The sequence below is a fragment of the Rattus rattus genome, chromosome 6, assembly GCF_011064425.1.
Source record: "Rattus rattus isolate New Zealand chromosome 6, Rrattus_CSIRO_v1, whole genome shotgun sequence".
In the NCBI taxonomy this organism is placed as follows: domain Eukaryota; kingdom Metazoa; phylum Chordata; class Mammalia; order Rodentia; family Muridae; genus Rattus; species Rattus rattus.
Window position 1 is genome coordinate 54,978,634 of NC_046159.1, and position 71,629 is coordinate 55,050,262.

Here is a 71,629-nt window from a genome sequence, read left to right on the forward strand (position 1 = left end):
AATTGCATGGTTTCCAGCTGCTCCCCCACTGCACTGAGAATAAAGCTCCAAGTCCCACCAGGGCCAACCAAGTGCTGCACCTGTCTTGTCCCTCATCCCTATCCCATCTGCCTTTCCTCACTCGTGCCTCTGGACCACTCTGGGCTCTTTCCGAGGATCACAGTGCACGGGCCACCTCTACCTGACTTGTGGTCTTCATCCTTGTTGTCTGTTCTTCCCGCCTGGGCTCCCGTGTGCCTGGATCTTTCCTTGGCTGCCTCCCTCCTTCCTGTCACTCACACAGCTCAAGTGCCATCTCCTTGGAATGGACACCCTGCCAATACTGTCCTAACACCCCTAGTAACTCTGGATCACAGTGTGGACGGAATGTTCATCCCACTCCACCCTGCCTGGGATGGCTCTGCTTGCTTGCTAATCTCCACCAGTCACCTTGTGTCTGCCTTCATCCTTACTGGCTCCTAGGGACTAAAAGTGCCCGGCACACAGTAGGCACCTCATACATTGATTGATAGAATGCATCCTCATTACATAGCCGACAAACTGATTCTTAGAGAAGTCTCGTCTCACACACACACACACACACACACACACACACACACACACACACACTCACACACCACACACATACCACACACACAAATCACACAGAGTCATCAGCTGCGGAGTGACAGAGTCACACAGTCAGACTATTCCTTGGCCTTATGAGCAGCCCTGGCTGATGAGGCTGGTGGCTGATGATGACATCTAAAGGCTCCCCAGCTCCTGGTCTAGGGTCTGCACAAAGGTGGCGATGAGCAGCAATCAGAATCACAGATTAGAAACACGTCCTGGCCCCATGGAGGTTCTCTGTGTCCTCTGTATTTCCTGGAGAAACTGGGGCAGTGAGCCTCTTTGCCTGAATCCCTGTCCTTCATCACAATGAATTGGCCAGCTATGGCATGGGAGGGAGGGTGCTGTCTGCTGGGTGATCAATGTTAATAATAAACGTTTAGAGCTAATAAGCTTGGGTTAACTTCCCTCGCTTGGGTGACTAATGGGCTTCCAGGAGCCCATAACTCACACTGTCTGCCCACATCTTCTTTCCTTCCCTGGCTTTAGGAGCCCTGGCCTGCTGTGAGATGTCACAGAAACAGCAGGGGGCCTGCTAGGCTGAGGCCTTATTTATGGCACTGAGCAAGGCACTTTGAGGCAGTAACTGGAGCTTTTCTAGCTGCTATTTGGTTCCAGGAAAAGGAGATGATGAGGTGGGGGAGAGTCGCAGGAGGAACCGGTGTGATTTCTTCCCTGCTCCCTCCTGCAGCTTCTCACCCGGCAACCAAGTCCTGCTTGGGCTATTCCAAGAATCAGAACTTGTGATAGATTTAAGAGTTAAAAAAAAAAAAAGCACTGGATATGTGCCAGGGTTAGTCCCTTCTGTTTGCAAATGTGTGGGATGCTGAAGGAGACAAGTAAGTACTTATAAAAGACAGCTCTGAGATCCTGTTTCTTGTCCTCAAAGGGTAGTCCCAGGACTGGCAACAGGGCATGGCCTGCGACTTGTCAGGACAACAGACACTCAGGCTGCCCACAGTTGCTAGGCCAGAGCTGCATGTTAATAAACCCTAAATGATTCTGTGCACATTTTGGCATGCACATATGGACCTAGCATGTCCATAGCCAGGCAGTGACTTGAGCACTCCTCTCCTCCTTGCTTGCCCAGAGCAGACATCAACTAATCAAATTTAACAGTAGAGCCTAGAAGAGGCTTTAGAATTCAGTTCTGCATAGCCCTGCTGGGAATTCCTTCCCTGGTCAGAGTTAGCATGCAAAGCAATAACTGACTGCTGCCCTGGATTAGAAAATCTGGCCCAGCCTTTCTGCAGAGTTTCTGGAACTGGTTCCACTCACAAAACAGGTAGGGTGAGGCACAGAAAATGAAGCCATGAAAACTGTGGCAGGGAGAACTCACAAGGTCCAGTGAACAGTGGGATTCCTGTTAGTTCAAGTGAAAGGGCCACTGAGCACTCAGGCAAGGTAGAGCAAGGTAAAGCTCCTGCTAGGCGGGCAGAGCTCAAAATGACTTTTAGTGCTAGGGAGATGACTCAGTGTATAAGGCGCTTGTTTCCAAGCACGAGGACCAGAGTTCAGACTCCCTGAAGCTCACATAGATGACGGGTGGGAATGACAGCCACCCTGCAATCCTAGCTCTTGGGAGGCAGAGCCAAGTGTTCTCCAGGGTAAGCTGGCTAACTAGACCAATCAAATTCATCAGTCCTGGGTTTGCCAAAAGGCTGTCTTAGTAAATGTAAGGCGAGGAGTGATTGAGGAAGACACCTGATATCAATCCTTGGCTTCTACAAGCACTCAAGCACATGTGCGTGTCCACTGCACACTTGAGCCCACACAGGTGCCAATATACACATGCGCAGATACCATATACACATGACTACATACATATGACAAAGACAAGGAGACTTTGAAGAGGCGCATGCCCAGCAGACACTGTTGGAGCTCTACAGCAGGTCCATTGGTGCCGATGCGACAGTGGCCACCCTACACCATGCGTCCACCGTTGCCCTGTGCACCGCATTCGTGCTCCCTTTTGTTCTGCCGGCAAAGCTTCTTGCACACGGCGTCTTCTGTGCCTGCAGACGGTTCTGCAGAATCACTTCAGGGCACACAACACTTGAAACTTTAATACAGATGACTGTCCCCAAAGATTATATGGCTCACATTGTAGCAGCAGTGTCAAAACTGCTTGCTGCCCCGCTCCTTGCTGGTACTGGGTGTCATCAATATTTCATATTTTCTCCAATCTGATGGGAGAAAAATGGCATCCTATTGTTCTTTTAATTTGCATTTCTATAACTGCCTGGTCTCTCACGTATTTATTGGTGGTGAGCATCTCTGTGTCAACGGAACAGCCTCATCGTGTTCTTTGGCCATGTCCCCTTATTTTTGTTTTGCATTTTTATTACCAATTTCTCTTCGTGGGTTGGGAATATTGGCTCATGTTTCCTTATGTGAGGTCTACTTCTGAGTCAAAAAGACATCTGCCAGCTTTGTGGACAGAACGCCACGGGAAGAAATCACAGGACAAATGCAGATTCTAGCTCCTAGGTCTGTGAGCCCACACTGTCCTAGATGGAGGTGACGGGATGGTTGATCAGGGTGGGTGACCGTTTATGACATCAGGTTGGTGAGTTCAGGGGACAATGGTGTGCAACTGCTAAGGTACTAAAGGGGACCTGTGTAGGTGCATTCCACAGGAGGAGGGCTTAAAATGGTTGGCCTGCTTGCCTCCAGGCAAGAAATCAGCTCCTGAGAAGGGTAAAAGGGCTTCTCTTGAGGAATTTGGTCCTGCTTAGCCTAGAGCAAGGAGATCTCAGGACATTGGAATGGTTGGAACTATGAGGTGTCAGAGCAGGAGCTGTGACACAAGGCAGGAGGGCAGAGGAGAGGGAAGAGGGAACATCCTCCTGCCCTACTCTCTGCTTTGCCTTCTCGTGGTGCCCTGCACTCCCAGCAGGCTTTGCCGGCTATTCGTTTTTTGCATGCTACACCCCCTCATCAGAGCATCAGCTCCCTTAGGACAGCCTTTGCTTCCTCTGTCCATCTTCTCCATAAACATTGTGCTTTCCCCATCTGCTTTGCAGAAGCAGGACTATCTGAGTAATAGAGAGCAGCCCCCGGGAGAGGAAGCATTGCCTGGCTATGTCGTAGGCTTTCTGTGTAGAAGACCCAGTTTTATCTGTGGTTTTTCCCACCAAGGTGAGGTCTGGAACACAAACATTTAGAGCTATGGAGGCTGTACCCCAGTCACCCAGAGCACTGGAACTCTCCAACTGAGTCAGCTCCTGTTTACGGCCAGGCTGGTCCTACACCCTGCCCTGCCCCACCTCTGGCTTGACCCAGTCCAACTTCAGCCCTCCCTACAGAAGGGGGTTACTGGTGTTTTGGAAAATCAATCGACATCACACTAGACTGAAAATATCTCAAAATATTGCTTGCAACTTCCTCCTGCTCCAGGAGGCCACCACCCAGGACAGCAGCAGCCTTTCCCTGGTTGTTGATTTTCTAGAAATGTTCTTCTATCTCCAGACACAAGGAATTTCAAGTATTTTTCTTCCTCTGCTGCTTTGTTTTTTCTCCTCCTCCTCTTCCTCCTCCTCTTCCTCCTCCTCTTCCTCCTCCCCCTCCCCCCTCCTCTTCTTTTTCTTTCTTGCCTTTCGCTGCCCACATTGTGTTGTCCTGACCCAGCTAGCAGTGTTGAGCCTGCAGCCCCGGGCTGGTCACTGGGCTCAGAGCAGCAACACGGGCTCCTTAGGCTGGGAAACAATACCTCCATAATTCATTGAGCACTCCCCTTGGATGACTTTCCTGTTGCTGATTGTCCAGGCCTGCACAAACTACTTTTTCCTGCAGCTAAATTTAAAAGGGCCAGACCCTGGAAACAGTGTAACAAGCCCAGCTCACTGCAAGGGCAAAGGTGGCGTGATGGCTATTCTTGGTTGTCAACTTGACAACATCTGGAATGAACGAAAACCCAAGTGGTCGGGATCACCTGTCAGGGGAGTTTTCCTGATTGAATCTTTGAGATGGGAAAACCCATCCTAAGTCTGGGCCACAGCCTCTGGGATTGTCTCTGGTGGCAGCCTATGTAAAGGAAGCAGGAGGAGGAGGAACCCTTGATCTCTGCCTGCTTGCTCTCACTCTCGCTGGCAGGTTCATCCCTTCAGTGGTGTTAGAGCCTACTTCTTGGAGGTTAGAGCATTATAATCTTGGAGATTAGAGTGAAGACCAGCTGAGACATCCAACGTCACAGACTGAGAAACTACTGCATTCTTGAACTTTCCACCAGAAGAAAACCATTGTTGGAAAACTTGGATCGCAGCCTGTAAGCCACACTAATAAATCTTGTGTGTGTGTGTGTGTGTGTGTGTGTGTGTGTGTGTGTGCGCCCGTGTGTGTTTGTGCTCTTTCTATCAGTTCTGTTTTTCTTGAGAATCCTGACTAATACAGATTTTGGCACCAGAAGTGGTTCCAGAGCAACAGAAGTATAAGAATGAATTGTTTAAAGTATCTGGTACAGGCTTTCCAGTTTGCTGATGCCTATAGTTACTGACGCCTCTCCTGGGAGCTTGGAGTGCACTGAAAGCCCATGGTGTGAGCTGTTTTACAAAGTCAAGGAGACAGATGCACATATTATCCTGGTTCACCAGCCATGAGACACAACAGATTCGGGGACTGTGTACATAAAAATTTCGACAATTTGTAATAATAATAATAATAATGATAATGATGATGATAAATAATAATAATAATAATAAACAATGAGACTGGCAGGTCACACTTAGCATCTCTAGATAAGTAAGGAATGAGCTCTTTGATAAAAATTAGCCAGCGTCTAGCATCTCAGACTACGGTGAAGGACATCAATGAACTCAATGATAAAATAGACTGGCTCCCGGTGCACAGAAACAGTCCACAGGTTTCCGTGTGTGCCCAGGAAGAGCATCTTCTTTCCAGCATCTATAGCTCAAGTTGCAAAAGAAATCAAACTGAAGCCTTCGTGATAAGACAAATTGGATGAATTGCATGAATATTCACGTCCTAGCCTTGGAGAGTGTAGGCAGCTAAAGACCAGACTGCTAAAGGGTGGGACCTACTGAGGCTTCGAACTTTGAACCTCAGATTCTCAAGGGTTTATCTTACCTGAGGAAGAAGACATTTCTACCCTTAGCAGAAAATGCCCCCGTATTCACAATGCCAGAAGTACTTATTGCCTTTCCCACCTTTGTCTAAGGAAATTAACCCTTCACTCTCTGCTAAACCAGCAGTGACTTTCCCTGAAGGAGATGCTAGACATAACACTACTGATGTCCCTCAGGGCCCATCAGTAGTTGCCTCTAGACATATAACCAAAATATGTCGCACACTGGTTTGTTTTTTTAAGATTTATTTATTTTATGTATATGAGTACACTGTAGCCATCTTCAGACACACCAAAAGAGGGCATCAGATCCAATTACAGATGGTTGTGAGCCACCATGTGGTTGCTTGGAATTGAACTCAGGACCTCTGGAAAAGCAGTCAGTGCTCTTAACCACTGAGCCATCTCTACAACTCCACACACTTTTTTTTTTTCAAGTATGGAAAGTATAAGAGGTTGGTTAAAGAATTTGTCAAAATTCGGCCTACTGAAAAGGAGCTGGAAATGCCACTTGACTTGGTTGATGAAGGGATTTTAAGGTTTAGAGAAATTGTAATACTAGATACACTGTATGACTGTGCACTTGAGTGTGTTTTACACTGTGCAAAAACCTAATCACCCACAAAAGGCAAATGTACAACTTTCACTAAGCCTTTCAGACACAAAATGGTGAGAGGCACCATCATGTTTGAAGAGCACTCTGTCCCTCTTTCCTTTGTGCCAGACCTTAGGGTCAAAGGCACGGCTGCTCAGTCGGATGAGTTAAATGTGATGGGTTTAATTGGTTCCCGAGTGGCAGGGGCTAGTTAGCAGTACTGACTCACCAAAGGCAGGTGATCCTAGTTATTGTAATGTGCAACATATGTCCATAATGGCTTGATCCATAATGGTCTGAACAGGCAAAGTGATTTTTATGGTGGCATGACTCGTGGACCTTTGGAACTGGCTAATTGGTCGTGGTGTTCCCATGTGTGAAGTAGATAAGAACCCTACTGCATTTTTGTTTGATCTATATAAGCAGGAAAAAAAATCCTCTGAGGAAAGACTGCACTGGATTATGGCAAGCGGGAATCTTGGCCTGTGAAGCAATTTCTGACTTCAGCCAGCTTGCAGACCAGAATGAAGGGAAGGCCAGATACCCCTGAAGGACAGGACTTTGGTAAAATTCTACTGTTAGCCTTTCTTTAGTCCTTCTCCAGGGGGACCTATAGCCTTTTATGCAATTGCATACAAACCCTAGCTCCTGGCATCCCATGTTCCTCAGGATTCTAGAACCTTCTCCAGAAACTATAGGACGTGCCTGCCACCTTTCCCCCCTCCCACCTCACAGCTAGTTGGTTAAGAAATATTAGCTAGATTTCTAGAACATTTTCTCACTTTCCCTGCCTTCATCGCCTGACACTATTCTTGCTAGCAGCTGTGGGGACCTTGTCCAAACCACTCTGGCTGTGGCCCTTCTTTGCTCAGCACCTCTGTGGTTCCTCCTCCCTGGAGTAAGAGCAAAAGTTCTTCCAGGACCCCAAGGACTGCCCCCAGGGCTGTTGCTTCCTTATGACTTCCCTTCTTCCTCAGTACCCCCTACTCCTTTGTCCTGTCCTCTGAGACCTGGAAAATCCTTGTCTGGTCATTGCTCCAAGTATGAACCCATCCCAGCCAGGACCTTTGCTTAGAAGGTTTTCCTCTCAAGATGTCTGCATGGCTCCTCTCTCACTTTCTTCAGGGCTTTGTTCAAAAGTCACCTCTTCAATCAGGCTCTCCCTTCACTGACCCTGTGGCCCCTGTCAATACTGGACACATCATACTTCATGCTAGTGTCTTTCTCCTCACGGGACAAGGGATGGTTTCCTGTCTGGTCCATTGCTGTGGTTAGGTAGGAGACACACACTGGAGCACACACAAATACATTGCATTTCAGAAAGAACCAACTTGTAGCCGGGGGGAATTAGCTGCTGCTTAAGTGGCCAGCTTGGCACGACCTTACTCAGCACCATTGGTGGCCTCAAGGGATATAGTGGAGCCTGACATTCTATTATTATCTTCTGTAGAAACTACCTTCTCAAATACCCGACACACACACACACACACACACACACACACACACACACACACACACACGCACACATGCACACACACACCATAAAGAAAGCCCCAGTTAATGAAGGGACGTCCATCTACTATGATGGCAGGAAGTTGCAACACTCCCATTTTCAGAAAGGGCATGAAAACAGTTTGCCACATCGTGTCCATAGAGGGAAAATGGCATAACAAATGCTGGTGTACACTTTCTCCTTACACGTAGTCTGTAGCCCTCACCATGACGTGTGCTGTCACTCTTATTTGGAGCAGGTCTTCTCAGTTAGCCTAACATAAGTAACAGCACCTCGTGGGCATGCCCAGATGCTTGTTTCCAGTCCTCTGAAACCCTCTGAGGGTGATAGTCAAGAGTACCTACCATGCATCTTATTCCCTTTCTCTCCTCTTTCCTCATTTCCTGTTTCAATCTAGGTCCCAAATGCAAGCTGGGTGGTCAAAGGATTTGAGTTTAATACTCTCCCATGTGGCTGCATCGGCTTGCATTCCCGCCGGCCACGAGAAAGGCTGCAGACATTGGGCAAATGACTTAATATCTTGGTGTTTCAATTTCCACTTCTGAAAAAAAGTGACGGAGCAAGGCTTGGTGACAACCCCAGACTTTAACACATACTATATCACAGCCAGCGCCAAGTCTCTGTGGCCATGGTGAAGAACAAGCAAACAGACTGTGAGACAAGGAGAGACCTGTAGCTGAGGCCACGCACGTGCTGCGAGCCAGCGGATCACACAGGAGCACAGGGGATGTGATGTGTATGCTGTGTGTGTGTTACACAGGCATGTGCCAAACGGTGAATCTGCATGGGACTTAAGCTTGTCGCACAGCCTAACCCGGGATGGGTCTTAGGCCAAAGTGTAAAAAGTCAGACTACAAAACTCCAGAGGAAATCTAAATAATATTGGTTATGACACTGTCGTTTTAGCTACAACAGCAAAGACGTGGTGGCCCGTGGAAGAAAGAGTCGCCAAGCTGGACTTAAACTTAAATTCTTCTGTTCTGCAAAACATAATGCCAGGAAAGAAAAGAGCAGACAGCCACAGACTGTAAGAGAATATTTACAGAATATATATCCAACAAAAAACTGTGGTCGAGGGGCTGAGCTTAAAGCTCAGTGATAGAGTACTTGCCTAGCACGTGCCAATCCCTGGGTCCATCCTAGCTCTGGGGGAGGAGGTTTACATATAAATATGCTGTACTATATATACTTTACATATATAATACATGTATACTATAATTATATATAATATAATGTATATAATAAACTATATATTATATAAATATATATATTGAGGGGACAACAACCTTATTAACAAAAGACACCAAACACCTAAAGAGACACTGCACTTAAGAGATGCGGCTGGCAAATGACTTGTAGAAAGAAGCCCATTAGGGAAGCACAGTTTAAAGACGTGAGGAGGTACCATTACATGCTCGAGACCTGGGTGCTCAGCGGGCAGAAGCACAGCTACACAAGCTTGAGGAGCTGAATTCAAAGCTCTGACACTGTCTGGTAGAGACAGGAGAATGGCCACAGCCTGACCTAGGTCATCGAGACCTCGTCTTCAAGGGTACGAGGCAAGCGAGATAGAGCAGGACACCCAATGTCCTCCTCTGGCCTCTGTGAATGCAGGACGGTGTGCTCACCCTCACATGCATATATGTACCATACAAACTCCTAGTTTGCTCTATGTCCTTGGTAAAGACTATGCCAAGAAACACCTTGGGGAGGAAAGGGTTTGGCTCTCAATTCCACAGCACTCAGGGGAAGGCAGGGCAGAAACTCAAGGCAGGAACCCAGAGGCAGGAACTGAAGCAGAGGCTATAGTGGAATGCCGCTTAATGGCTGTTCCTTAGGACTTGCTCAGCTTGCTTTTCTATGTGATCCAAAACCACCTTCTCAGGGGTGGTACTGTTCACAGTAAACTAGGTCCTCCACCAACAGTCATTTTAAATAATCTGAGCGCGCGCATACACACACACACACACACACACACACACACACACGTGGCTGGGGCAAGGGGTGATGTGTGCTTCAGAGCCTGTGTGTCAGATATTACACTCAGGGTAGGAAAGTAAAGCCTGCCACATTTCTACACGCACCACACCATTTCCTCTTCCAGCTATCGTCTTCAAAATGGGGATCACATCCTCCAAATGGAGTTTTCAGCTCATTAGTGGGCCATAATCTGCAGCTGGAAGCCCCCTGCTTGGGCCCATAGCAGGATGAGTTAAGACCCAGGGCACCTGTTCTCCACCTCAGGACCTCTGTCTTCCTTTTCCTATTTTCTTTCCTTCAAACTGGACCAACAGTGGGCACAGCCCAGTCTCCCACATGTGAATTGACAGACTTAGGGCAGCTCAGAGCTTTCTTTGAGCTGGGGGATGGAGCTGATAGGGAGTACCCACTCTCCTTGATTGAGGTAATTAGGAGGCAGTGGGCAGAGAAGCCTCAGCTAGGCTGGCTTTCCAAAGGCTGGGCAGGGGACTGGGAGATTGCACAGATATGGGGATGCTATGTTGCTCAAATCTAATACTATTTCTGCTTAGCTGGTAGCCAAGCTCCTTAACCCTTCCTGATACTGGAGCCTGGGAGACAACCCAGGGGTAGGTGGGCCCTGCTAATGTGGAAAATGGCAATAGGGGGATGTGCTGAATAATTGTAATTTGTTCTCATATACATATCCCAAACCCAAGCGCAAGGCGTTCTCTGCGCTGTGTCTGGGGTTGCTGCTCTGACACATCCCAGTTTATAGATGACAACATCCCAGATGCCAAAGCTGCTTGCCCAGTCCCAGCACAGCTGCGAGGGAGAGTGCAGGGAATGGCTTTCCCCTTGATTTGTGGTGTGTCTTGATGGCCTTGGGTCGACATGCTGGGCTTCCAGTGGACAGCTCCCCCTCTCAGCTTCAGTTCACTCTGAGATCACATCGAGGCATGTCATTTCCATGTAGGACTCCACTTCAGTCACAGGTCCTGCTTCTTGGTCCTGGGCCTTTTGTGGTAAGAAAGTGACTTCATACTTTTATCTAGGGTCGCAGCTCTGATGTTTGCCCATTGATTGTTGGGTTTTCTAGGTAGAGAACAGTCATCTGCAGTGACTCAGTTTGATCCTTTTCGTGTCCTGTCACTTGCTGTCTTTGTGTAGGGCTCAGGTCTCCAGTGCATGTTGTGAGTGACAGTGCTGGCGGCAGCCTTGTCTCTGTCCTAACCTCCCTGGCATTTAAAGAGTCTGTATGAGAAAAGTGTTTGCTGAAGGCTTCTCTTATCAGCCTTTTGGAGTTAAGATGTTGATCTATTTTTGGTTTGCTGAGATTGTCTCTGCTGCATTTCCTCACCAGTGCAGCTAGTGCTTGGTTTCTCTTCTTTAGTCTATTATATGGGGAGTGATGGCAGCTGATGCTTGAAGTTGGACGACTTTGTAACTCTAGGACAAACCTTACTTGGACATAATGCGTTATTTTAAAATTGCCCAACCATTTCTAAAATGGCCCTAAATGTACTTCTGCCACTTTGTATTTGCATAAAATGGCAATGATTCTTAGCATCGATGATTATAAAATTAGAATACCTATCAATTCTACAGTGACAAGATACTCTAAATTTTATAGCATTGAATATTCAGTCAAGGTTATGTAAAATACATAAACACATTCATTGCACAAGGATTCAAAGTTGTTCTCATTAATAAATGGAAAGTATGCCAGAGGATTGTTTTTAAATACATTTATTATCAGTAAATGCTTGCATACCTATATGCGCAGGGTTATTTATGTAAAAAAAAAACATTGCTTGGTCCCAAATGGGAAAGGTTTAAGGAGCCCTATGCTAATCACAGCTCAGACAATCCAGTGCCTTCCTGTGAGAGCCACTGTGGAGGGAAGCCTACCTCTCTTTTCTGGCACTTCCATGAAGTAAGGCTTTCCTCTTTTCTACCTCCTCCTCCTCTCCCTCCTTCTCCTTGCCAGGAGCAATCTGATGCTGCTGCTCTGGACAGTCACTGCCTGGTTTGCCCGTGGGCGGAGCTCTATTCAGAGGCACCCCCGCCCCCTCCAGGGTGATGAGCATCCTGCATAGCGCCAGGACCTGCCCTGCCTCTTCTCCTGTGCACAGAGCACTAACTACTTAGCATATCTACCTGAGCACAGCGGAGTACACAGCCTGAAGGCCAGAGAGGTGCAGGTCTGAGGCTTCATTTCAGACAGTAGCCTGGGCAGAGGCCTTGGTTCTGACCTTCACCAGCTTTAGGGGTACCTATCTGCAAGGACAGAACAGAACCTTAGCCCTTTGCCTTCTTACTCTTATCTGTAAAATACATCACCAAGTGCAGCCTGGAGTTTGGGACCTAGACTCTATTCTAGGCACAAAGGCCAAGGCAGACCCTCCACAATCTGCTATGGGGATATGGTTCCTACCAATCATACAATTGTGAGAGATCCAGCTCTCTCCAAGGTAAGGGACAAGGCGGCAAGCACCCCAGAGGACAGCTGCCTGGGACCTCTGGCTGCTGACAAAGATGCTCCAGGACCATGAACTCGGGGAAGTGAGAATCCAGTCTAAACCTGTGTTCCATTGCTGGACTAAATGGGAATGAGAGCCTGCAGGGTGTCTGCTGAACTCTGGCCTTCAGCCCACTCCTGCTTTCCTTCATGTTCTCCTTCTTCCTTTGACATCCCTCTCTGCCCTTACATCCTTCTCTCTTCTGCCTGCTTTCTCATCTCTTTCACAATTCCTTCAATCTCTATGTCCTTCTCCTCTCTCATCTTCTTTCTACCAGAAGTCTTTCCCACTCAAAAGAGGATGGGCGACACAGTCCAGCCCCTTCTGAGGCTCCCTAGGGTTGCTGAATGGTTGAGCGGGCAGGCCCTTGGCCAAATGAGACATTTGTTCCCCAGAATGGTAGTCTCAGGCTTACTCCTGGCCTCAGAGGAAGCTCTGAGTTGGGGGTAGCGAGTTTTCAAGAACCCAGCCTGAAACTAGCTGCCGGGACTTCTGGCCTTCTTGGGGTCAGAGCTGGGCCTGTCCCACCCCACCCCCCACCTCCTCATCCAGACACTGGAGGCACACGCATTTATTAACGGGGGTGGGAGACCAGGAGGTGGGGCTGGGTGTGGGGAGGGCATTGCTGGCTATCCCAGCATCACTTCTTAGAGTTTGACTTCTTCCAGCTAGTGCTCTTCTTACTGCTCCTCCTCGATTTGCTGAAAGGCTGTGGTTCTACTTCAGGCTGTTTCACCCTAATTACACAATGGGAAGATGCAGGGGCTGAGCATCAAGGGAATAGGCAGGGAGCCTGGCCTAGTTGATGATGGCACTGCCCTGGAGGGAGAGTGGCAGGGGACAGCTCCACCTTGGGCAGGTAGTCTGATCCTAGCATTTTTCTATCTTTTTGGAAAGAGGGACACTGCAGAGGTTCCCTGTCACCATCACCAAGAAACTTGCTGGAGTTGAAAGCAGCCTCCATCCTTCTGACAGTTGAATCTGGACTTGGGTTCTTGCTACCAAGTGTATCACCCAGTGCACAACCCTGACACCCAGTGGAACACTGTGCAAAACAAGCTGTAAGTCAAGGGCTGGCCTGACCTACACCCAGTGGGGACATAAATTACCAAGGCATAAGGCATGGCATGGTAGGCCTCCATGGCCTGTTTCTAAGTTAGGGAATCCTGTAATGAGCCATCCTTAATCTGCCAACTAGAGTCATGGGGAAACATACTTCTCAGAGGGGGGAGAAGGTTCTTTGTCTACTTTGTCCACAAGTGCCACTGAAGAGACACTTCCTTCGTATTCATCAGATGGGGGTCTTTTAGTTGACTCAGAATCATCCAGGATCGAGAGATAAGTTGACATGCTGCAGGAGAGGGTGACAAGAAGACATAGCTTAGAGGTCAGAGGTGAGAGCCCAGAGTTCACTGAGTGCTATCCCAACCTGTTCAGACTCTAGAGACACTAGCAAACACTCTTCTTCCTAGTTGTTACAAGGGAGAGGCTGTTTGCTCTTGGAACCTGAGGACCAAAGGAGGTCAGTTTCCTGGCTTCTGTGAAGGACTGCATAGCCCTCCTTCCCATACCACCAACAACCAGGTCCATGCTACAATGAGCACAGGGAACGCCCACAGGTTCCAGATGGCTTTGCAAAGTAGCAAAAGGGAGCTGAGCAGAGGCCAAGAACATGCTGCCATCATGCAGTGCTGCTGACCAAATGTCTCCCCCAAATTCATATGCAGAAGTTGCAACCCCAGGACCCTAGAATGTGGCATCAGTAGAGACATGATTAGTTGAGATACAGTCATTCTGGAATGAGGTCGTCCCCTAATCCTACATGACTTGTGTCACATCATGGTAATGCTGTCACCAAAGCCAAAGAGAAGCTAAAATGTGACATGAGAGGGACTGTGGCCCACTTATATCTGGGTCCAGTTTCCAGCCCCCAGAACTGAGATGACACACATCTTCTGCTTAAGCCATACGTCTTGGCTCTTCTGGCTGCTTTAAAAGTGCTATGCCTGCATGGCAAACAGATCATTGATGTGAACTGCACTCACTTCTCAAAACTGGCAGTCCATCATCAAGGAGTCAAAAGACTGAGTGCCTGCTGACACTTGTGGATGGCAGCCTCTCACTCTCCTCACATAGTAGAAGGGAGAAGCGAGCTTATAGGTATTAACTCCACTCATGATGTCTGCTCTTGTGGCTTAGTCACTTCCCAGAGTCCACATTTCTAACACCATCACCGTGGAGCTAAGGACTTCACACATGAACCTGTGAAACATGGCAGCTTGCTGCGGCCGCCTCTCTTCACTAGTCCCTGGCCACCTTCTGTTGTGACTTAGCTGGCCCTGCCTCTTCTAAGGTGGGCAGAAGAGAGGGGTACAGTAGAGTGACCCAGGGGTGAAGAGCGCCCTAGTAACTGGAGCACCCACAGCACAATCAAGCCTTCACTTGATGTTCATGAACCGTTAGGGTTCTCACACAGGCATTTGCATACCGTATTACCAGGTTTCATTCCAGCCTCAGTCCTGGTGAACTTGCTAGTTTATAAGATGCTCTGTCTTTCATAGATTGCCTTGTGGTTTACCAAGGGCACTTCATAGGTGACTGGGCACTGAGCATGGGCCCCTGGCAGCTCGCAAAGTGCTCTGCTGCCTGGGAGGAGCAGGTCTGACAGGAGGCCGGCAGTTCCTGAGACCCTTTCTTGTTCACAGGGCACTCAGCAGCTCTCACTTGGCAATGTAATGGGCAATTACAAAGGATGTTGTCGTTCACACATTTCATAACTGTTTGCAATGTCCTCTGTGGTCCACTGAGTACATTACAGTTGGCGGAGAGCATTCAGCTTGTGGGGCCAAGGTTGTTTCCAAGGCATTTTGGTTACTGCAGAGTGTGGCTGTTTCTGATAGACTTTTTTGTCTCCTGTAAAAACAACCCTGAGATGGTTATGTCCCATCCCTCCAGGCCATGACTGTGTACAGAGAAGGTAAAGGTCATGGTTGTAGTGCAGCCTGGATTTATTTGCTATTTCCAGCACATCCTTTTCCTTGCTGGCCCTCAGTTTCTCCTTCCGTATGGAATATGTGCTGTGCCAGGACCTCCTAGCTCAGGGTCCTGGGTTGCTTTTCTTTACAGACAGCCAACCAGACTCTAGCAATAGAGAACAGAGAACTTGGAGCCCACAGTTCCATACTCCTCTCCCCGATGACCATGTCAGTTCTACAGGCAGCACAGGACCCCAGGACACCACAGGCACACTTGCAAGTGCTACACAACCATGCACTCTGCTGCCACAAGAGGAAAGTAAAATCAGCAGCAGCCTGACCAAGATCCGCCTACTGAGCTTCCATAGCAACCAGGAACAGACAAAAAACTGTCTTTCAAGTGTCCCTGCCTCTGTAGACAGTCTTCTCAACCTGCTTGTGAATGGCTGATTGTGAAGTGTTAGCAACTTTGGGGGCAGGGCTAAGTTCTCCCTTAACAACTTTCCCCTGCGTGGTCCTATCTTCACTTTATTTGCACATTCAGCCAATCAGGGTCCAGAGGGTACCCAGTACAATCGGATGTTCTGGGGATTGCAGAGACAGAATGTTGCTGGAACAGAGGGGAGGAATCAAAAATAGAAGACTTCAGGTTGGCCTCCAGTCGGTTGTTCATCCTCACTGAAGGATAGCTACCCTTAGTGAAGGCTACCTTCAAGACAGGCAGGGTACAGAACTGTCCCTGTGCACAAACAGATGAGAATTCATCCTTGGGTTGCTTCCAGCTTTCCAGACCTGCTGCTGTGGGTGCTCCTGCTGCTGACTAGCAGGCTTGTTCCACAAGAACCTGCCCTGGACCGGTGCCCTGAAGCCCTCTGAGAACTTTTAGAGCTGTAATACTTTTTAGAGCTGAAAGAGCTCTTGGCATCTTTCTGCTATCAAGAATTCAAACATGATCCATTTAAATCGTCAAAACCCATGTGCCAGCCAGTTTAAAGATGTTTTACCCAATTTAAAGCTGTTAATCGCAAATTGGCAATAAAGGCATCTCTTGGTGGGTTGTTCTCACTGGCTGCCCACTCTATTCTTAAGGAGAGTGGGAAAGGGACCCAGGTAGAGGGAGATGGGGATGTTTCACTACTGCACTGGGGCCTCCTATACACACAGGCACCTTTCAGAACTGCTGCAGAGTAAGCCCCTTTGTGTTCCAGGGGACCAACTGTTTTCTCTGTCTGGTCTGCTCAGCCCACGTGAATATCTCATATTGCCCTATCCTGGTCCCTCCTGTGCCTAAGTCCTTGGTGGAGTGTGAGTGTGGCAAGGTAATGCCTCTCTGCTTACAGATACTGGCGCCTACAAACCACTCGCGACCTCCCTTTGCTGTTCCCAACCTAGTGAAAAAGGCCGAGGGTAAGTGTCACCAGTATTGTGTGCAGGTGGACACAGCCTCACTCAGGCTGCTCATGAAGGACCACGTTCTACACGTGCTTCCCACTGAGGCTGCTGGCTACACTCCTGTTATGCTCTCCCACCTAGGGCCCAGAGGCTTGGGTTAGGGGGTGGAGCTCTGGGCTCATACATACATTTTCTTATGGCATAACCTTTGTCTCATAAAATACAAAATGGCCACAAGCACATGGGGGCTATAATTAGACACCTCCTCGTTTGTTAAAGGTGAAAATAAATCCATCTTCCTTTCCTGTTTCCTAGTATTTTTTAAAATACAGGGAATCTAAGGTGTCGGATTTATGGTCACAAATGTCCAATAAGACCCAATATATCTCTGGCATTTTTAACTGTGACCAGCTTCTGAGACCCAGCTTTACAACTCCCTGGACCTGCCGATCTCTGGTTCCAATAACTCTAGCACCTTCTCTTTGTGTTCTGAGTGATGGGGACTCAGAACACTCAGGGTTTTCTGTCTGCTTGCCTTATCCTCACAGGCTCTTCTTCCTGCTGCCTTCTCTACTGAGTACTCCAAAATACTGAGGTCACTTGCTGTGAGCTCCATGATTTCCCATGGATGTATCCCAAGTCTCAGGGTGAGGCATACTGACAAAACCCAGATCAGATCCCTGGGGGAGCTGGCATCAAGACAGAAAACTGCATCTAGGTGTGGTGGCACATACCTTTAATCCTAGCACTTGGAAAGTAGAGGCCAGAGGATCTCTGAGTTTGGGACCAGCCTAGCCTACAGAACAAGTTTCAGGGCAGCCAGGTCTACAGAAAGAACCCACGTCTTGAAAAACAAACAAACAAACAAACAAAACAGACAAAACAGACAGACATCGTCAGGTTTGTGTGGGAATGGACTTAACTTGGTGTAACAGGTGGCTCAGGTCCACATACAGATATTACAGATAACAATTATCCTGGGTTTGAACATTGTCTACCACTTACAGAGCTTGTTAACAAACATTTTTTTGTGTATGAAATCCTTAACATTTTGCAAGACTGAATGTTATCTTCATTTTAAAGGCAAAAAGATAAAGATTTGGGAGCCCTCCTGACTTCCTGACAGTCACTAGATAATACGGGGTAAAACTGGCTCTGACTGTGTCTTGGGATCCCTGACTGAGCAAGTTTCCCAGGGACCTGCACCACAGATGACAGTGGAATCAAACGTGCGAGTGCTCACGGGATGCAGCCTTAGTATAAAGCCCACACTCCTCCTGGACTCAACTACAGTGCCCTGAGCTCAGAGACTGCTCTATACTCACCAGAGCCAGCCTGGACACACTTAGTAGGTGGCAGTCCCTAGCTGGATGCTCATACCTAAGCCTATCCCGCCAATGACTGTGTCTGTGAGGCCCACCTGGTAACCCAGCAGAAACCAAGCTCAATGTGTGCCTAAGTTGCAGATGAGGGGTGTGGCTGGACCTCTTGCCTCCCCTCCCCAAAATGTGTTTCCAGTATCTCCAGCTGTGTAGGGCACTGGCAAAGAAATAGTGCCCTCTGTTTCCCACATGGCCCTTTATCCAAAGTTAAGGCTCAGAGAGACAAACAGCATGACCTTGTAAACCTCTTCCTGCCTGTTCTCCCTCTTCCCCTGCCCACCTGCAAGCCCCTCCTTTTGCTCAGAGGACTGTAGAAAGAGGCTGCACCCCACTTCCGCACTCTGACTTTTCCCCATCTCATCCTCCGGCACCACCTACTCTCCCACCCACTGTCCCTCCTGGGATGGCTTGTCTAGTTTTACTTGAATTTGTAGTTGTCTGGCAGGAAGTAGCCCAACTTGCAATCCTGTTGAGCCCGGAAGATCTGTTTCAGCAGATTCTGCTTGCTGAAGCCATAGCCATTTAGTACACAGCCCCCAAAGAGGAGCTTTCCCCCAGCAAACATCTGTTAGAAAACAAGAAAGAAATGAAATAAGAAACAGCCTCAGTATGTTGACATAGTAACATGACTATAGTAACGGCCACATTCCAAGACTTAGTTGGACTAGCCACAGGCCGCTCAGAGATGGATTAGGATTCGGGCCTTTGAGAGCACGGGAAAGCACACTACCCTCTATCAGCAACCAGGGGAGACGTGATTGAGCCTGGCCCCTGCACAGGCCCTCCTGCGTCACAGGGCAGCCCAACCTGCCTAGCTTTTGGCCCCTCTGGGAGTCTTTCAGATGTATATATGCCTCTCCCAGGATGCAGAAAGGTCAGGTGTTTACCCACCCACAGACTCCTGCCCACCTGCCTACAGCTATCTACCCCCTCTGCTTCAAAACCACATATCAAGATGCACTGTTCAACTCATCCTATGGAGTGGGGGTTTCACATCCTCCACTCTGTATATATCATTTTCCGACAAGGACACTGGTATAGAGATGGCTGGGCATGGCTATTCATCATAACATTATTATGAAGGAAAAGAAAAGAGGGGAGAAGGGAGAGAGGGAAAGAACCTAACTGTCCAACAAAGGCGGTGGGATAGTTGATAACAAGGTGGACATTCTGGTGTTGCATGCTGAGGATGTGGAAGGGTGCTCTGTAATTAGAAAGCTACTGCCCTAAAGTGTGCATGTTGAGAAAGACCTTACAGTCCAGACACTATAATGTTGGGTGGGTGTGGCCTAGCAGGGGCTCCAGAACTTGAGTGCTGGATAGATGAGTTAAGAGCCCAGGAGATAGAAAGGCACCATTAGTTTCTAGATTGTATACCTGAGTTTTCAATAAGCATAAAAGGTTTTAGAATATTTTAGTATAATTTAATGACAATCAGATGAATAGACTTGATTCTCTGTGTGAATGTCACCCAACCCCTCCATCTGCTAGGATGGGGGATGGGAGTCTGTTGGGTGACTCTCAGTCAGTCCTGCTCTCTGGGCCTCATTGTGGATGGTAGAAGATTGGCCAGTCTTGTCCTCTTCTCCCTGACCTGGCTGAGACAGGGGGGGATGATGGTGGATGTCTAGCCCTTAGCAAGGTCCTTGCTCACCAAAACCATCCCGTGTATCACAGCAAACTTCTTCACCATTAGGGGCGGATCCTTCTGCAAGGGGCTGTCCAGGTCATACCGCAGCAGGCGGTAAGGGTCATGGTGGCACTGCCAAATAGACACACGGGAACTGGTCACCCTGATACAAGTAGACACGCATTAACTTTCCCGCATCCATCACTGTCCCTAGAGGAGGTTTCCAGATCTGCTCTGAGTCCTCTGTCAGGGAAGCCATCACTGGAGTGGCCCCTCTTTACATGACACTACTAGATTCATCCTGGGATCTGTGGCATGGGATGTCCCTCACTCTGGAAGGTCTAAAGATGGGAGCCGTGCTATGTTGCCCAGCTCAGAGGAGCCTTTCTCCCCACCTTTCACTGGCTGCCTCTCTTGTCCCCTTCGTGGTCTTTAGCCATTGCGGGATAAGGGCACTAATGAGCAGCTATTAGCTGGGGCAGAAACCAAGTCTCCAAGACTCACTGCCACTTGACCATCTCCCCACTACTTCAGGTCCTATCTTGGCCCCATTCATGCTGCTTGTGGCTAATAAGATAGCCAAATCTTACTCCTTAGAAGTAGTTAATAGCCCCCAGATGAACTATAGCTAACTGTACATTCCCATGAGGAATTTCCATGAAGCAGGTGAGCCCAGAGCAGGTTCTTAGTGAACCTTCTCTAGACTGAAGTAGGTTGGACATGAAATGGGGAAAGGGCATCTGACTTTAGGAGGGCTCTAAATCCTGAGCTTCTGGAACTGGCTAATATCTGGGCCTGAGGGTAGATATGGAAGGCAGCACTCCTCACTACTCTAGAGGGAGGGAGAAGGTTTCCTCTGCCCTAACCCTTATGCTCCAATACCCCTTAGACTTAAATTGAGACCTCAAACTGTCCTTGTCCCTGCACAAGCCACTGCCAGGGACACTCAGCTGCCTGCTAAAGCCCTGAGTATCCTAAAAGGCTCATTCTGACCTCAGGAGGTAGAAGTCACACATTCCAGCGCTGTCCTGCCATGGCCCTCTCAAGGGCCCACTGTAGCTACAGCCATACTGGAGCTGGCTCATGCCGAACCAAGGTAGATATCCAAACCCTGCCACAAGTCCAACTCACTGGGGGCAGTCGGGAACAGCCCACAGACATTTACTGAGTTGTGAGAACGTAGGTGGTAGGCATTGTCTTTGCCTTGAACAGTCACACCAGATGTAGCCATAGACTGCTAAATGCTCTGAAAGAAAAGGGCTGTGCTTTGACCTTCTCTCAAGGGGCAGAAGCAGCACCGGCCTTAGTGTGGTAACATTCATCCTGGAGGAGAAGAATGAGCAGAAGAGAGATGATGGGACAAAATGCTGCAGACAGAAAGAGGAATGTGTGCCAAGGCTCTGGAAAGAAAAGGAACTGCCAGACACCCAACCCCTCCTCATACAGTGGAAGTCATTTTGGGCTCTGCCCCCTGGCCTTAGCGTGATAGGCCTTCGCACATGGCCCTGAACCAACCTGGATGCAGGGTGAAGAGCGGCCCTGCTGCCGATGGCTATACAGTGTATCCAGCAGCCACTGCAGCTGTGCGGTGCAGGTGGGGTTCTGGCTGGACATTATCCCAAATACCAGCACTTGGTTGGGGTCCCGGGGTGCAGTCAGGAAGCGCTCCAGCTCCAAGTCGGACACCAGGGGTGCCTTCACGATACATTTGCAGCCAGCCCGGATGTCTTCCTTGCGAATGAGCCTCCGCAGCACCAGTGGGCAGTCAGTGGGTGAGGCTGCCCACCTAGTAGGGCTGCGCACCTCTCGGGGCTTCCCTCTACAAAGAGCAGCAGAGTGGTAGGAGGCTGTGGGAAGGCCTCAGCCCCTCCCCACTCCTGTTTCCATACAGAAAGATGCCCGCTGCAGTGCCTGGGCTGTGGGAAGGCCTCAGCTCCTCCCCACTCCTGTTTCCATACAGAAAGATGCCCGCTGCAGTGCCTGGGCTGTGGGAAGGCCTCAGCCCCTCCCCACTCCTGTTTCCATACAGAAAGATGCCCGCTGCAGTGCCTGGGCTATGGGAAGGTCCTGGTCTAGCCCCTCTAACCGTGTGAGGGACCCCTAATCACTCCAGGCCTCCGTTTCCCCATGTGCAAGTTACTCAGCTTACATCTCAGAGCCATTCATGACTGTGACTTCACACCCACATTTCACCAATCCCCCTACAAGCCTCTGCCCAGTTTAAGACGGACCTAGACTCTGATTGCTCTCCACTAACACCAATATAGCCCAGCCTCTGATTATTTCTTAAGTGGTGCCTAAGGGTTTGGGCTTCCCTCCCTGATCTCTTTTGGAGCCACTGAGGAATTCTGTCAGAATCTGACTCGGCCTCTGGAAGCCTCCCTGGGCTTTCTAGCTTATTTTCAGTTGAGGCAGGGGCAGGCTGTTTGAGATCCAGCTCCTGCTTCTTGTTCACACTTCCCAGTGCTCTCACTCTGCTCACCATGCTAGGGCCACACTGACTTCTGCGTAGGCCATTGTTTTTGTCCCAGAGCCACAAACCTATTCTCTCGCCACCTTTAAATAAATATCACCTTCCTAGTGACTTTCTAAGCACCCCATTGAATGTTTCCATCTCAACACTCTTTCTTGCCTGCCTTATCCTTCTCTCAAGCACTTCTTGCTGTTTAATATACCATACATTACCCTTATTTTATTTATCCAGTCGTATCATATCATATATCATCATCATGTCATATCATCATATCTTCATCATCATCACCATTTCTCTGTATAGCCCTGGCTGTTCTCTATAGAACAGACTGGACTCAAATTCAGAAATCCACTTGCCTCTGCCTCCTGAGTGCTGGTATTAAAGGCATGCACTGCCACCACCAGTGGCTTCTCTTACTTTTATCATTATACTTTCCTATCTCACTGCAGGTTCCAAGAGATCAGCTACTGGCAGTGCTTTGATTGGTGGACTACAACAAGAGCACTTGGCCCAACAAAGAAGCAATAGAGATTAGTCAATGCTCCAGCCTTTGTCAGCCTCCTGCTGTGTGCTGACATAACGCAGGCGCCATTAGACATAAAGTACTGCTATGATCGTCCCTCTCATGATCGCCATTGTACGCAGTACTTTACAAGATCTGTGGCCCATGGAACAGGCATTACCTTGGCTAATTTTGTACCCCACAGCAGAGGCAAGACAGAAACAGTCATCACCATTTACAGGTTAATACAGAAAGCCCTTCCCATGAGGGCAATAGTCTGCCCAAGCTCAATGAAGTCTTTGAAGAAACAAGGCCTCTGATTAGAGCCAAGTTATCCCCAAACAAGAGCATGGCCTGTGATTCAACACTCGTTAGTTAGTTCACTTTAAATATATTCTTTTTACTTTAAATGTGAGTGTTTTGCTTGCATGTATGTGTGTGCACAGTGAACAGAAGAGGCCATCAGATTCCCTGGAAGTTACAGATAGTGTAAACCACCACCACCACCACCATGTATGTGAGTGCTGGGAACTGAAACTGGTCCTCTGCAAGAGCAGCGGGTCCTCTTAACCAGAGCCATCTCTCCAGCCACGCACTTATTTTTGAGGTAGGGTCTTGGCAGGTATCCCACACTGGCTTTGAGCTGATGGTAATCCTCCTGCCTCAACCTTCTTGGTGCTAGGACTGTCAGCATACACTGCCATACCTAGCCTTACAATTCATAATTCTTCAGAGGAATTTTAACAATGGTAAATACTTACTGACTGAAGTTGGTGAGAGCATCTGCTTGGGGGAGAGGGGAAGAGCACGGCAATGTAGCATACAGTTAGCTTATGTGAGGTCCTGGATTAATCCACACCACCAAATAAATAATAAAAGTAGAGTAGAGAATCTCTTGTTTAAGGATCTAAACATCCAGGAGAAATGTTAATTCTATTCATCATGATTTATAGCAGAGTAAATTCAAAGTGCTCAAGGTTTTTAATGTAGGAGAAAGAGACTCTACGATTTCTTACAATTTATAATAGTGGCATATAGAAGGAATTATTCTCTTATTATTCTCCTAGGCAGGAGCTTCTGCCCCAGCTGTGGTGAGTAAGTGTAGATTAGGAAAGTCAACATTTGGGACTGGAGAGACAACTCAGTGAGTGACGTTCTTGTTCAAGCATAGGACCTTAGTTTGGGCTCCCGACACCCATATACACTGTGGGCCACATATATAACTCCAATGCTGGGGTTGGGCAGAGACAGATAGATCCCCAGACCTTGCTGGCTGGCTAGTTTAGCTAAACTCCAAGTTTACTGAAAGACCTTTTCTCAGAAAGTTAGGTGGACAACAACAGAGGAAGACGCTGAAGTCCATTTCCAGCCTCCACATGCACACTTGCAGATAAGCACACCTCAACACACACACACACACACACACACACACACACACACACACACACACACTTTAATATGTGATGATATGGGGACAAAGTTGTGAACAATCAATTTACCAACAAGGATTCAGAACATGTTCTTAAAATTTTAGAAACAAAGAAGTCACCAAAAGTAACAGGAGAGGAACACCAAAACTGTTCTTCCATTAAAGATGGCAGCAAAGTTAGAGGAAGATGGAGGCAGGCAGGCAGGCAGACAGCTGACTAAAACCAACCAAGACCAACCTTGGCAAAGCTCAAGAACGAGAGACTGCCAAGCTTTGGTGCAGGGAAGCAGGTGTTTCAACTGTCTTCTCTACCACTCTTCTTCTTGTGCTGTTATGAGGTGGGGAATGTGGATCAGGCTCTAGGAATTATGGCTGTGAGGCTGTCTAAGGGTTGAGCTCAGGATCTGCTTTGAGCAACTCCAGCAAATATTTGTTGAAAGCACTTATCATAGTCAGTTTCATCTGTCAACTTGACAGAAGGGAAGAGAAAACCTCAGATGAGAAATTGCCCCGTCATTGTGGCCTGAGCATGTCTGGGTGTTTGCTTTATTGCTGACTGACGTGGGAGGGCCAAGCCAGTGGCCAGTGCCGTCTCTAGGTGAGTGGAGTTAGGCTGTATAAGGAGGCATCTGAGTGAGCAGAGAGAACAAGCCAGTACGGAGTGCTTCTCCGGTGTCTCTGCTGCTGATCTCTCTAGTCTGTAACCTGTATGCCAAATAAATCCCTTTCTCCTCCAATTTTATTTTGGTCAGTGCTTGTTACAGCAATGAGACCTAACTAGAACACATGCAAAGGCAAAAAAAAAAAAAGTCAGACATGACTTCTTGTAAAAGGAAAACACATGGGTACAGACTTTAAAAAGGAAAAAAGCCAGCATATTGAAAAAAAAAAAGAACTGGGAGGAGCTAGGTAGATGGCAAAATGGAAGCTTTAAAGTCTCTCAAGAACACTGAAGGATCTACATGTCAGGCTGGGGAGAAGCCCAAGAGCAGCCTCCTCTCCGCCTCTGGAACTGTGCAAGTTGAGTAAGAAAGTTGACACACAGCTGTGGCAGCCTGGGCAGGCTCAGAGTAACGATGTCCCAACACAGAGTTGTCTGGGGCAGCGTTAGCTTCTGGTGCTCTGTGCTAAGCCAGCAGCTGGCCACCAGGCTGACCGAGTGCAGACCTCAAGACTTCACAGTAAAAAACAGCCCTTGCAGAAAGGGTTCATAAAGTTACTAAACAAACCTGGCACGAAAAACCCCAGGGAAACAGTGCTCTCCCACAGCTTCCACATTTAGAATGATCAGTTAAAGAACAGGTTATGAGGAATATTCAAAGGAATTATAAATAGAAACTGCTCCTTAGGAAACTTAGACATTGGACTTCCTAGAAAGGGGGCTTAAGTTGACTTTTAGATAGACTCAAAGCAACTTACGAAACAAGAACTAAGGGAACCCAGAAGAACAGTGTCTCATCAAACAGCGGCTATCAGAGAGACAGGAAGTACAAAAGGTAAACTAGAGCGGAACGCACAGGGCTGAAAAGCAAACTCTGCAGTGTGTCTCAGCAGCAAGGAGAAGAGGAAGGCAGTGTGAAAACAGCGAGATCAGTACAAAGCAGTCCTCACAGTGCTTACAATTTAATTGTCAAGACACAGGAATGTGTGTGAGGTGGTGCTAAAAAGCCAGTACTCAACAGGCTAAAATAGAAGTAAACAGTTCAGCCTAGCCTGGGGTATAGTCTCAAAGAACAGCAACAACCACCACAACACACACACACACACACACACACACACACACACAAAGAGAAACTTGAAAGCAAAATAAGAGAAGCAATTCATTGTATTTAGAGGCAAGACTGACATCAAATAAACAAGTAACATATAAAAATATAAATAACACCATGATCTATGTTTTAATACATGGTCTCCATAAGGGATGTATTTTGGATTCAAATATGCAAAAGTTGAAAATGATAGGTGGGGGGGGAGCGTCACACAAATCATAATTAGAAGAAACCAGGAGTATCTACACTAATACCTGGAAAAAGTAAGTAAAAAAATTCATTACAGGGAGGGACTAGAGAGACCACTCAGTAATTAAGAGCAGGTGCTACTCTTGCTGAAGATCCACACTTGGTTCCCAGCAGCTACACTGAGTGGCTCCAGGGGACCTGACAGCCCTCTTCTATCCTCCACAAATGCTGGTACTCATGTGCACATACATGCACACATGTATAAGTAATAAATAAAACAGAAATTGTTATCGACAAACATAATAATGGGGAGAAGTTGTTCCATCCAGAAACACACTAATTATATCAGCATGCATGGAACAGTGAGTCCTAAACACATAAAGCAAAAAGTGAGAGCTGAGGAGACACCATGAGGGATGCTGCAGACATCAGGAAGGGGCACACGGGATTCAGCCAGTAAAGGCACCTACCACAGCTTGGCAGCCTGATATTGATCCTGGAGAAAGAGCCTACTTCAGCAAGATTCTACCTGTTCTCTGACTTTTCCTTGTATGCTGTGGTACAAGCGAGTATTCACACACACCAGTAAACACAAGTTTTCCAAAGGATGTCCTGGGGGAAAACTAGACTCTGACTTGGATGACCAATTCCCTAAAGACCTAAACTGCTAAACGCTCGTTCAAGAAAAAGCAAGTAGCCTAACCAGTTCTATATTTATAAGAACAACTTTGTCTTTAAAAGCTACCTACAAAGGAGACCTTGAGTAGGACTGTTTCATGGTAAATCCTAACAAACACTTAAAGGAAGAGACCTGGATTCAACATAAATAAACACAAATGCCTCACAATTAGTTTAAGTAAGCCAGTTCTGGTAAGCCAGACAATAACATTAAAAACTTCACAAACAAAAAACAAAAACAAAAAAAAAAAAACTACACAGGAATAACCTCACAAGTACATATGCAAAAGTCTTCAACAAAATTTTAGCATGATGTACCCAGCAATACAGGGAAGACAAATACTTTATAACAGAGTGAAGTTTATCGAGAAATACAAGGCTGTTTCAATATTTGAAAGTCATGTAATTATATTGACAGAATGTAATATAAAAAAAGACCCACATAGATAGACTCACTGTCTTTCTTTAGAAGGGTGCAAAGACAGCAAGGCAGTGGTGGCACATATCTTAATGCCAGCACTCAGGAGGCAGTGGCAGGCAGATCTCCGATTTCAAGGCCATCTTGGCCTAGCTACAGGGCGAGTTCCAGAACAGTCAAGGTTATACAAAGAGACCCTGTCTTGGGGAGGGGGTCTGGGGGAGAAGTACAAAGAGAAGCGAATGAAGAAAAGGATCTCTTTTTTTTAATATTGAAGAAACAACTATATAGCCATGTGCAAAACAAATTTCAACACATACCTTATACAAAATAATTTCAAAATAGCTGTGGTGTATGAAACATAATCTAGGGGTTGGGAAATGATTCAGTGGGTAAGAGCGTTTGCTGCACAAGCATGAATACCTGAGTTCAAATCCTCAGCACATAAATAAAAAGTAAGACATGGCCACACACTCCTATAACCACAAGCTCTGAGTGAGTGGAGACAGGATTGCTGGAGCTTGCTGGGTGCCAGATGAAGTCTAAGTTCAGTGAAAAACCCTGTGCCAAGGAAAAAAGGCAGAGAGTGATGGAGCACTCAATGATGACATTCAATACCGCCCCCAGCAAATGCGCATATGCCACTATATATACACAGACACACACATACAGACATACAGACATACAGACATACATACACACATACATACATACACACATACATACATACACATTCACAATTTCAGCAGCTTTACAAACCTTAACATTTGCTAATCACATAAAACTGCACAATTTGGCAGCACAAAAGTGCGAGGAACCGAACACCTATAACATTAGTATGTGTGGTCTCCGGCGTGATCACATCATAAGTTGTTATATGGTGATGAGAAAGAATGAGTAAACCTCAAATCATAATACTGGGTAAAAAAAAAGCCACACTCCAAGAAAACCAACCATATACAACCATTAAACAAAATTAAAACAGAAGCTAATCTGTGGTGCTCATAGTGTTTGGTCTTGGGAAGGAGGAGTCAGAAACTGAAATTGGCATAGAGGATTTCTAGGTAAGGGTCTTCCTGATTTGGTGGTTAGAGGGTCTGTGCACTTGAACCATCTGATTAGAATTTTCTCGTTATTTTGTGAAAAATTCATATTTTAGAATATTACTTTAAATATACCCATCTATTTATTTTGTGGGCATGCATGTGCCCTGGCACACATGCACCTAGAGATCAGAGGACGACTTGTAGGACTCAGTTCTCTTCTATCATGTAAGTTCCTAGGGATTGATCTTAGGTAATCATTTTGATGACAGGGGCCCTTACCTGCTAAAACATCTTACAAGCCCCAAAATATACATATTTTTAAGCTTTAAAAAATAGATAAATCTGTTGAGTTTCCTTCTACATGTGGAATGGCATCTCTAGAATAACAAGGCACCTTGATCAATCTCCTACTGTTCTCAACTCATATCATGGCTTCATTCTTTTAAAAACCAGATTTTTAAAATTACATTGTGTAGCCGTCTTTTTGGCTACTTTGTGGCTTTTTTCTTCCACCCTTCTCCACCTACTTTCTACCCTTTCAAGCCCCTAATGCTAAATAGGAGAGAAGCAAGGATAGAGGAAAAGAGGGCAGTGTTATCATTAGAGTTCTTCTTGCTGAGTCCGGTTACCTATTTCCTTCCTGTTTTTTTCCTTTGTGCACGACTACTTAACAAACCGCAACCAATGTCCAACCAATGCTCGCCCTACTCTCAGGGCCTAGCATCTGTGCACCCTCTGAAAAGTCCCCGGAATGCCAGACATCACACAACCACAGAAATTCTCCACCAGAGCGTGAGGCAAATCACAGTCAGCCGCTGTGGACAATCTGAAGCAGCCCCACATCCCACACCAGGGATTAACAAAAACATAATATTTCTGTGTTTCAAAAGAAACCAAACTTCCAAACTTCTCACTATAGCACTAACCGTGTATTATGTCTGTGCCACAGCACGTGTGAAGGTGTGAAGTGCAACTTTTAGGAGTCAGTTCTCTCCTACTATGTGGGGCCATCTCACCAGCCCCTTTGTAGCGCCCAGCCACACTGATCCTCCCAGCGTGCACACACACTGAGCTGGTTCTTGTCCCCAGGAACTGTCTTCTGCTTGTCTCTCATCCTTCCCCATCCCTTTAAATACCACTTTACAACAGTTTTCCTGACACTGACTGAAGGTAGCCTTGCCAGCCTACTCCCAATCACTCTGTTCCAGAAATGGGTTAGTCTTTTCTACAGTGGACCAGACAGTAGCTATCCCAGCCTTCAGAGGCCCGATGGGCTCTGTCACAAAGACTTAACATTTCCATGCTCTGGGAAAGCAGCTATGGAGGGTAGAAAATGACAGGTGTGAGTGTGCTCCACCAGAATATTGTCCAAGAATACTATTGAGTTTCCCCTCATTTCATGTTATAAAACAGCCTTCTTTTGGTTTTCCCCAAAGTACTTAAAAATTGATAAAAAATTAGGCAGCCAGGGTAGGTCTGGCCCATGAGCAGTCCCTATTATGACACAGTGTACTGAAAGCTTTTCTTATTAGCCCTGCCGCCACCTGAAATGGCATCATTTTGGGGCCAGTGAGATGGCTTATCAAGTAAAAAGGTTCATGTGACCAAGCCTGAAAACTCAAGTTCAAGCTCTGGAACCCACACAGTGAGGAGAAAACCCATTCCCCTGAGGTGTCCTCTGGTCTCCACCTTTATCCCATGCGGTGTGTGCACTCATATGCGTGTACACACACACACACACAATCAATGTTCAAAAATAAAAGATATCACTTAAGCACCTATTTGTCTCCTATTCTTCTCCACCCCTAGAATTGGAGCTACAGAGGGAGGGGCTTGTGCGGTTCCCCCTGCCTCTGCACTGCCCATCGAGTCCCATGACTTTACAGAAGAAATGAAGGGCTAAGCCAACCTTGAGACTTTGACATGGACTTTGCTGCTCTTCTTTCGAGTACGGATCAAGGCTGGGGGTACATGTTCCTCCTTCACTGTGTCTTCAACTATGGAGTCTGGTCGGGCTGGCTGGGTTCGTGTAACGGTTTCTCCTTGGTGTAAAGTTGCATTCCGCATCTTATCTTGATTAGACCCGGATTTCAACTTGACCCGAGTAGCTTCTATGTCTTCTTTTTTTGGGGTGGGATACTCTAAGGTGAACAGACCTGTCAACAGGAATGCTATGGTTACTTTCTCAAACTACCAGGTCAGTTCTGACTCTGCTTCTTGGCTCCTACCACCTGGACTACTGGAGTCTATTTTGGGTCACACCCACTAACCCTCACTGCCTCCTGTCCAGTCTGCCTTGCTCTGCATCTAACACACTGCCCTACTCAGCAGTCAGCATGAATGAACACATCTTATTTCTACTTGCTCTGCAAGACCCAGCTTCAATCTTACTTTCCCCAGATGCCCTGTAAGCTCTGTGATCTCTACAGTATTCCACAGTGAGGTCAGGTCCACCTTGTGTTCCCTTCCCTGAGAATACAATCTCTCAGGTCTCTACACTGAGCTGACTTCGTCCTCTTCTTTGCCGTGTTATGGGAGTTTTAGGTTTTTCTATCTTGTCTTCTCTACTTGGTCCAGTAGAAATTTCTGAGGTCAGAGACCTATTGTTCCTTCATTCACCTAGCAAGCATTTACGAAATGGATGCTAGGCATAAAGACAGCCCAAGATAGTCCCTTTGCCGCTGAGAACTTGTGACAGAGGACAAAGGGGGTGGACAAACAAGGGGATATTCACAAGACTGAGTAACAAGATTTATAACTAGAGCAGTGTAGAGATCTTTTAGAACAGCCATGGGAACCACCAGAAAGAGGTGGGGAGCCTCACTTTGGGAGGAAAGTCAAGGAAGGCTCACAAAGGAAAGGCACCATTGAACTAAGTCTCTGCTGCAAGAGAGGGACTCCTTGTAGAAGCTGTGTGGGGAGCATGGCTGCAGCCCCAGCTTGGAGATAGTAGCACCTTGCTCCCAAGGACTACCAGCAGAGTGGAGATCACAGACATGGAAGGCTCCTGAAGCTTCTCATATGGGGCCTGAGAGTGCTCTGTGTCTAGCAGCAACAGTCTTGTAAAGGGACTAGATTTTTCTCTTCTGAGGTCATCCACAGAGGAGCAGCAAGCCCAGTTGTAAAGGATGACAGAGGGACAAAGCAGAAAGGACACAGAGGGATGCACAAAGTCTGTGAGAGATGGGAAAATAACAATTAATTGCATGGAGACACTAAAAACACATAGCAGGAGAGCTTGGAAATTAAAGTTATCTCCGTTCACAGTCCCAGCTGTGTGTCCTCTTAGAACATACTGGGTGTCTCTACCTCTTAGAAAGCTGAGGCTCAAGAGGTGAAAAAGACTGAACTTTGAGACATGTGACCCAAGATTTGAGAGGCTTCCTAGTAGGCCTATGCATCTCTCTGCCCTTACCTGCTGCCAGCAGCACAGAGTTCATAAACTGAGTCACAGTCTTCTGAAACCGCCTCTTGATCTCAATCAGGCCTCTGTTTATCTTGGACACCTTTTCATCAATGGTGCTGATTCTGCGAACTGGCTGGAGAGAGGCAAAGGGGTTGGGGGCAGTGGGCCCCTGCCCTCAGGGAGCTGTCTGCCTGCTCAGCAGGACTGACTGCTCTGAAGGTTAAGTGGCTGTTCCTTCTGCCTAAAACACATCTCTGCTTCTCTTCACCTCGTCCTTTCAGCACACTGGGCCAGACCTCTCCTACTGGAGAGGGCTTCTCTGACTCCACTGTGTTGTGTGACTGCAAGGTAAGTTAGCACTTAACTAAGTGATTGGGCATACTTGTTCTGTCCCCCTACACTGCAAGCTTTGGGGAGGTAAGGACTGGGTCTCATGTCCTTCGATTTCATGCAGAAGGTACTCAGTAAATGCTATTGCTTTATGAATGGCTGGATAGACAAAGGCTCCTCTGGAGTGTCACTGACAGTAGTGCATAAGCAGTTTAGAATCCTTCTGCTTGGTCAGTCACCAGAGTACTGGTTCTGGACAACTCCTAGCTGAAAAGCCAAGCTGGCCAAGGTTACAGAGACCAGCAGGTCATCCACATCATAAAGGGCCAGGCTCTCACCTGGAATTGGGGCTACTCTGAAGGGTCATTTGGCTTCAGGACTTCCTGTGGTATCCCAGATACTTTTTGCATCAGCTTCCCTGAAGTTCAACCTCTCTCTGCCCTAATCCTCAATGCAGTCGTTTCCAGTAGGCTTCTGTGTGCTAGTCTCACTTTCCGAAGATGCTGCTCTGAATAGCCAAAGCTATTGAACGTTTCTACTAAACACCCACATCTCCCTGTCCCCATCATGTCTGCCTGGGGTCTTGTTCATTTTCCCACTTCTTTTATCCCTAAACTTGGCTCCTGAAGAGTAGGTTCTATGCCTTTTCTATTGCTCACCTAGCAGAGTGAAAGTATGAGACGTTTCCCTCTGTGAACGTTAAGCCTCAGGTGGAGTTAGTCAGAGGAGGAGTAGAAGAATGATCAGGACAAGGGCTAAGCTGGTAAGAACCCCCATGAAGGATGGCTCCAGTTACTAGCAAAGCCTGAGTCATTCTTCTGAGCAGGCCAGTCACTACTGCTGGGCTAATTTTATTTATTTACTTGTAATTTATATCCACACTGATTCCAAAAAGGATCCAAGGCAGTGCTATGGGCTAATAAAGCATTTAAGCCAAAGCATCGCTTCGCTTCCAAAGTGCTGCCTACATAGAAATATTTAGTGAGGAGCTGAGCCTCAGGGCTGTAAAAGCTGGGGCTGCCATTCTGCCTGTCACTATGATAGGTGGCTCTCCCTGGGATGGGTATCTGGGGAAACCACTTAAACAAGCTTCCCAGTGACAGAGATACTGTCCTCCTCGAGTCCCAGACTTTCTAGGTAGCCATGCATTTTCACAGAACCAGAGCCAAACAAGCGATGTGTGGCTGAAAAGGCTGAAAATCCCAGGACAGAGTTAAAGTTGGGTTGGCCTTTACACATCACTATATAGATAGGGAAACTTTCCTATACCAGGAAAGTGCCTGGACTGAGGGCCTGGGGTCTCTTCCTAACCTGGGAGACTCAATGCTCTGAAAGTTGTCTTTGTCCTTGAAACTGCCAGTCCCAAGGATCTAAGATGACCAGATATCTGAGTTGGGAGTTCATGCAAAAATAACTTGAAACGCTGAACCTTGTTTTTCAGGATGAAGTTTGGAAATCCCATTGCTCACAGGAAACTATTACATTTATTTTCATTTGTTTCTGTTCATCTAGTTATAAATATACATTATAGAAGACACCGTGCCTTTTTAAATAGAAGCAATTACAGACAGAATGCTTTTTTGGCAAGTCAGCTTCCTCCATTACTAGTGTGTGTCATCTATAATGCAACATGTTTTCTGAGGCTATTTTAACGCATCAGCCTGTTTATCCCTGTGTTGAATGTCCCCAAGATAGTCATGTTCCTTGAGTTATTGTGTCATTTTAAATAACTTGTCATCCTTCTACTTCCTGTCAGACTGCGCCTTTGTGAGACCCTTGATGGAGACCTACCCTCAACATTTAGCACAGTATAGCAGAAATACAATGCAAGCTAGCTTAATGCTTGGCAGCCATATTCAAAACATCCTAAACGTACAGTTAATTCTAATAATATATTTATTTTCTCGAGTATATTTACAATGATCATTTAGCTTACAATAAAAAATTGGCAATTACTGAGAAATTTTGCATTCTCTTCTCATTAAATCTTTGAAACACAGGATGTATTTTTACTGAGATTTCAAATCAATTTGTGCTCCTTGCACTTTGAAGGTTCAACAGCCTTGTGTGACTGGTACTGTGTCTGCCAGCTTGGGCAGTACAGCATGAGCTTCTAGTTCTGGCTCACTACAGGTGCACTAAAGTAAGGCCAAATTCCTCTTGAATTACTTAGTCTTCCCAGGCCGAGAGTGCATGTGAGCACACAGACTTGAGAGTCATTTCATTCAGCTCCTCTGGTCTTTAGGTTGCTTACGTCATGTCCTCAGAAAACACTAAGAGATTATCAGACATACATTAACAATGACCATTAGAAGACTCTGGGACCAGTGGACATGAGAGGCACCATGCAGGCTTACTCATCACAGCATGTTCGTTCATCTAGCCTACGTGCCTGCTGTCTGTGCTTCCTTCCTCTCTTACTTTCTTTTTGCTAGGGAAGGACTAGACTCCCATGTGCTATTAAATACTCAGTACTGTACCTAAGCCCACTGTAGTTATAATCCTTGCCACTGTGTCGTCTGAGCTCACAGGCACCTGAGTGTCCTTGGTGTTTCTATGAGAGCTTTGGTAAACAGCTTTCCTCGTGTCTGCAGCTCCCATACGCCTCCGTTGCATGGCATGATCAGGCTGGACTCTTAACTAGTATGTGTTCTTCATCCCTTCCACCAGACTGAAAGGTCCAGACTAGAAACAAGACTCATTTCTACATCTCCAGCAGCTACCACGATATACTGTAAGTGCTAATAAATGTTTGCTGAATTATTTAATAAATTAATGAAAGAGAAATTGTGCAGTGAGGATCATATAGTGAGGATCTACAATGAATGCCTGCCCCATGTCTCTGTGTAACCACAAAGTAGTCAGCTGTCTCTGAGGGCCTGAGAGTTGATGACATGCTATGGTAATGTCCCATAGCTTAAGAACACCTTGGTCAGGTCCTTAGAATTGCTCATTCAGCCAGGATGCCACTGAGGGAAAAACAATACTGTTTGTAATTCTGCAGGTGGACAAGTGAAAACAGGGGCTGGCACTGGGCAAACTGCCTCTTGTTCTAGGAACCAATCCCAGCAATGATTTTAACAGGTGAATTATAGTGATCTGCCCTGTTCACACGAGCTCTCGGTTAGCCCAGTCTCACTTCCATGCCAAGTGTTGTCTTTTGGACACCTCAAAGTTTAGGGATGGCATCTTATTCATTTACTCTATCTGTTCTATGATGTTGTTTTAGCCAGGCCACAGTTGGACCAATGAATGGAAAGATTGGACTTAAAAAGGTTCTATTGTATCTTTATCCTCTCAAAAAATAATGGGAAAGCACAGCCATCTCTCCGCTTATGGGGTCTATATTCTCACAGATGTGAACATCTCCACAGATACCTCAATTTATTCAAGTCCCTTGGCATAGGGTTAACCATTTCCTACACCCATGCCCTGTGTCTTTTAGCTATCTCTAGATTGCCTGGCAAACTAGTACAATGAGAGTCCTATACCAGTCATTGCTTCACTGTGTGCTGTTCAAGGAGTAAGAGACAAGCAGAATGTGTGTGTGTTCAGTTCAGACACAGCACCTTTTTCTGAGAAATGTCCATTCATAGCTGCTTAAGCGTGGGGACATGGAGGAGCCTTGCCTACAACGTAGCAGGAGAATGCCCTGGCATGGTAAGCTCTGCTGAGACACCCCGAGTCACAGCTAGATGCCCCACATGCTCTGCCCTACTCATCCACTTTGCCTTACCCGTTTGTCGTGCAGCACGGTATGGGGACAGCTTTTGGGCGACACACTGAGTGTTACCGTCTCATTCATGGAGGTGAAGGTGACAGAGATGGAGTCCTGCCCCAAGACTGTTAGCTTCATTTGTTCATTCACCTGCAGATAGAGAAGTCAGCACTCGTGGATCTCTGCTTCTTCCTAGCCCAAGGCACAAACTCAGTTTAGCTTGGAGCTGAGATGTGTAAGCTTTCTGGGTCTTATGCCAGAATCTAACTTTCATAGAGAAGACAGAATACCCGTGCCCTTTTGGAGATTTACTGAGAAAAGTCAGCAAGTTCTGTTTCTTCTCTTCCAACTCACTCTTGAAACAGTTGCAAAGCACTGTGCCAGTCAGGGGAGTCAGCTTGAGTCCTGTAGACACACGGGAATACCTTGTGGGTGCAGGATCAGACAGCTGCAACTACTCAGGCACCAACTGACTTGAATCTTGTTCTGCTGGTAAGCTGTTCCATCTCCCTGAATCCCAGACTCTTCAGCATGAAATATGGAGCTGCTGTTCAGTTCAAATGATAGTTTTTGGTTTTGGTTTTTCAAGACAGGGTTTCTCTATATAGCCCTGGCTATCCTGGAACTTGCTCTGTAGACCAGGATGGCCTCAAACTCACAGAGATTCACCTGCCTCGGCCTCCAGAGTGCTGGGTTTAAAGGTGTGTGCCATCACTACCACTCGACCAAAGGACATTTTTTTAATGGCAGGAGAGTCTTTCTATGTCATAAATGCTCCTGCCTCTCAGGAGAGGATGGTTCAGACATGGAGAGCAGAGCAGCCTGTTTACTTCTCGACAGTTTGCCAGTCCTGAGCATTAAGCATTATTTATGCAAGGCCACAGAGCGTGCAATCCTCCACCACTGTGTTCCTCCCAGTCTTCTGGGCTCCAGTCCACAACATCTCTTTACTTACAGATATGCCCCTAGGCTGTTCTGATTCAAGAGAGCTCTCTGCTCTGCTCCTTCTTTTGTTAGTCCAGATGTTGGCCCAGTAGTCAGGGCCTCATTGTCTCATCATTGAGACATCTCTACCTCATGTACTCAATCATCTGGATCTGGCCCATGTGTGCCACAGACAATAATAGACCATGATGTGCCAAGTCTCTGGATATCTTCAGACTTGCTGATCACACTTACTTAAAAGAAACTACCCACTCCTCATCTAGAGAAACGTGGAACAGGGATGTCATCAGGAACTCCAGCTTTGCTGAAGGGTCAGATTCTATTCCAGTTTTGAATTTTATCAATTGGGCAGTTATAGGGAAGTCAATTATCTTCTCAGCCTAGAGATAATAATAGAGCTACTCTCTGAGGGTGCTGGGCATCCTTCTTGGACCAAAATATGCATAAGGCTTAGCACAGTACCACTGTTACTTATCTATTGTCCTGCTCCCTGGGTATTTGCCCTCTCTTAAAGCCCACAATACAGATGCTCTACAAACTCAGTCAAGGCACTTCTTCTTACGAGATTATTTGCTATCTGACATGTCTGTTCTCTCCAAATTCTTGTCTCGGGTCAGGAACCAAATTCTAGGTCCCAGACAGTTATTCCACTGAGTCAAATCAGTACATCTAAAACTGTACAGGCCATACTAATATATATGTGCAAAGTGTTATTAAAAACTTGTTATTGGGGCTGGAGAGATGGCTCAGCGGTTAAGAGCACTGATTGTTCTTCCAGAGATCCTGAGTTCAATTCCCAGCAACCATATGGTGGCTCACAACCAACTGTGAAATGATGAGATCTGATGCCCTCTTCTGGTGTGTCTAAAGACAACTACAGTGTACTCATATACATACAATAAATAAATCTTAGAAAAACAAAAAAGACAACATATGAACTACCCAGAGCCTGATAACCCCACCTTATGTCCTCTTTCCTTTACAGGAGCACATAGAAACTCTTAAGCGATACCACACCAGACCCTACACAAAGCCTTTAGGAATAATGTTCTTCCATTTTATCTAGAATTTTCCCTACCATCACCTCTAAAGCATACATCATCACTTCTTGTTATAAATCACAGGCCACCTTCTATTGCAGGCTGCTTCTGACTGCATAGACCTTTGCTGGGCAGCTCCAGGATAAGGCACAGTGCTAAATATCTGGGCATCATAATATATGTCTACAATTCTAGCAATCAGGAGACTGAGCAGGAAGATCATGAGTTCAGTGCCAGCCTGTCTGTATTATTGCCACAGATAAGCATTACTGTGCAGCAACTTCCTCCAAATTAAAGCACTGTCCTGGAGGGAGGACAGAATCTCCTAATATTTAGGAAATAAGCAAGCTTTCAAGTTTAGGGAAGCCAGAATCTACGATTCACAGGGCCCCTGCCTAGAGTATATAAGAGAGAAATGACTTTGGGGAGGAGACTCTCAAACCAACTGAGCTGTCTGGAGTGACGCTGGTTTTGCCAGCTACCTGCCAGCTGTGTAGAAAACCCTAGGGATACATCCTTGGTGGCCTATCACCCACGCCAGGGATGGCTGTTTGATAATCCAGCTAGCTGCTTTCAAGCCCTTCGGTTTTTTAAGTAACTCTCTCACTCATACATTGGTAAGTAACTCCAATAAATTAGTTTGTCTGTCAAGCCAGACTGTGGTAGGAATGTTTCTTTGGTCATGTGTTAATGCCCTTTCTAGAGTGAGCAGACATTTGGTCACATCTTCTCAGCAATGGGCACTATTTTTAAAAAAGCTATATGGTCAGCTAGAAAGCTCAGTGGGTCAAGGTACACGCTGCCAAGATGGACAACCCGAATTCAAGCCTTGGGACTCAGGTGGTAGAAGAGAACCAACTCCTGCAAGTTGTCCCCTCACCTCTGCATGTGACCTTTGCTGTTTTCTACACAGCTTGCAGGTAGCTAGCAAATTCCAGCGTCACTCCAGACAGTTCAGTTGGTTTGAGAGTCTCCTCCCCAAAGTCATTTCTCTCTTATATACTCTAGGCAGGGGCCCTGTGAATCATAGGTTCTGGCTTCCCTGAACTTGAAAGCTTGCTTATTTCCTAAGTATTAGGAGCTTCTGTCCTCCCTCCAGGACAGTGCTTTAATTTGGAGGAAGTTGCTGCACAGTAATGCCTATCTGTGGCAATAATACAGACAGGCTGGCACTGAACTCATGACCATGTGTGTGCCTCATGTACACATGTACACACACACGAAAAGAAATACATGTTGTACCTTTACTAAATATGCTCCCTACTTAGTCAAGTGACTGCCGTGAACTCTGATAGCTGAATAACAATTGTGTCCTATGTGTTATAGAGAAATGGAGACAGATGAGTTAAAGGCTGACTTCTGGCAGAAGCATGCCAAGTTCTTTTGTGATCTTGCTGGCCCTACTAGCTGTCTTTCTAGAGAAGCCCTGCTTCCTGAAGGTAGAGTGTTCTGAGACCCATAATGCTTGCTTCTGTAAACAAGCTTAAGTGCAGTGACATTTCCCCTCCATGGTCATAAAATGCAAACTGCCTGAAAACGGCCATGTAGTGGGCAGGAAATTTCAAAACCAATGCACAGTCTACACAAATTGTAAAGCAACATCATCATCATCAACAACAACAAACCCTACAGTGAGCAGCTGGATTTGCAGAGCGTGAGCTCAGTCTAGGCCGGCTAGGATAAAATAAACCTGAGTTCTCTAACTTTTCAAGTACTGGTTGGTTCCTCAGTAGCCAGTTTTCTACAACATAAAGTAATAACATTTCTAAGAAAGTAAAAAAAATAAAGTATTAAAAGTAAAGCTCTCAACCACCATAAATGATACTTCATAAAATGAAGGATATTTTACAATAAAATCAAATAAAACTCCAGTGGGAAGGAGGTTGCCATGGAGGATCAGTACAGTAGCCTACAGTTGTTACAGGCTAGTGAAGAGCTAGTGAACCTACTGTGCACTACTGTTGACTGTCTCACAACCTCTGAACAGGACCAGGTGGTCCAGGGGGCAGTGCTGTCTGACAGGGGGCAGTGCTTCCTGTCAGTGCTGAGCAGTCTGTGGAAGCCGCCCCTACCATGCTGCCCATGTACCTTGTACTCCAGAGAGAGCAATGTCTCGGTCTTGCTGGCCCAGCTCCACTTGTGGACTATGTAGCCCTTTTGGTCATTTGTGATCCCACCTTCTTCATCCAAAACCAAGACGTATGGACAGCTGGGAGACCCACAAAAGACAGAAAGTATTATAGGCCCTGAGAGAACCCCTTCTTCACTACAGGCTACAGACAGGCAGGGCTGGGAGAGTCGGCCCTGGTCTGAAAGAAAGGTTACCTGACATAAACAATCTGATGAGGGGAATGGAAGAGTCTGAAGACTCCTGTGAATGGCTTTACCTTTCCACTCACTGTGGTCTGACTATTAACACCAACCGATGCTAGTGGGGGTGTCTGTGGAGAAGGGCTCAAGTGAAACCCAAAAGATGGAAATCTAATTTTTTTTCTGTAGCCCAGGAGCCTGGTATAATGGTAACAAAATGTGAGCTAGAGGATGCAAACATGAAAGGAAGTCACTTCTTCCAAAAAACTGCATATGAAAAGTCAGACAAAATCAGCTCCTAGCTGTCGAGAGTATGTGCTGCACTTTAGAGACTTCATGCATGATGGTTAACCTGAAATGTCAACTTGAGTAACTTGGAAATGCCTAGATTAGTGGTTCGTGCCTCTGGGTCTATCTGTGCTTTCAGAGATGAGCAGGTCTTCGGGGCTCTGTCCTAAGCAGCAGATTAACCCTTTGACGGGTTCATAATACACTGGCATCATTAGGAGGTGATGAGGAACCAGGAGGCAAAATAAGGTTCTAGGTAGTGGAAGGTAGTCAGCCCTAAAGTTGTATCCAAGGGAGGCTGTGACCATTTTGCTCAGAAATTTGATCCTTTCCAGTAAGTTCCTTTGTCTCTTTTCCTAGGTCACCCAAATGAGAACCACTACACTAATTCACTGTGCCAGTGGATAGACTGAGTTTAACAGCTCTGAAAACTAGGGGAGAACCCCTAAAATACATCTTCCAAATACATCTTCCCTTCAAGTCCCGTCAGCTGCTTTGTCACGAGGAAAGTAAAGAAACACCACACATCTTGTTTACCCACTTCTGGGTAAGTAACTTTTCCTATTAAAGAGTTCTTCCAGGGCTGAGAAATGGAGATGTGGCTCTGGTCTGTCTGTGCTTTCAGAGATGAGCCATTGGCAGAGCACTTGTTAGCATTTATGAGGTCCTGGTCCTCAGCCTTGAAAACAACAACAAAAGCCCCATGTGTCTGACCAAGAATGGAGGTCTTCGTGTTCTGGGGTACCCAGTGGGAGACTTGGAGTGGGTTCTAACTCACTGTGGAAACTGCACTATAGAGCCAGTCACTGGGCCTCCAAGTACAAGGTGTTCCTGCCTCAGTGACTCCTGCACTCCTTTACCTTTCAGTCACCACCTTACTCCATGAGGCTACACTTCCCTTGACCTACTCACCTGTTCTTCAGGTTGTAGTAAACACAGCCCAGGCCTTCAGCATTGAACACAGCCAGGAAGATATTAGGTATGTCATTAAAGAGGCAGGTGATGGGTTTCCCTCTGCAGCACGTGGGAATCTGAAGCATGGCGATGTTTCCGGAGGGATAGCTGGCAGATACAGTTAAGTCTAACTAACAGAAAACTGTCCAGGTGCTGGCCTCAGGGTCCCCACAGCGACATGTGAAAGGATTCTTCTCTTGTGTATTGTTTCCTTCCTTCAAAGATCCTGTGCGTTTCACATGTGTCACAGTTAAATAATTACAGAACCCAGCTATGCTCCAGGTCCTTCTTATATCTACTTATTCCTCACAGTACCTTATGAGAGGTAGTCCTATCTCTGTTCACATGTCAGTAGGGTTTCACAGGTCCAAATGGCACTAGAGACAGACTTTTAGTGCTAAAACATGAAGATGCCAGGAAAACCAGTGAGGAGTTTACCCAAGTGAGAATCAGAGGGGTAGGAAACGCCTGGTCCCATCTCACGCCACAGTGAGCACAGAGCCAGAGCATGGGCTCCAGAGCCAGCAGTGTTTCTAGCACTGGCAGACAGTCTCCCCTTTTGGCCAGTCTGGTAGGAAAATAATAACTCTCTGCTCCGTTCCAAGCTCAGAGGCCCCAGGAACCACTGATCCTCAGAAGGACAGTGTTGGCAGCTTCTTCTCTGTGTAGAACTGCAGAAGCAGTACTCCAGGTAGGAGGACTCTAGTGGTTGGCACTGCAATCCATCTTCCTCAGTCTTTCCCACCAGCCAAATAAAAACAGAAATGGAAGGAGGGAGGGTGATCCCCAGGTAGAAATGACACAAAGTAACCTACCCGAAATTCTAGAGATTAGGCAGATAGTGCAATAAGTGAATCAAAGATTTCACTAAATAAATACAGCAGTAAATTAAACAATAAAATAAAAAAATCATTATATTAGAAAGCCAATGAGCTGAAATTATTTGGACTGTAAAGAATAAAGAAAAAGAAGAAACCTCAGGCCCGACAACTCATGCCTAGAGTCCAGGAACCTGAGAGACTGAGGCAGGAAAATAACTGAGTTCTAGGCTAGCCTAGGCTACATACTGTCAAGTCAGCCTAAACTACAATGTGAGATACCAAGAAAGAATAGAGGAGCTCAGAGTCCCAGGAAAGACCATCAAGCACAGCAACATATGCATAACAGAAATTTCAGAAATCCAAGAAAAAGAAGGAGACAAGAGAGGATATCCAAAGAAGTAAAGTACACTGAATGAAGCTGGATATGTTTGTGAACATCTTTAATCCTAGAATTTGGGAGACAGAGACAGGCAAATCTCTGTGAGTTCCAGGACAGCCAGAGCTACACAGAGAGACCCTGTTTCTAAAAAAGAAAAAGAAAAGAAAACAATACCACCCCTCCCCCCAAAAAATCTGGAGGACTCACAACACTTGTTGACTTAAAACTCACCACAAATCTTTAATAATTAAAGCAATGTGGTCTGGCATAAGGATAGACATCAAAATTAGAACAGTGAATTAAAAATGAATCTAAAAATAGATCCTTCCATCTATAGTCAATTTATTTTTGCCAAGATCTCCAGGACCATCCAAAGAGGGAAAAGTGATCTCTTCAACAAGGCACTGAGACAATAGGATACCCATGTGCAGAGGAATGAAGCCTTGGCTCACCCAAGATGCAAATGCTGACTCAGAACACCTCCAAGACCTGTGTTAAAAGCTTCATCTATAAAGCTGTTAGAAGGGAAACACAGAGTAAACGCCATAGCCTTAGATTTGGCAATGATGTTGTGAATGTAGAAACCAAAAGCATTAGCAACAAAATTGGGAAATTTAGACTTGATCAAAATTAACAACTTTGGGGGTTAGAGGCAGAGCTCAATGGTACACTGTGTTTGGCACACTGAAGCCTTGGGTTCAAGTCTTAGTCACTGCCTCACCAAAAGATAACCAAGGGACGAGCAAAGGGACTAGGATGCACTGCAAAGACCATCTGCCAAAAGAAACAAATGCCAAGCTATTTAGCTTCACTGTTACCAGGGGATTCCAGCTGATTCCTGTGAAGAACGGAAACTGAGCATGGTGGTTCTGAGGGGTGCACCGGGAGGTTGAAATCAGCTATGGCCTGAAACAGGCCACCACAAAGACCTATCATTTTATCTGATCTCAGTGTGTGTAAAAGGAGAATTGGTGGCTAAAGTCAGCATTCCACAGAAACCAGGTGCTGAAGAAAAGCTTTTCAGACATTTCACTCAGGATGGATCCAACAGCTCAGGTTCACCTTTGCCTTTGAACACAGTGACAGAACTTCAAGACTACTTAGTCCAACTCATTCATCATGTAACCAAGAGAAGTAAGGCACTCAGATTGACTAACATGGGCAAGGTCACTGTGACAGCTGATGTGGCCTATCAGTGACAGAATTGTGTAGGAGACAAGCCTCTGGGGGGGGGGTCTGTGATCATATTTCCTCCCAGAGAGGTTTAGCTGAGGTGGAAGGAGCCATCTTGAATGTAGACAGCACCATTCCATGGGTCAGGGTCCCAGACCGGATAAAGAGGAGGAAGCAAGCAGAACACTGGGTCTCACTCATCTCTAGCTGTTTTCTGACTGTGACTTATGTGAACAGCCACTTCACACATCTGCCACCAGGCCTAACATGAAGGACTGTACCCTCACACCGAGAGCCAAATACCCTTCCTTCCTGAAATACCTGGCATGGTGTTTTGTCACACCAACAAGACAAGTAATGAAAATACGTAAGAACTGACCCTGGCCTCTGTGACCGCCAAGGAGGAAATGGACTTATTATCAGGATGCCATCACTGTTGGAGTCAAGTTGAGTGTTCCTGTAGCAATGGTTAAGAGGTTAGAGGTAATTCCACCTGGGGCACCTCAAAATTCTGGGACAGGTAAGAACAAAGTTCCCAGGCAACCCTTCTTTGGTCCCTTGGCTAGAAATCTAACTTGTGAACATGTGTGGAGACTGGTCAGTGCAGGGAGGAGTCGGCGCTAGGGCAAGGTAGCCCCACATGGGCCTGAAGTTCCCTGCAGCTGCTGCTCACAATTTACACGCGTGTGGATACATACGCACGTGCATATTTCTGAAGAAGGTCTAAAGTGCCCATTGGATTCATGTGTCCTGTTCTGCCACTACCCAACAAGGGTTTAGCCGTCCAAGGCCGAGCTTAGCTGCAGGTGCAGCAAGTGTGCAGCCAATAAGGGCTTAGACTCCAAAGGTGAAGCACGAGGACCACAGGGATAAAACAACTAGTGAACAAGGATCAAGGAAACAACCCTCCCCAAACCAGTTAGAGATTTTTACTTTTCCTCCCACTGGAAATGAACCATCCTGTTGGTAGCTTTCTCTCTCCTGGCAGAGCCTTGAAGGCAGGGACCTGCCTGCACAGGCAAGCTTCTCACAGATATGAAGGGCTTGATATTCTCCTGCTGACTTAAACTATACTGAACTTAGACTCTGAATTCTTTCCTCAGTCCCTCCAGAGCCTGACCTGGACCAACACTTACCCCCAGAACATCCTCAGCAGGCTTCTCTAGTTGACCAAGAGTCCCCAATGAAGAGTTAGTTAGCTGTTTCAAGCCCAGGGGTTCTCTGGGCTAAGGTGAGGAGAAAGAGTAACACCCATCAAAAGGATATTAAACGAAGGAGGAGCCATCATAGAAAGTGTAATGCAGCTTGATGGGCTTCTTGGGCCCCCTCCACTCTTGAGAATGGCGGCCCATTTGAGCATGCTGGCTGGAAGGCTGGTGAAGAGTGGAAGCAGTAACCTGAGTTCCCGCAGTGAGAGGATGGTGAGATTCCCCCTTGGAGGCCAACATTAAATGAGAGGGTATCTTTGACCTGTAGTTGCGTAAAATCATGGGGCAGGAGGCATTCCTCCCTCTCCACAAGATCCTTTCGGCTTCTCTGTGGGAAGGAGATGAACGCATCTTCTAGGCGCTCGGTTCTCACTCTCCAGAGAGGTTCTCTATAGCCCCTTCCCAATATCCAAGACTCAAGACTCCCACCCCAGTCCCCTTGTCCCAAAGTGCATACCCCATCCTGTTCTTCTTCATATGCAAAGGTAGTATTTTAGGAAGAAGTGGGAAGGTGTCAGTACCCTGGGAAGATCAGTCTTTGTCTGATTGTTTGGACCTACATAATGGGGCTATGCACAGAGAGGGACTCTGGAACAGTGGGAGACAAACTATCCCTTTACCCACTATCCTGAAGTTCTGGGTGGGTTTATCCTAGCATGTCACAGTACAGAGGTAAGCTGGGTGGCTGTTCCTACCTGTAACTTGGCCCAGTGATTCCAAAAGACATAGATATGAAATAGGAATTAAGCTTTATGAGCAGGACAGTTAGGGAAGTAGTTTTCTGCTAGGCATCCCAGTATCCCTAAATAATATACCGTGACTCACCTATGTGAGTGACATAGTCTGTTTAGAGAGATATTGAACACTTAGCAAATTATGCCTAAAAAATTGCCACATAGGGCACAAGCCTGTGAACTGCAGGGAGCTACACAAATGACTTCCTTGGGTGAGGGAGGATGTGCAGAGGCAGAGACGGTTGAACAGGAGTTGGGCTAACAGAGCAGGGCAAGCTCCAGAATGGCTTTATTTTCTTATCTGTAATTGGATGGACCATGTACTCTCTCTCTCTCTCTCTCTCTCTCTGTGTGTGTGTGTGTGTGTGTGTGTGTGTGTGTGTGTGTGTGTGTGTGTGTGTATGTGTAAGGACATGACCTGGGGTGGGGTGTGCACTTACTGCTATGACACCCATCTGTCCTTGTGTCTCATGTCCTGTAGACACCATCCCAATATCTAGGCACTCACATGTGGCGACACATATCCTGCAGCTTTTCCCGGGCCTCAGGACAGGGGTCAGGCAACTCAATAATAGTGCTTTCAGGAGGGGTTCGGGCTCGGACCGGTGGAGATGAGACATCGTCTATAGCCTTTGACCTGCCTGTAGTTAGAGGTGAGAGGTAGAGAGACAGATATGGTGGGCTTTAGAGGTGGATCCTTGAATGTCACATCCTCCTGGGAAAGGGCTGCAGAACACGTTAGGTTTGTGCTATGCCGAAATGGGGATCATCACCTGCTAACTCAGTCAGCCAATAATTAAAGTACTTCGAAGACTGAGGAACACAGTGATGGGCAGCAGCAATAGCAATGAAGTCGGCCTTAATGCCGATGCTTCCACAGTCCTCTATAGCCAGTCCCCTTTTACCAAGAACAGTGAAGCATGAGGAAGACAAGTCACACAGGCAGCCAGGATGGGTGAAGAATTGGCTTCAAGCTTCTCAACTTCTAGCCTTACCTCCAATATCTGTGGAATTACAAGGGGCAGCATGAGGCAACCCTGGCCTTCCTTCATTATCCAATCCCCACAACACACATGCCTGTCTGTGTAGCTCATCTGCCATCATAGTTGACAGGATGGATGTAAAGTCCTGAGGCCTTTCCTATTCACAGCAGGCTCCTACCATACACACACCTTACCTCTGGAGCTTCTTTCTCTCATCTGCTGTCTGTTTTCCCTAACGTTCCCTCCCTTCTGTGTGGGACTTTCTCAACAGGTCAGGGGAATCTTCTGTGACATTGCTTTCTGCCCACAGAACTGGAGCCTGCTGAGTTTAGGATACAAATACCTCAGCTCCCCATTGATGGTGTGGCTGGACAGTGCTGTCTCATTCACATTCTGGACAGTGCCTGGGTTAAAGGACTAGACTGAGTGGGGGATCCACGTGGGGAATGCAATGCAATTCTTATTGCTGTAACTACATGTGCTGCAGCTCTGGAGTGCTTATAAGGACCTGTGTGTCACAGGGTGCTGAATCTCTGTGACTGGAGATGTTACTTTTTCCTCACCTCTCTTCCTGCTTTCCTTTCCTGTGGAGAGGGAGAAGCTCAGACAGGCTGTGGATGCCTGGAAGACCAGCTGGTAAGGTGTGTTCACTCCCATAGCAGAAATGTTCATGGGGGATTCTAGGGAAGAAGAGTGAGTCTTCTTTACCATATTTGAAACTTCAGTTAAATTACAAAATGTAAAGTATTCTTCTCTTTTAAACAGCAGGCCAGCTATTGCAAAGTTACCTGTAGTCATAAACCAACCCGGAAGTCTTATAGGGAAAGAACTCATTTTGTTGCTCGCTATGAAACAGTATCTCCATGGACCATAATTTGTCTTCATTGATGGACATTTATTTCTAATTTTTCTGCCTCTCCAAACAATCCTGTAACAAGCATTCCTGTAGGATTGCTTGTACTCGTGGACCTGAGTTGTGGCTAGCATTGGGAGCTGGTTCCCATATACCATAGACAGGTGAGCTCAGACCCAGAGTGCCAGGATCGGCAGCAGTCCGAGGGGTGACTTCATTGCTGTGACATCTTTACCACGTGCCCTAAAGGGTTGCTCTGCAACCAACTGGAAATCTTAAAACCTTAACAACAGACGGTTATGAAATACATCACAGGCAGGGCCTGAGGGGCTAGACTGTGAGTTGTGAGGTGCAGACATTTCCACCAACAAACAGACTGTCCTCCACCAGAGGTGCATGAGCTCTCCATGCCAGCAGCGCCGCCTCTAGAGCTGCTCCACAGCCACATCAACCCTTGGGAGCTTTGGCCTTTCTATCGCCCTCTTGTCAGTGCTGTCTGTGCTTTCTCCCTACAGGAGGACACCCACCTTTCCCCAGCTGAGCCGAGCTGAGGCAGCTTTTCCCGATAGTTCCAGTCAGACAGTCAAAGGCCATCTCCTTTGCATTGAGGTGGAGTAGCTGGCTGGCCTCCACAAAGCGCTTCGTGATGTCCAGAGGGTTGGCACCTGCTGAAGGAATAAACAATGGCAGTGTTCTCCTCTGGCATAGACGACTCTCCCAGAAAAAGGCCTTTACAAATGGCCCAGGAAATAAAGGTGAAGACTTACTCCTGATGGAAGGATGAGGAGCTCCTGATGTGCACACTTGGTTGCACAGAGAGCTCAAGATCCAGCAGGCATCACCTTGCTCCCAGCCTACCTGCTGCCTGCCTGCTCCTCTACCCCTGCCTGTATCCTGCCTGCCTCCTTGCCCCTGCCTGGGCCCCTGCCCCTCTGCCTGCTCACAGCTGAGTACTGAGGACTCCAAGAAACTGCTGCTGACACTGCTTTAGGTTCTTCCCCAGTCCTAGAATGTCCCTCAATTTGGAGGCACTGGGCACTTAGAATTCAATTTGGCATTGGTTGAGTCAGACTCTTGATTCACAAATTCCATGTCTCCACTCATCAGTGAAGCTCTGTCCACCTCTGTACCATCACCCCAAACTCCTCCCTTCAGCACTGCTAACCCTTCAGATTTTTGAATGGGCACACCAGAGATGGGTGGCCAGAATGAAGGGAAGGTGGGAGAGCAGAGGGAGGCACGCTTCTTGCCGCAGACCCATGGCCACCCGTCCCAATCCCAGTGCATACTTATATAGGTTAAATAAGCCCTTATCTGAAGGCTTAGAACCAAAACGGTATGGGGTTTGGGAGAGGTTGGTGTTTTGAAATGTCTTTCTGTACATACTGGGATATATAGGGATGGGACTCAAGAGACATGGAATTCTCTGATGCTTCCTTTGCACCCTGCATGTAGATTAAATATTGTTTTACATGCAAATTACCATGCACTGTCAACAATGGAATATTCTATGGTGGTATCATATAGACACTCAATATTCTTCAGATCACAGAATATTTTAGATTATATATGCTCAACTCATACCTGTTGGGGTAGATGTGGTACACACACACACACACACACACACACATCCTACCTAGCTGTGTGGAAACAGAAGGGAATCTGTGAGCAGGCTTACCAGAGGCAGACTCCACCATGGCCTTCATCTTCAGGGAAAGCAGCTCTGTCAACAGGTGGATGGATTGCCGCTGGAACTTGTGCAGGGTATCTTGGCCATTGGGCATCAGTCGAGCAGAAGCAGAGCGGGGGGCCAAGGGCTTGCCCCCACTGGGGGTTGTGAGCAGTAGTGGAGGTGGTGGGCCAGGTGGGGGCTGCTTCTTCTGCATGGGGAGGACCTGCGCTGGGATCACTTCTGCAAGCACCACTGTAGGAGTTCCCAAGGTGATCACCAGATCCGGAATCTCCGATGGAGTGGGCACTGCAGGGTCACTGATGAGCTCCTCCCAAGTGAACTCAAAAATATTCCTAATGCCTTTGGGGATGGAAATGCCTGTGTTTCGGCAAAAAATGAGGAGTTTCGAGACGTGAGCCAGCAGTTTGGGGGCTGAGGCTGAATATTGCAGGTACAGTTCTCGGTTACTTTTGACCTGGTTCATGTCGTCTGGGCAAGCATACTGCTAGGTGACACTGTCCATCTCAAAAGAGAGGGACACTCAGCTGTAACGATTCAGCACGCTGACAAGTGAAGAGATGGGTCAGCTCTTACCTACAGAGAAGTCTTGGGGAAAGACGGAGTGTACATGCAGAAGTCACCCTCAAATGTCATTGAGTCGTCAGTTTCTGTCTCAGAAAGATAAGAAGGGTGCTGGTCATTCCTTCGTGCTAGAATACAGCATTGCTCCCTTCCCTCATCTTCCCTAGGAGAATTGCCCAACAGCAATGTAGTGAGCTATACAGGGACAGGCCTGCTGCTGAGGACGAATCCAGAAAAGTTCCAGAGAGGGTAACAGAAACTGAGAACCTAAGGTAAGAACCTTGGGAGCAAGATAAACAAAAGGGCCAGGGCAAGGAGGGAAGTCTCACCACAGCTTTTGTAGTTAGCGACCTAAGGGTGGAAGATCTGCCTGTAGTTTACTGATAAAAGCCTGTAAAAACAAAAGAATGCCATTGGCTCTCCCCACAGACAAGGAAATGGGAACCCCTGGTCACAAACCTTCGATGGGCATCCAATTACTCAACATGTACACACTAGGTCAGGCAGGAAAGCCTGAAGGACAATGCAACCCCACAGTTTATAATCTGAGGCCACAGGCCACATCCCACCAAGTCTAGGACATTGACAATTGGAAAGTGCAGTTAGAAAGAGGCCATCGACTGGATGATGAATCACCACAGCAGAGGCGTTAGTGTGGAAAATGTATACCCTTTCATTAGTGGACTGTGGGAAGCATTCTCCCTCCTTCACAGAGCTGTTCAAGGTCTCTCAGTGCTCAAGGAAACATTGGGGGGCCTTGAATTTAGCAGATAACACATTTGTGAGAACATACATTTTCTGGATTTTATTCTATACAAATTCTCCTGGATCTTACACTATATAAGAACAATGCCTGATTGCTTATTTCTGAGGGCCTTCATGAGGGTGTAGGCCTCTAAAGGGCAATGTACAGGAGTGTCCATTGAGAGAAATTCAAGCAGAACTTTCTTCCCGCTCATGTCTTTCCAGCATCATCCTTCTGTGCTGGCTCATCTCGGTCATCTATCCAGAAGCATCTTTCCATGATGTCAACCACAAGTGCGGGGGGCAGGCTGCTGGCTGCACCCTCTCACCATCCTTGGCAGTGAGTGCAGCTGTCCAGCCATCTTGTTTTCCACTTCCCATCCTGACCACCACTTTTCTGAACAGGCAATTCTCCTCCCCTTTTCAAGCTCTGACCTTGGGAGCCACCCCCAAGGTCACCATTCCAGGATAGTTCCTGAGGTGAACGCCTGCAGCGCTTACACAGAGGGTCCATGGTACTCCTCTCCAAGACTTTTGCTGATGAGGAACCAGAGCCCTTGATTGGGAGATGTTTGTCCCCAGATTCAAAGCATGACTTTGGCAAATAGGACACCACTTTCCCTGGCCTTAAGCTATCTTTGCCCATCTATCAGGAACAAAGCTCCCAACAACATGAGTCCCATAGGACAAAGCTAACATTCTACAGGCTTGAAGACGAAGCGGCTTCCTGTGGTTACTTGCTGACCTCTGGCAATGCCATTTCTCAGCTTTGCAGACACAGAAAAATAGATTTGTTCTGGAATAATTAGTCCACAGAACAAAGACCCCATTCAGAATCTCAGGCAGCAAGGCAGCAAGCCAGAGAGGTCTGACCCTAACTGTACAGGGCAGATAATGACGACGACAACGACGACGAAGATATTTCTTCCCCATCACCCACCCACTCACCCTCCTTCTCTTCTTCCTCCTCATCCTCATTCCTCTTCAGTCAGAACTCAAAGGAAGAACAGAAGATGATTAGGCAGTCCCGGAAGTTGTGCAATGTTAACCATTTGGAAAACTTCTCCCCCATCCTCCTAACCAGATTCTACCATTTGAAGTTAATTATGAAGACATACCATACAAATTATACATACACACACATATATATGCATGGTTATGCACAGATGTATGCACATACATGTAAGCATGGGGAGTCTAGAGGTTAATCTTAAGTATTGTTTCTCAAAAGCCACACACCTTGATTTTTCTTAGTGGAACCTGTGAGTCACTTGCAGGTTAGACCAAATGATCAGTGATTCCCAAGACTCTGTTTCTGGAATTACACTACTTACTAGAAAACACACTACTACACATGACAAATATGGTACTGAGGGTCGAATCCAGGTCCTCATGCTTACACAGCAAGCAAGAGCTATCTCTCAATGGCTGTTCTAGACATTTTAATATCAGTGGAATCATGAATTATGTGTTCCTTCTTGCCCCTGAGGAGTTATGGCACTTGATGGCTACCAGAGGAAGAAGTCATGTTTGTTTAAGGATACAGCCACTGGTTATGTCTCACATGCACCAGTTGGACCACACCCATGTACATACCAGCTGCACTAAGTGGTCTTGGTGGGCATGGTGGTTTAAATGAGAAATGTCCCAGGCTCATTCATGGATTTGAACACTTGATCCTGAATTGGTGGCACTATTTGGGGGAGGTTATGGGAACCTCTAGGAGGTACAGACTTGCTAGCTGAAGTATCTTGGGAGGTTTTGAGGGTCTATAGCCTGACACCCCCCCCCTCTCTGCTTTGGGTGTATAGAGATATAGCCAGTCAGCTTTCTGCTCCTGCCCTTCCTGGATGCATACATAGGCTCTCCTTCTGGAACTCTAAGTCAGAATAAACTCTTGCTTCTATAAGTTGCTTAAGGTCATCGTATTTTATCGCAGAAATGGAAAAGTAGCTAATACAGTGAGCTTTAAAAGCAAAAAAGGAAAAGAAGAAGACACGAAGTTAGCTGGTGAAGAGGTTAGGGAAGTTTGGAGGCTGTGGGAAGGGAGTGGGCTGGGTGGTATAATCAAAATATATTACATGCATGAATGAAATTCTAAGAAAAATATAATTATAGATGTGGTCCCTTGTGATGGTTTGTTTGTCATGGTGCTTTTAAACTGTATCCATGATAGGCTAGGCACAATGGCACACACATTTAGTCCCAGCAATTTGGGAGGCAGAAGCTATTGGATCTCTGAGTTCAAGGCCAACATAGTCATAGTCTACAGAGCAAGTTCAGGATAGCTACGGCTACACCAAGAAATGCTGCTTCAAAATCTTTTTTTTTTTTTTTACTCATGAGCTGGGGACATGAATCAGCAGTTCAGAGTGACCCAGGTTCAATTCCCAGTACCCACATGGTAGCTCGCAGCCATCTATAACTCCAGACAAGGGTATCAGGCCCATCTCCTGGCCTCTTCTGGCACTGCACATAGAGTTCACAGATATATATGCAGACAAAACACTTATATTCATAAAATATGATTTTAAAAAATTTACCCATGTGGCAGCATGCATAAGTACTTCATTACTTTTTGAATTTTACTGCTGTTTGCTGAGACAGGCTCACTGTTGCTCTGGCTTCCCTCAAACTAGGTAGACCAAATGGCCTCAGTACTCCCAGAGATCCGACTGTCTTTATCTTCTGAGTGCTGGGATTAAAGGCATTTGTCATAGGGCTAGAGGAGTGGCCCAATGGTTAAAACACTGGCTTCTCTTTCAGAGGACCCAGGTTCAATTCCCAGTACCAACATGGTGGCTTACAGCCATCTATATACCTCAGTTCCAGGGGATCTGATGCCTTCCTCTACCCTTAAGAGCACAAGGCATGCATGTGGTGCATAAATATATATGCAGACAAAACACCCATACACAAAATAAAATTAAAAAGCATGTAACACCACACCAAGTCTTGTTTTTCATTTTATCATTTTGTCTGTGCATGTGTGTGTGACATGTATGTGAATGTCAGAGGACAACTGTGTAGAGTTGACCCCCTCTACCTTTACATGGGTTCAAAGGCTTGAACTCAAGTTACCAGCCTTGCACAACACGTACTTTACCTGTGAGTTAACCCTCAAAGTATTTGTGTGAGGCAGGGACACGTGTAGGAATGTTCATGTGTGTGTAAGTGGAGGGAGGGAGTCTACAGGTCAGTTTTCAGTGACTTTCTTGATCATTTTCCATTTCACATTCTTTTAGATAGAATTTTTCACCTAAACTAGAGCTCACTTACTGGCTATACTGGCTGGCCAATGAAGATTAGAGATCTCTGTCTCCCCGATCCCCATCACTCCCTCACACCACACTGGGGCTGTAGTTGTGCCAGGCAGGAGTGAAAGGCATCAGAACTCTGTCCCTCACTGCTTGCGCAGAAGGCATTTTACTGATTGAGCCATCTCCCCAGGACTCAGTGTCTGCCTTTCTGAAGAACTCCCAGACTTTACCAAAGCGGTGGTCCTGCTTCAGTCACCAGCAGTACTATGGAGGTTGCAGTTTCTATATGCCCTATGGACAGTCTTGTCAATATTATTGCTTTGATTCTGTTTTGATGTGTGGATGTAAAGTTAGTGATTTGATTATAATTCCATGTGTCTAATGACATTAAACACCTTTTCACATGCTAATCGGGTATTTTTAAACTTGGAAACATATCTATTCAAACCTAAAGACTAATTTTTTTAAAAATGTTATTTTAATTAAATCCACAGATATTATATCTCTTCAAAATTTATCTAAAAAGTGAGTGTCTTACTACACTGTACCTATGAGATGAAGGCAAAGCTGTTAGGTAGAGGACCTTGAAACTTATCTTTAAAGGAGGCTGCCTTTAAGGGGAAAAAACAAAACAAACAAACTAACAAAAACTCCACTTTTTAGCCACTCACTGCCTTGCTCATATGTCTTGCCTGGAAGGGATGAGATGGTTATATCTCTAGCAGTCACTTTGAACCATGAGGTTACCTCGGAAAGGGAAGTTATGAGCTAGGGTTAGCCATACAGGACAATAGAATCTCGACTCCTGATAACATTGTGGAACTCCACACCATCTCCAAACTTCTCTCATCTGGGAAGGTGGGCCCTTTGTTTCTTGTGTTTACAAGCCCCTTCTTCATTCAGACCAAATGTGACTTCTGAGTAGCCAGTTTAGGTCCTCCCAGCTCTCCTCCTTGTCCATCTAATTTTATTCTGCTTTACTTTTCCAGGATTGAGATATCAGTCTTGCCCTTGAGAAACTTGATGTCAAAAGTAAGAATGAAATAACTGACTGACAATAGGAATCACACTACAAAAAAAAAAAGTGTAAAGGCCATGGGCATCTATATCAGTTATGTTTCTATTGCTGTGACAAAATGTCATGACCAAGACAACTGGGTTTATGGTTCAGGAAGAAAAGCATCGCTGTCACAGGGAAACAGGGGCAGGTATCAGGAACCTAAGAGGTCACCTTCCAAACTTCAAGCAGCAAGCAGAGAGCAAACAGAAAAGGGCACAAGTCTTTAGGCTTCCAAAACCTGTCTCAATGACATTCCTACTAAGCCTGCCCCACAACTACACCACATACTGGGGGCCAAGTACGCAAATGCCTGAAAATATAGAGGGACGTCTGTTGTTCAAAACTACTGCATTCTACTCCGCAGTCCCAATAGTCGCATGGCCTTTTCAAAACAATCAGCCCAACTTCTAAAGTCTCTGCAGTCTTTCAGTCCCAAAACTTTTTAACTAAAAATCCAAAGTTTTACTGAGACCCCAGGCAATGTCTTAACTATAACCCACTATGAAATAAAAACAAATTACTTATGTCCAAAATACAATGGCATAGATGTTCATTATTGTTTCAAATAGGATGATTGCAGGCATAGTAAAAAGATACTGGATCAAAGCAAGACCAAAACTTAGCAGGGCAAACTCCAAATCCTGTATGATGTTTGATATCAAAGAGTTTAGATGGTTATATCTTTCCAGCTCTGGGCATCTCTCTCAGGCTGGATCCACTCCCTCTGCCAGATGTCTTACAGCCCTGATATCTCCAACATATTGATGTCTCTGATGTAACATAAGCTTCCTTTCCACAGCTGCACACAATGGCCTTCCATACAGGGACTCCCCTGCTATGTGCGTAGCTGTGGCAGCTCTCTGAAACCAGAGGAAGATTTCACAACCTCTTAACTGGTGTATCCTTCATGCCTCTAAAACAAGTACCAGATGGACAATACCCAAGTCCAGTGCCCAGCTTGGATGAACCCTGGCCCCCACCACTGAATCACACTTGCTGTACTTTTTTTTTATTGTTCCTTTCTAGAAGTAGAAAATTCCCTAGGCCTCTTCTTTTCACAAGTTGGAAGTTTAGCTAGATGGGGTCTCTCCCTGAGGGCGCCCTTCCCTTTATTTTACCACTGATCAGACCTCTCCTTAATTTCCCTATCTCTTTCAGCACAAGACTTGTCTGAAACATTGTGTTTCCTGGTGTTCTTTTTCTTCTCAAACTACAGTTTTTATTTCTTTCTGTGCCACTTGCTTTTCTTCGCTGCCTATGATTACTATCACTGTGCAACAGAGTCAGTAGTAGGCTGCCTTGAAATTTCCTCTGCCGCCGAAGAAATTAGTCCATGGCTTTTAAATGGAGTCTCACACAGCTTCCTAGAAAAGCGATCACATTTTTGCCCAAATATCACAAGCATGGTCTCTAGTACACTTGCTAGTACGGTTCCCCTCTGAAACCTCTTGTGTTGGCCGCCCCACAATCCACACAGCTCTCAGCACTATTGTCTTCCAAGCCCCAACTCTGATGGCCCATTAAACTCTGCTTAAGGGGTTAAACTGCTTTCCTAGTCTAAAGCTCTACAATTTTCTACATTCCTCAAAACAAACAAACAAAAAACAAACAAACCAGCATGGTCAGGTCTGTCACTACAATAACCCAACTCCTGGTACTTGTTACATTTCTATTGCTGTGATAAAACTCCATGACCAAGGGAATGTGTGGAGGAAGGATTTGGGTTTAAGGTTCCAGAGAGAGAAGCATGATCATCACAGGAGGGAAGCATGACAGCAGGCATGGCAGCAGGAATGGCTTCGAGCCTGAATTTCAATTTTCAAGCTGCAAGCGAACAGAAAATTCAAAATGGTGCAGGTCTTTAAGCTCTCAAAATGTGCCTCAGTGACATACCTCCTCCAGCAAGGGCATACCTAAGCATGTGTGTGCATGTGTACGCATATACAGACACAGTATACAAACTGGGGGCCAAGTGTTCAAATGCCAGAGAGTGTAGAGGGACATCTATCATTCAAACCACCAATAACACCAAAGAAAAACGTCAAAAGAAGGAGGTAGACCAGGGGGTGTTCCTGAAGCCAAGAAATTACCAAGCAGATAGGAAAAAAGAAACACAAGATGGAGATAACAGAGCCCTCTGAGGAATAGTGTGGCATGGTGGGCACTTGGGAAAGCCACAGATGAAGCAGGGTGATGCCTACATTGACATGAGCATGTGACCAATGGCATCCTCAGCACTGAACCCTTCAGGTCACAGTAAGTTGAAATGTCCCATCCTTTGGTGACATCACAGTTGTCACAGCCATGACAGCATAGTACAGCATATCGCTCCTATTTTTGTGATACTGGTGTGAACACACCCATCCCAAAGCAGCATGGCGTGTATGAGAAGGGGTAAATTTTGGCTGACATTTAAAAGTCGAGAGGACACACATCCCTCCTGTAGTGGCACTGAGCCATGTCAAATTTGAGTGAAAGGGCTGAGTACCAAGCTTCCCAGGTCACCTGGCCATGCTTCTCTAGTTTCTGGCTCCCTCTGGCTTTGTTCAGAAATACTCCTCTAAAGGTGTGATGTATAGAAGGTGACTTGTGTGACTGCCCTGTGAGTAAGCATGGCTTCCAATAATGGAACGGAAATGCTCATCCCTGCTGTGCTCTGAGCTGCTTGGCACCTATCTGAAGAGATGCTAGAGAATTCTCCAGATTTTTTTTCCTGTCCCATTTGGAAAATAGGCCACACAGAGAACATCTTAGCACACATGATGAGGGTCAGTACACATTCTGCTCCACCTCGTTATTTCAAGCTCAACACAAACCCTGGCAATGCAGTCCTGAGGTCTACAGGGACATTCACTGCAGTGTCAACACTGAGATGAATTTCCTGAAAGGATCAATCAAGAATGCCTTTCCATGTCAGTGAGTGATGTCACTTCTCTAAGTGATACTCAAGAGAACACTACAAAGGCAGAGGGAAGGTGGCAGTATGAGATAACAATTTAAATCTAAAAGGTACCCTGGCTGGTTCCTTCCTACCATGTCTGAACGCTGACCTGTGCTTTTGTATCTTTTATTTTGATGAACTACTAGACAGCAACTAAAAATAACTGAGCAGCTCAGTTTTAGAAACCTTAAATGAAAGCAAACCAGCTTCCCATCGATGTAATGTACTGTTAGTGTAATGGTACATTACATACTGCACTGACCAGCGTTCCCTGGAAATTCTAACTAGCATCCACAGAGCTAGAGAAAGACTTAACAGTACACATCTTCTGTGGCTAGAGAAGAAGCCAAATGTTCTGCACAACTCAGAGTACCTGCAACCTGGGAGACTAGGTGGTGAGCAGAGCCAGGCCTTTTCACAAAGCCTCGAGCCACAGTGACTGTTGAAAGGTGGAAAGAGCGAAGCAGGCAGGGAAGGAAAAGCTGGACAGCGTGTTCCAGCTCAGAGCTTAATGCTGATAGTGTACAAGACCCAGGAGAGGACAAGGCGTAGCCTGGGGAAAATGCTTGAACCCAGGCTAAACGACAAAAGCATGTCAGTTAGAAATGGATTTAAATGGAAAAGGGAGGGAGGGAGAGGGAGAAAAGGAAAGAAGGAAGGAGAGGGAAAAGGAAGGAGATATTTAAACTGAGAGTGGAAAGGAAATAAGACTCCGACTATTATGTGTGAACATTCATTTTTTTTTATACACACCAATGCTCTGCTAGAGGTCAGGGTTTAGTTTATTTTTAATTTAATTTTTTTTGAGAACACATATCACTGTGTAGCCCTGGCTGAACTCGCTATGTAGACCATGGTAACCTCAGAGAACTGCTGGCATTAAAGACATGCACTGTCAACCTCAGCAAAGAGCACAGGTCCGTATGAAAACATGACTTTCCAGTTTCCTAACATTTGCATCGACCCCACCACCACACTGAGGCCCTCACCAGCACACGTGAACCACTCTTCAAACACCAAGGCAGATACAATAGCCTCCACCAGCCACACGAGTCCTCACAGCCACACGAGTGAGTCTCTTCCCACCATTTTCAAGTCAACGAATCCTTTTCAGTATTTATCACTCACCATGGCTATGCAGCATTTTATGTGAACAGTCTGGCAAATAACTGGCTCAGCTTGCCTTACCAGCTCAAAAGGAAATTTGAGCCACATATGGTGTGGCTATCCTGTTTTGTTAACTGTAAAGACCAGTACCCACCCCTGTTCCAGATTCTAAATTCCACTGCCTCATCTGTATGTCATAACCAGACCAGCTGAACAGCAACCCAGGGGAATGGCCCAAGCCCCTGGCAATGTATAGGGAAGTGCAGCAGGCGTCTCATGTATATGGATTCAAATACTCTCCTCTGGGAATACTGCAGGCCAGCAAAATGATTCAGTACACCAATTCAAATGAACTGTGCCAAAACATACAAGGCCCAGAGGAGAGGTTACAATGAAAACAAGGAACTCAAAGCAGTCCTTCCCCAAATGGTTGCTCTACTCTCCAGACATGCAGAGAAGACAGTTTCCTATAGGCTTAACCACTTCCAATTTAGACACAGTCGGAGGTCTTGGATGTGCACCTGGGAGAAATTGGCTTGCCAATCTTTGGCCACTGATGGGAGGACAATATACAGGGGCCACAAAGCCAGCAAATGGTTATTTGGAGCAGTCCTGCCCAGAAGTTAGCACCACAAAAGAATTAAACTTCAATTTCACTGCTTTAAACTTAAAACTTGGTAGGAGTGGGGGGCAGGCAGCTGAGTAAAGGTGCTTGCCAAGCCTAGTAACCTAAGTTTGAACCTGGAACTAACACATAAAGGTGAACAGGAAAACCAACTGTACAAAGTTGTCCTCTGACCCCCACCTGTGTGGTGTGGCACATGGACCCCATACAGAGATACACACAATAACACAATTTTTAACCTAAAAGTTGAAACTGGAGCTGTAGCTCCTTGTAAGCACACTTGACAAGCACGTGCAAAGCAAACCCGACCCTCGAAAAACACACCACCAAAAGTTCTTAAATTTAAAACTTCACTCAATTCAATTATCAGATTCAGAGGTTTGGGGCAACTTGGATATGAATTTGGTACTTTTCAACTGCTTTATGACATCTAAATATGGATTAAAAATGTATCTGCTGTAAAATGAGTGTGCAAGCTCAGCTACATTCTGGGTTACAGTGCACTCTGGGGACTTAATATGAAAAAAATCGAAGTATGGAGTAGCAGTTATAGGTGTTTGGGGCTCTTGCAAAGGACTGTTCCTAACACCCACACGGCAGCTCTACTTGTATCTCCAGCTCAACGAGATGGTACCCTCTTCTCCCTCTGAGGGCATCAGGTCTACACATGGTACAATATATGTGCAGGCATTCACATGTATTATGAAAACAAAACCAGGTGTGGTGGTGCACGCCATTATTTCCAGCATTTGGGAGACAGAAGCAGACTAATCTGAATTTGTTGCCAGCCTGGTCTACACAGCAAGTTTCAAAACAGCCAGGTATCATAGAGTATACAGAGATCCTAACTAACTAACTATCAATCTATCTATCATCTATCTATCTATCTATCTATCTATCTATCTCTATTTTAAAGAAACAAAGTACTTCTTGATGGTTTCTGTATTCTGAATATATACTGATATGTTCTGAATATACTAGGTTCAATAGAAAAAAATAATTTCATTTTAAAACATGGTTTTAACAAAGTTGAAAATGGCCTGGAATGTAGCTCAGTTGGTAGAATGTTTACCTAACATGCAAAATGGCCCTAGGTTAGATACCCAGCAAGACATAAACCAGGTGTGGTGGTGCACACTTGTAATCCTAACACTCTGGGGAGAGAGGTACACACAGGAGGATCAGAAATTCAATACTGACACTTCAGCCTCCTTGTGGCTATCCATCCATCTACACTGTCCTCAAGGTGCTCAGAACAAGCAATGGCGGAACACATATCCCTCCAGGCTCAGGCGCATCAGGAAAGGGAATAGAGTGCCAAAGCTAGGAGAGAACTGTGAAATGTGGTCTTGAGGACCACAGCATAGCCACTGCACACAACACAGCACACACAGTACAGTAGTTGTAACTGCCTGCGCAGGGCCTGCAAAAGACTGCAACTGTCAAGGAGCAATCGTGGGTTGGGGAGGGGGTCAAGGGGCCCATATCCTCCTGATAAACAACTAGTTGGAATGGATTCTGGTGGAAAGGCAGTCAGTGTCTAGGTCCTAATACATAGACCACAGATCGTCTCAGATAAAATCAGTGGATCACAAGACAACAAAATGAAGAGAATGGGAAAAAGGACTTGTGGGGAAGAGGGGAAGTTGAAGGGCAGAAGATCTGAAGAGGAGGGTAGAAGGTGGGGGAAAACAGTAATTATGTACATACATGTACAAAGACTGTCAAAGAATGAACTATGAAATCTTCAATCTGCTACACATCAGGTTTGAGCTACATGAAACTGTCTCCCCCAAAAAAGAAAGAAACAAAATGAAAGTAATACTGACTGCATCCCTATGAAGCCGATGCTGTCTTAGTGCATGGATCTGAACTGAGGACTCTGCTGCCATCTGCTGGACATCCTGGCACAAAACTGGTTCATGAGAAACAAGTTTCTGAAGTAGATTCTAGGCTTATCTGAGGGACTGAAACAGCGAGCTCTGCATCTTATACAGAACTGTAAAGAGGAGACCAGAAAGAAACTTAGTCTTCAAAACTCCAGAGAAAAATGACCTACAGGTACTGGCTGATGGTGAAGTATGACTGTGCTTGACTGCCTCTGCCCATCAAAGGGCTTGTGGTTGGTTGCCAGGCCCTCCCATGCCTACTCAAGGCTCACTGCTGCCTGGCTGTCCCTCCTGCCTTCTCTTATCCCACCACTTTCTCTTCCTGGTACTCTGCCTTGCAGATGCACTTCCTTTCCAGCAATCAAACTGTCTTCATTCTGCTTGGAGCCTGCTATGTAGTCCAGGCTGGCCTTGAACCCACTGAGATCCACCCGCCTCTGCTCCCAAGGCGCACACCGCGTCTGGCTCTTCCCTGCTTTCGCCCAGTGTTGTAACATGTCTAGTAATTCTATTTTTTCCTTTCTCCTCTAAACTGTTTCCTTCTGTTGGCTGAGTTTATAGTTTCAGCCCTTATCTTTGATCCCCAACTTTTTCTGGGTCCCTAGCATTTCCATATGAATTTTAGGATGTTTGTCTTTTCTGGAAAAAAAAATAAGGATGGTTAGATTAGCTGAATTTTGGTGTATATTAAAAGGGATATTTGCCTGATGAGACTAACTGGATTGCATTATACCCAGGTTCTGCTTTTGTTGTGGAGCTCAGATCTAACTTTGGGATTTGTCTAAACTTTGTTAATACTGGGGCAGAAAGACAGGCAGCAGCAGATACTAGAAAACTTAGACATGAGTCTTGTTCTAACACTTAAGTGCCCCCATGTCCTTGAGCCAGGTATTGACCTGATACACATTCCACTAAGCCCTCACAGGAAGAACAGGGCATTTCCACTCATAATGCGAGCAGAGACAAAGCCATCAAGGAGATGCCAAAGAGGTGGGTCTTCCTTTGTTACACTGTTCCCAAAGGCTTGGTAGTCAACTCCTATTGCCTGTCTGCAATTGCACAGGCAAATACTCTGAACACCTCTACTTAGTGATAACCTTTAGATGGCTGTGCACCAGACATACCTGTTCAGTACGGATCTAGGCAGGGACCAACGTGCTCAGCACCATGGGGTCCACGTCTGACCCACTGAGAGTCAAGACCTAAGTAATGGGGAGCACCAGGAGGCACAGAGGCAGGAGGACAAGTCAAGGCGCTAACTGGTAAAACTGAGGACTGGTTTCTAAACAGCTCAGCAGTCTTGGAATGCCCAAATAATTCAGCCCAACTCCAGATGTATGCAGATGACAGAGACATAGGTAACTGAATAAACATGGTACGGATCAACTGTCAACTTTTACCTTTTCCCTGACCTTATAGCTTTGGACGTGACTACTTAGTCAGTATTCCACCAGCTTCCTTTTCCCACTTTGCCCCCTCTAATAGGCCCTCATTTGCCTGCCTGTTAGACACTAAAAACTCCTTCTGATTTTGCTCCATCACCTGTTTGGGAAGTGGAATCTGTGGAGTAGACGCCTGCATGCTAGCACTTCTGAAAGGAAAAGAATGGAGCCCTAAAAGCGAAGCCATGAGTGGGTGTGTTTGCAAAGCAGGGGTACAAGTTCCTCAGAGGGGTATGGAGAGATGAGTCAGTACAAGAGCACTGGCTACTCTTACAGAGGAAAAGTTCAGTTCCCAGCATCCACATAGTAGCTTACAATTACACATAACTCCAGTCCCAGGGTATCCAACACCCTCTTCTGACCTCCTTGGGCACCAGGCACACACATGGTACACATATATACAAAAAGACAAAATGTTCACATACATAAAACGATCTGAAAAAGAAACAAGTTCCTCAGTGTCAGATTTCTCAGATTAGGATTTATATATGGTTCACACAGCTGGAAACCCAAGTGAGTTACAACTGGGTCAGCATGGAGGGAAGAGACAGTCCCTCTATACCAAGAGATAAAATAATGAACCACCAAATAGTCAATGAGCTCTCATCATACACTCACTTCTCCCTGCCAACTAATATGGCCTCAAGCCTGTGCATCCTTCGGAAAGTACAGGAAGAAAGAAGTAAAACCCAGTCCTGTCCTGATTTCTAAGACACAAATGCAACCAGCATGCTTAACAAGGTCATGTGACTTGTTTATAATAAGATATCATATCATCTAGTGTTTGGAAAGTGACTGTGGGTGCTTGTGGTGAGCTTTCAGAGGCAGGAGTGGATGTGTGTGAAGAGCTGGGTTCCTGGCTCTGGCCAGAGGAATGCCCCAAGTCACTTGGTGCTGCTCCTGGTCTGCTCCATGGCTGGCTACTCAAAGAACCAGTTCTCTTTTGACCCACAAAGTAATTTGAAGGTGGGGCAAACTCAGGATCTCGCTCAGCCCGGAGTTCTGACTGCTTCTTCGACCAGAATCCATAGGAAAAGTCTATGAAAATAAGAAAGAGTACTATTAAAAACAATTTTGAACCAGTCAAATTCATTAAATATTTTTCAGTTCTTATATGCCTGTTAAAAGCCACCACAGATTTTCTAAGAACAAGGATAGCAACACGAAACCCAGCTAAGAAATGGAGTGGCTTTATGACAAGGAAAGATTAGATAATGGCTCTTTGGAAAGGCTGACAGGCACTGGACCATACTGCCAAAAGGGCACTACAATTGCAGAGAAATGAAGCAATTAAGTCTTTTCTGTAGTTGACATGACTAGGTGTTTGACATCAAAGCAGTCTCTCATTGGTTGTGTTCTGGAAGACACAGAAGGGGCTCCTCCAATATGAATAGAGGCTCTTTACATTTCTTATCAACTCCAACAGCAGGAGCTAAGGTTCCACTGAATACCTTTGAAAGAGGCATACAACAGTCTGCTGTGGCAGACTATGGTGGGTACCTTGGTGAAAAATTAAAGAAAGATGTGCATATACAATGGAAGCTCAGGTAAACTTTCAACCGAACACAAAGGATTGCTAAAGACAGAATTCCTCAGAACACCAGTGTCCCTCATATTTTTTTTTTTTTTTTCGGAGCTGAGGACTGAACCCAGGGCCTTGCGCTTGCTAGGCAAGTGCTCTACCACTGAGCTAAATCCTCAAACCCTTTCCCTCATATTTTAAAAGCAGTTCTGAACAGTAGCATTCTAAGCTGAAAAACCACACCTAAAAGTATGGATCTAAACTTCCCAAGTGCTTCTTAGAAAATTTTTCTGTGGACAATATACCTTTGTAGATGCTGGTCTTTTATGATCATGTTTTCCCATTCTCCTATTTATAAATAACTACTGTCCAGTATGGAGAAGAGACAAGTTCAGAGACCTGGAGACTTAAGCCCCAGGAGCACCAAGAGTCACTGTAGGGCTGAAGGTGGAGCCCAGCAGTAGAGCTCTTGCCTAGTGTGTAAGGCCCTAGATTCCATCTCTGCACCATAAAAAAATGAAAATAAAACCTCACCAGAATCACACTTTTATTTAAAACCAAAAACACCCTTCCCAAGGACCTCTCAGAAGTTTTCACACCTAACAGCCCCCGCCTACCTTTCCCTCGGTCCCACTCTCGGATGTGTGGCACTCCAGGCTTGGTGTCCTTCCTCTCCTGGATGATGACTTCCACCTTGCTGTTCTGGGCCACAGGAGGTGGAGCAGGTACAGACTTTGGTTCTGAGGGCTCAGTAACAACTCCATCTGCTTTTGTAAGGAAACGAAACCATATTACCATGCTTTAAAAACTTAACATCCTAATTTTGAAGTAAAGCTAATTACTAGTACTGATGGGAACAGCAAGTGTGCCTCACTTAGACAGCAGTAAAGTAGCTTGGTAATATTATTTCTCTCTGTCTGTAGTGGGTGTGAGTGCCAGAGCACACGTAGAGATCACAGGACAACTTGGTGCAGTTGTTCGCCCTTTACGTGGATTCCTAGCATCAGATTCAGAAAATCAGGTTTGCGTTCTTGAGCCATCTTGACAACCCTTCAGCAACTTCTATACAACAGGTCGCCTAAGTCCTTAAACAACTCTAACAATTTTATTATTATTTTATCACCAAGAAAAATTCAGCAGATCCATTGATCATGTATAAACATGTTAAAGTATCAAGAATATTCAAAACTCAATCTGAAGTTGAACAGATATCAATCCCTGTGTTCCCAAGAAGCAATGGTGGACCCTAAATCCTCAAATTATCCAACTAAAACAGCAAGAGGAGCAGCCAGTGTGCTGGGAGAGGTGAAACCACCTGTTTCATTTTGGCCCTATTTTTAAAATCTTAATGAAAACTGATTTTCAAAAAAGATGTGGGAAAATTTCATTTCATATCTTCTAGGACAGATGTTCAAGAGGCAAAACAAAAACAGACACCATGCAGAACTCAAGTAGAGACAGCCTTTATCTGAAACTAAACATAGAATTTTCAATTCCTATGCTTTTCTAGTGTCTCGTCGTGTTACATGAGGCTTTGCTCAGAGGCTAGAAAAGGAAGAGAAGATTCTAGCCAGTCTTAAACTGGTTCTCTTGTTGCTGTCATAGTGTCCCCAAGTTTCAGTCTCGTCTCCCAGGAGAAGCCACTTTTCAGCTTCCTCTCCACTGTAGTCTGTAGACCTGAGCTCTGGCCACTGCAACACAAACGCTGGGCTACAGCCTCCCAGTCACATCCTGGAGAGGAAGCCGGGTCCTCTTCTCCCATGCTTCCCTGACCTGGTCCAGGGCTGGATCAGAAACAGGTGCCAGGGAGCAAGCTTGGAGTATACAGAGGAAAGTGACACTGGAGAGCAGCAGAAACAAGATGACAGGAAGCCTGGGACCAGATGACCTAGATAGCCTTGCACTTTTCAATGTTAACAGACAGCAAGCTTGCATTTTGGAGCCATTTAGGGAAGGGCTAAAGTTAGCAGTCTGGCTTCTACTCCACAATGCACAGTAAGTCTGTCGGATCACAGCACTTTGCACTATCTCCCCGGGAAAGTGTGTTCTATCTCGTTTCTAGAACATAGTTCTTTGGTTTGAATTTCTGCCTCCAGCTGCTTTACCTTAATACTCAACTCGGTAAGTGCATTTTACAAAGAAGAGTACATTACAACAACAACAAAGAAATAACCATAAGCAAAAAAGCTGAAGTTGGAGCTAGAGCGATGTCTTGGCAGTTAAGATTACCCATTGCTCTTCCACAGCACCCAAGGATTGATTTCCAGCACCCACATGTGGTTAGCAACCTTCTGTAATGAGTTCCTGGGGATCTGATGTCCTCTTCTAGCCTCTAAGGCACAGACACCAACAAAGAACAAAGACATGCATGCAGGCAAACACCCACACATATATAATTAGATAAAATTTTAAAAATTAAAAGAGCTGAAGTTGAAAAGACTAGAAAAAAGGGTTTTAAGTGTTTTTACCATAAAAATGATAAATGTATGAGCAGATATCTACCTTGACTTAGATTACATAATATATGCAATTACCAAACATCACATGGCACTCCCCAAATATGTATAGTTTCTATGTTTTTGTGTATAGATTCTTAAATTTAAATCTTAAAATGTTATGTCTTATATATGTACACAACTAAACTTTTAAGTAATTTTTCTAACCTGTCCTTATAAAAAGGGTGCATTATTTGTTAATATCCTTCTCTATTGCCTAAAAACATGAGAATGTCATTCTGAAACACTCCAGCTATCAAACTGCCCCTGGATGGTGAGATGGCTCAGTGGGTAAGAGTGCCTGCTGTGGAAAGCTGATGACCTGAATCTGAACCAGGAATATCAGAGAGGGCAAAAAGCGCACTACTGAAAATGGTCCTCTAACCTCCACATCCACACACCCACGCACACCCACACTCACTCACACACCATATACAATAATGAATAGAAATATCTAAGAGTAATCAAACTGCTCCTGGTGGGACTTCAAGGGCACATGCTATTTAGAGGTAAAGCTGAGCGCTGGCTGCAACTCTCTGAGTGACAGCGTAGACACAGCCTTCCCTTTGAAGTCAGAAGCCTGAGCCATGCTATACCTCTGCTTTCCTCTTCAGTCCCATCCTCCTTTGACTTTTTCATCTTTTTTTGTCGAAGCTTGGCAAGTCTTGCTTCTAAGATAGCTTTTCGCTTTTCCTTTATGTTTTCTCGTTTTATTCTCTGATCTGTTGTCTGGATAGAACAAAAAGTTAGAAAATTATTCACTGAAGTCAAATTCATTATATTTGTTTAAAAAGATAAAATAATTCTCTCTCTCTTTTTAAAGTGTTAATTAAGACAAGCAGTGGTGGTGCATGCTTTAATCCCAGCACTGGGAGGCAGAGTCAGGTAGATCTCTGTGAGTTTGGGGTCAGCCTGGATATAGAGTGAGTTCCAGGACAGCCAGGGAAATACACAGAAATCCTGTCTCAAAAAACCAAAAATGGGGGGGGGGGTTGCTAATTCATTTTCCTATCACCTCTAAGCAGCTATCCCAAAGACCCTGAAATTGGTGCCCTATAAAACAGATTGTCACAGCCCTCTGATGCTTTAGGAAGCTAAATGAGAACTCACAGAGCACAGTAGAAGCCTCCACATAGAAGAAAGCTATCCAGTTCTCTTCTACTCCTAGATCCCCTTAAACAACCTCTTAGTTCCTAACCTAGGTCATCAAAATTACCATGTTTCAAACTAGATTTAAAACAGCAAGGCTGGAGGCTGGAGAGATTGATCAAGAACACTTGCTGCTCTTGCAGAGGACTCAGATTCAGTTTGCTAGCATCCATATAGGGGATCAAACCATCCATAACTCCAGTTTAAAGGAATCCAATGTCCTCTGTGGTCTCTGCAGGAACTACACGTGCTCACAGCACACATATAGAGATGCAAGCAGAGCTTGCACAAAAATGGTGTGATGGTTTGTACATGCTTGGCCCAGGAGGTGGCCCTATTAGGAGGTGTGGCCTTGTTGGAGTAGGTGTGTCACTGTGGACATGGGCTTAAGAACCTCATTCTAGCTGCCTGAAGTCTTCTCCTAGCAGCCTTCAGATGAAGATGTAGAACTCTCAGCTCCTCCTACACCATGCCTGCCTGGATGCTGCCATGCTCCTGCCTTGACAATAATGGGCTGAACCTCTGAACCTGTAAGCCAGCCCCAATTAAATGTCTTTTGTAAGAGTTGCCTTGGTCATGGTGTCTGTTCATAGCAGTAAAACCCTGACTAAGACAAATGGTAATCATAAAACAGTAGGTCTAGTAATGGCTCAGCGGATGAAGATGCTTGCTGCAATGATGTAGGCTTGGCAACCTGTGTTCAATCAATCCTGGAATCAATACAGAGATAGAAGGAGAGATCTACTCCATAAAGTTGGCCTCTGACCACCACACATGCCATGACACACATGCCCACACATGCATATTATACACATGCATACTACTAATAAAAACAAAATGTAGCAAACCACAGATTACTTCCAAAACATTTATAATTTTAGAGTTTGAAAATCTACAGTAATTCGATAATTAGCTTTATGAAACTAACAATGACCTTCTGAATACCAATTTTCATTTTATTTACCACATTTTGTAGTCTTTTCTCAGACAATACATCCCAACTGCAGTTTCCCTTCATTCTGCTCCTTCCAGCCCTGTCCCCCACCTCCCTTCTCCTATCGATTCACTCTTCCTTCATTCCCCTTCAGAAAAGAACAGATCTCCCAGGGATATGAACCAAACATGGCATGACAAGCTACAGCAAAACTAGGCCCAAACCCTCACATCAGGGCTGGGTGGGGCAACCCAGTGGGAGGAAAAGGGTCCCAGAAGCAGGTTAAAGAATGAGAGATACCCCCACTCCCACCAAGCTAACAACCATTTGCACGTACGTACGTATGTATGTATGTATGTATGTATGTATGTATGTATGTATGTATCCATCCAGAGGACCCAACACACCCAAGAATGCTTAGTGATTGCCACTGCAGTCTCTGTGAGCCTCACTGAGCCCTGCTTAGATTGATTCTGTGGGTTGTGTTCTCCTGGTGTCCTTGACCCCCTCTGTGGGAGTCCCCAAGCTTAAGGGGAGGTACCCGATGGAGATCTCCAATTCATGCTCTCTCTCTACCCAAGTCTATACGCGTCTGGGTTTACTACATTTTTTTAAGCATGGCATATTAATTAAAAAAAAATCATTCAAATCTATAACAACTTAAACTTTAACTTGTACCTGCTCACGAAGCATCTCTAAAGTTTTCATTTGCTTGTTTCTCAACTCTTTGTCTCGGGCAAAGGCAAAATACCCAACACCAAGTTGCCGGGCCTCTGAAACAATCAAAATTATCAAAAGATTAGATTTCTGTAATTATTAAATCACATGTACAACAAGTTCCCAAACAAACCAAAGAGACACAAGGTGATATTTGCACAAATTTAAAGCAAAACCACAAAAGCTAAACTGTTTTACTATTTACTAAGTGACAGACACATAGACAGGCTCCTTGGCCTGGCTGTCTCCTCTCCTCTCTGGGAACAATTTCTTGGGCTAACAAACCTTCTGTTAGGAAGAGGTCCCCAAGTTTCTCAGGCCGTGGACAAAGGATACTTTCACCCTCTAAAGTACAGTCTGATCACATAAGAGCACTACTCTGTAAGAACATGGCTTTCTGCCTGCCACTGTCTAGCATTTTTAAAAAGAATTTTTAAAAGTTGCAAACAAACAACCCCAACAATACCATTTTCCCGGATGTCTTCATAGTGGATGGGCCCCATTGGTTTTTTCAAAGCCTCCCTTTCTTCTTCCTCCCATTGTTGGCGCTGAAGTTCTTTCCTCATGTCTTCAGATAACAAAGTCTTTTCATTAGCAGGACTAACAAAACTGGTAGAGGGATAGAAAAGCCCGTGTTTAGGGGAGCAACATGAGACAGCAACACTTAGGTGGATCATGGCTGAGTAACACAATTTGGAAAGACAACAGTTTCCACAGAGGTTTCTGACTAAGAAGTCAATACAACTGCTTTAATATTTTTAACATTCATTTACATACTGTGTATATATACACATGAGCATGTATGCAATGTTTGCACATATGCACATATGCCACAGCACACATGTAGAAGTCAGTCAGAAGACGGCTTTCAACCTTTAGGCATCTATTTTTCCCTTCTACCACGTGGGTTCCCAGGATTGAACTCAGGTCATTATGCTTAGCAGCAAGTACTTTAACCCGATGAGCCATCTTATATAATCTTATTTTATCAATTTTTAAATCAATTCCCAGACTTACACATGAGCCTGATGGGATCTTGCTTCAATGTTCAAGAAAAGTGACTTTCCTTTCTACCCTCGTCCTGGCTGACATATGGGAGGTGGCTTAGCCAGGAAGGATAACCACTGAACTTCTCTGAATGGCTCCTTGTCTGAAGACATGGATGCCTCTTGTCCAGCGGATGGCCATGGTTTATGCTGTGGCCCCTGTGTGCTTATTCCAGGTCTACCACAGGATGCCTCAGCCTCAAAGGGCTCACACAGGTGGAGTTTCTCTAATATGTCTCATATAAAGGCTGACTACCGGGAATTTTAATCACCAAGATACTTTTCAAACGTATGTTATTTCTTTGGTTTCATTAGAAATGTTGTCATGAGGCCTTTGCTTCAATATACAAAGACATATGAATAAGAAGTGAATAAAAGCAAGTGAACCGGGCTGGAGAGATAGCTCAGTGGTTAAGAGCACCGACTGCTCTTCCAGAGGTCCTGAGTTCAAATCCCAGCAACCACATGGTGGCTCACAACCATCTGTAATGGGATCCAGTGCCCTCTTCTGTGTGTCTGAAGACAGCTACAGTGTACTCATATACAAAATAAATAAATAAATCTTAAAAAAAAAAAAAAAGCAAGTGAACCTTCTCAAACCCTCTGTCCACAAAGGCTGATTTGTTAGCTAGGTTTGGGCTCATTCTGTATTTGCAATCTAGATCAGACATCCTTCCAAGTCAACAGTCAACTTATCCCTTTCAGCAGTTACAATGCACATGACCAGAACAGAGTGCCTGCCTGGGAAGCTTAAACCTAGTTCAAGTCCAGCCCAGGGAATAATGTTACTAATTCTCCCCAGTCCCTGGAAAAAAAAAAAAAATGGGTTTCAGAAAAAGAAAATCAATAAGTAAAGTACAATGACATTCAGGCTGCTCCCTGAGCACAGACGGTTATTGTGTAGGGTATGTTAAGCTACAGGCTTCAGTATATCGTCTTACTATTAATGGTCTTAATATAGCAACAAGTAGTCATTCAGCAGCCTCTCCCAGAAGACAATCCCTGTGGCTGTGTTCCTGACAAAGGCCACATATTAAACTTACAGTCTCCCCTGAAGATTTTTATCCATCTCCAATAGACCTGGTAAATCCTTTCTCATGCAGCGCCGGGATCGGCCCAAAGAGTCCACATAATCCAC

General features: G+C 45.8%; 2 protein-coding genes across 4 annotated transcripts in view; both read right to left on the bottom strand.

Moving 5' to 3' along the window:
- Window positions 1-12,517: 12,517 nt before the first annotated feature.
- On the bottom strand, window positions 12,518-52,291 carry C6H3orf20 (chromosome 6 C3orf20 homolog). 2 transcript variants are annotated; one of them, XM_032906082.1, is made up of 17 exons: window positions 48,985-52,291; window positions 47,834-47,974; window positions 47,017-47,133; window positions 46,466-46,474; window positions 45,979-46,111; window positions 44,795-45,064; window positions 41,114-41,263; window positions 39,692-39,812; window positions 35,637-35,768; window positions 31,580-31,703; window positions 30,074-30,320; window positions 21,176-21,479; window positions 19,685-19,792; window positions 18,453-18,595; window positions 14,186-14,287; window positions 13,498-13,632; window positions 12,518-13,018 (listed from the first exon to the last, which is right to left on the bottom strand). In XM_032906082.1, the coding sequence occupies exons 1-17, from the start codon at window positions 49,460-49,462 to the stop codon at window positions 12,922-12,924; spliced, it is 2,811 nt and encodes a 936-aa protein (XP_032761973.1). In that variant the 5' UTR covers window positions 49,463-52,291; the 3' UTR covers window positions 12,518-12,921. The 2 variants fall into 2 exon arrangements, with proteins under 2 accessions (XP_032761973.1, XP_032761974.1); XM_032906083.1 differs by lacking the exon at window positions 14,186-14,287.
- A 10,798-nt stretch (window positions 52,292-63,089) lies between these two features.
- The window catches only part of Ccdc174 (coiled-coil domain containing 174), a 20,276-nt gene continuing 11,736 nt past the window's right edge, over window positions 63,090-71,629 (bottom strand). Inside the window, exons 6-11 of one of the 2 annotated variants that reach the window (XM_032906086.1) lie at window positions 71,535-71,629; window positions 69,912-70,054; window positions 69,407-69,501; window positions 67,242-67,374; window positions 64,768-64,914; window positions 63,090-63,666 (exon numbers count right to left, since the gene is read on the bottom strand). The exon at window positions 71,535-71,629 is cut by the window's right edge and continues 1 nt beyond it. In XM_032906086.1, coding sequence (XP_032761977.1) covers window positions 63,371-63,666; window positions 64,768-64,914; window positions 67,242-67,374; window positions 69,407-69,501; window positions 69,912-70,054; window positions 71,535-71,629 — 909 coding nt within the window. In that variant the 3' untranslated portion in view covers window positions 63,090-63,370. Of the gene's footprint in view, window positions 63,667-64,767; window positions 64,918-67,241; window positions 67,375-69,406; window positions 69,502-69,911; window positions 70,055-71,534 lie in introns of both variants that reach the window. The other variant, XM_032906084.1, reaches the window with a different exon arrangement.

Excerpts from the sequence above, each read along its gene's own strand:
- C6H3orf20 (XM_032906082.1), bottom strand. The coding sequence starts at position 49,462 with ATGAACCAGGTCAAAAGTAACCGAGAACTGTACCTGCAATATTCAGCC. Across the intron at positions 39,813-41,113 it reads TACTACAACCTGAAGAACAG|CTGTCCATACGTCTTGGTTT; the intron begins GTGAGTAGGTCA and ends TGGGTCTCCCAG. Across the intron at positions 13,019-13,497 it reads CCTTCTCCCCCCTCTGAGAA|GGTGAAACAGCCTGAAGTAG; the intron begins GTATGTTTCCCC and ends TTGTGTAATTAG.